Source organism: Copadichromis virginalis, linkage group LG2 (genome assembly GCF_057382275.1).
Source record: "Copadichromis virginalis isolate Kocher_CV1m ecotype Utaka linkage group LG2, C_Virginalis_male_GT1.1, whole genome shotgun sequence".
Taxonomy (NCBI): domain Eukaryota; kingdom Metazoa; phylum Chordata; class Actinopteri; order Cichliformes; family Cichlidae; genus Copadichromis; species Copadichromis virginalis.
This window is the reverse complement of record NC_140619.1, coordinates 1,321,709-1,393,797: the sequence shown is the minus strand read 5'-3', so window position 1 is coordinate 1,393,797 and position 72,089 is coordinate 1,321,709. Positions and strand designations below refer to the sequence as shown.

The following is a 72,089-nucleotide window of genomic DNA, read 5'->3' as shown; positions in this document are numbered from 1 at the left end:
ACTTGTGGAGGCTGCCATCTTGCAAATTTGGAGCCAGAGTCTGCGCAGTAGTGACTTGAGGTGGAGGAACTGTGTAACGCTCCCGCCAACACACCCGCTGGACGTGACCGCTAACACGCCCCTCTACACTTTACGCAGCCCGGCGACTCAACAGCCTGGTAACATGGAAACTTTAAAAACAGCAGCAGAACATTTCAGTAGTGTAGTCTAATTTGTTCTTTTCATTTAATAATAGAGTCCATATTATATCAACAGCTACATTCACCCTGGAGAGAAACTAGTGAGGGAGACCATCAGGACCAAGCTGGGTTTCTGGCTCCAGAGGTTTGGAGAAACTTCTTCCCTTTGTTTCATCACAGCTGTCCTGTGCCAGATGTTCTGTTGACCCACTGAGAGAGGCTTCATTTAAGAAACACCAGGAACACTGAAGCTCATCGCATTGATCAAGCAGGACTCATGATCTTCACCAGCAGCTCCCTCACAGGGAAATCTTCAGCACTCCTCCGTAGGCCCACCCCAGGAGATGGATAAACCCAGCATTTCATGAACACTGTGATGGAGACCTTTGGTTTGTGTAATGTTATAAATACTCGGATACTCCCCAGAGGCTCCGGACTTTTACATAAAGATATTATATTCAGTCCTGTAGAAAGTTATATATTTAAAAATATATGATCCTCTCTGGTTACTCTGGTATGAACAACTCTGAATCACTTTATGGTAAATAACACATTATCTGCAAAAAACTGCATTTTGTTGCCCTGTACCTGTGACATGTGCAATGACAATAAAGTTGAATTCTATTCTATTCTAAAAAACTGTTTGTAGTTCAACATACAAGTGACGACCTTTGACCTTCATCAGGTTTTATTTAATTGTGTCAGAGAAACTCAAACGTGCTCTTCATGCAGCTGAGTACATCAAGTGTTTAAAACGGAAGCTGTGCAGGTCTGAGATCAGCAGCTGTCTGAAACACCAAACTGAGGTCCTGTTAATGCTGATATATAGTGACACAGTTACAGGGGTGATTAATCCTTTTGTTTTTTTGTCTTTAACTTTATAAATAAAGCTGCAGCTTTCACTACAGCACATGTGGTACTTTAACCTTTGTACTGTTTTCATCAGTTCATTTTGCAGTTAACATGTGAACATGTTGGATGATCTGTCTGCTGTCACTGTGTGGTGCTGAGGTCTGAATCTGAGGGCAGCTCCTGTAATCACAAGGAGAACAGAACCATCACAAACTGAATTATAAAGTTTATCTCTTACATCTGAAATAAATCTGATCCTTCTGTCCTCACACTCAGGATCTGAAGTTCTTCTCTTACATTTTTTTCAGTATTACAGTACACTACAGTACTTTAATCCATACTTCCTGATTAATGAGGAGTTACTGAAGTACAAGCTTTTAAAAAAGATGTTACTGTCTTTACAGATGTGGCAAGAGACTGAAAACATGCTGTTGTTTGCACATATTTAATATTCAGCTCTGCACAGGAGCTGAAGCAGGATGCAGCCTGTTGCTTTTACAGTATAATACTTGTAATAAAAGTACAGTAACAGTAATTAGTGACTGAGTAGCCCGGAGCGTTTCTCTTGATTTCTTTAGTAAATTCATTCACCTGCACAGATTAGCTATGCGATTATTCTAAGCACCGAGTGCTCTGATTACCACCGTTACCTTCCCCCTCCACATCTTTTCAAATTCAAATCAAATTCAAATTCAAATTTTATTTGTCACGTACACAGTCATACACAGTACGATATGCAGTGAAATGCTTGGACAACTGCTCGTGACCTAAAGAAAACAAAAAAGGAAAAGGCTATGAATAAGATAGGAAATAAATATGAAAAATTAAAAAGGGTAAATTTAACTAGGAAGGAATAAAATATAAATTAAGGTTAAAAATGAAATAACTGTACAACACAAATTAGAATGAAGGGTAAATTTAACTGGAAAAGAATAAGATAAAATATATAAATTAAAGTTGAAAATAAAATAACTGTACAACAAAATACACAATATAGAACTATATAAGAATGTATGAAGAAATATAAATAAATATATACACAATAACAGCAGCTGTACAAGTATTAACTGGAAATGAAGAATGTAGTGACCAGTGTTGTGCAATCCACATTATGTCTTGTGCAGTGCAAATATGCTTAAAGTGATTTAAGTGATGAAGTGAAAACAATGTCCAGAAAGTCCAGTGTGTGTGTAAGAACCATATGTGTGGGTCAGTACTGTGTGGTGGTGTGATTGAGAGACCGTATCGCCTGCGGGAAGAAGCTCCTCCTCAGTCTCTCTGTGTTGGTCTTCAGGGAGCGGAATCGCTTTCCTGACCTCAGCAGAGAGAACAGTCTGTTGTTGGGATGGCTGAGGTCCTTCACCATCTTCCTGGCCTTGGTCCAGCACCGCCTGCTGTAGATTGAGTGCAGGTCAGGGAGCTCGGAGCGGATGGTGCGCTCAGCTGACCGCACAACCCTCTGTAGAGCTCGTCTGTCCTGCATGGTGCTGTTCCCGAACCAGGTTAAGATGTTTCCCGTCAGGATGCTCTCTATGGTGCAGGAGTAAAAGTTCCTGAGCACCTTGGAGGGCAGTTGGAAGTCTCTCAAGCGTCTGAGGTGGTAGAGACGCTGTCGGGCCTTTTTCACCACGGTGTTGATGTGACAGGACCATGACAGGTCCTGCGTGATGTGAACTCCGAGGTATTTGAAGCTGTCCACTCTCTCCACTGGGCACTCGTTGATGACGGGGGTCTGGTAGTTCCTCTCCTGCTTAGTGCTGAAGTCCACTATCAGCTCCTTTGTCTTACTGACGTTTAGAAGGAGGTTGTTCCTCTGGCACCAGTTCTCCAGATTCCTAATCTCCTTCAGGTAGGCCGTCTCGTTGTTATCAGAGATCAGGCCCACCACGACGGTGTCGTCAGCAAACTTGATGATGGTGGTGGAGCTGGTAGTGGCCACACAGTCATATGTGTACAAAGAGTACAGCAGGGGGCTCAGAACACACCCCTGGGGGGCTCCAGTGCTGAGAGTGGTGGAGGCTGAGACATGTCCGCCCATCCTTACTGCCTGTGGTCTGCCAGTTAGGAAGTTGGAGATCCACTGACACATAGATGAGCTGAGTCCCAGATGCTCCAGCTTGGTGGTGAGTGTGGAGGGAATTATGGTGTTAAATGCAGAGCTGTAGTCTATGAAGAGCATTTTAACATAATTCCCCCTTCTAGTGTCCAAGTGAGTGAGTGATGTGTGGAGGAGATGAGAGATGGCATCGTCTGTGGAACGATTTGGACGGTAAGCGAACTGTAGTGGGTCCAGTGTGTCTGGTAGTGAAGAAATGATGAAGTCTCTGACCAGGCGTTCAAAGCACTTCATCACTACTGAGGTGAGGGCTACAGGGCGATAGTCATTGAGAGAAGCAGGGTGGGGTTTCTTCGGGACAGGAACAATGATGGACTCTTTGAAGCATGTGGGGATCACCGACTGAGATAAAGAGATGTTGAATATCTCAGTGAACACAGGAGCTAGCTGGTATGCGCAGTCTCTGAGGATACGACCTGGGATGCCGTCTGGTCCTGCTGCTTTCCTGGTGTTCACTCTCCTGAAGGCTCTCCTTACTTCATGCTCGGAGATGACGAGCACGTTTCCGGTGCTGGCAGTATCTTCCTGTCTGCAGCCGTTAGCGCCGCTAGCACTAGCATTGTTGGAGTCCTTAGCTGCAGCCTCGAAGCGAGCATAGAAAGTGTTCAGCTCGTTTGCCAGAGTCACGGCCACGTTCGTCATACCGGTTGTTGGTGCTTTATAGTCCGTTATTGTCCTTAGTCCCCGCCACAGGCTCCTAGAGTCACTCTGTTGGAGTTGTGACTCTAGTTTCCTCCCATAGCGCTGCTTCGCCTCTTTCACCGCCGTCGTGAGTCCCGTGTTGTAGGCAGCGGTTTTCCAGCTCTTCTCTAAACCCTTGGTACTTCTCCAGCTTCTTGTGTTCCTTCTTCCTCATCTTGCTGTCATTCAGAACCACTGCATCTATCACTACAACCATCTTTCTCTGCTTGTCCACCACTATTATGTCCGGTTGGTTAGCCATCACCATTTTGTCTGCCTGTATCTGGAGGTCTCACAGGATCTTAGCTCGGTCATTCTCCACCACCCTTGGGGGCGCCTCTCATTTTGACTTCTGGACTTCCAGGTTATACTCAGCACAGATGTTCCTGTACACTATGCCGGCCACTTGGTTATGGCGTTCCATGTATGCCCTGCCTGCTAGCATCTTGCACCCTGCTGTTATGTGCTGGATTGTCTCTGGGGCATCTTTACACAGCCTGCACCTGGGGTCTTGCCTGGTGTGATAGACCCCAGCCTCTATGGATCTTATGCTCAGAGCTTGTTCTTGTGCTGCCATGATTAGTGCCTCTGTGCTGTCTTTCAGTCCAGCTTTGTCCAGCCACTGGTAGGATATATATATATATATATATATATATAGTGATCCAGGCGGTCCACACTGAACGCTTGTAACACTCAGTGGTGGGGAAAAGATGACAACCAATAAAATTCTAAAAGACAATTTATTAGTACAATGTTTAAAAAAATTAAAGGATCAAACTGTCCCGTCTCCCACTTGCTAAAGGGATGAAACACACAGTCCAAGGCCAGAGCCAGCGATGCCACAAGTCAGTTGCAGTCTACATGTCAACCAGTTCAATAGGGATCAGCAGTTGTCCTCCAAAACCCACTGCTCTGTAAGCAGAAGGCCGGCAATCACTCAGGCCTCAGCAACCCAACGCTGCCTTTAGACTGCAGAACAGTAGGCCCTGACCTGCACAGAGAGATGAAATATCACCACATCTTCATTACACAATTCACAGTGCAGCAACTGATCCATCATAAATCAAGTCACCTTAGATCTGGCCACATGACATACCTGCACAGAGAGACAACATTTCACAGCAGTGTTTGTAGTGTGGGCTGTAAGTAGACTAGAATATCAGTGCAATCAAATACAGCTGCCTTCAATGAATCCAACTCCATCACAGCCACTGGCCCACAGCAAATGTGACACACAAAACCACTCCCACACCAGTGCAACTTCCCACAACCAACATGGAGATGAATCCATACAGGCAACATTACTATACCATGATACACGCTCAATATATGTATACATCAGCTTTGTCTTCAGTACCTGAAAACCATGCTCCATGGAGCTGAGATCAGGCGTTGAAGTAAGTGCTGGTCTCAAGGCAAATAAATGAGTCGGAGATTGATTTTGCTTTGGATTGCTTTGGATTATTATCCACTCACGCTGTAAAATGCAGTTTTGTAACATTTTCTTGTCTCTGGGATGTTTGAAATGTGTGTGATGTTTGTTTCTTTAGTTTATTGCTGAGTCAGTTCCAAAATGCTCCTGAATTAAATACAATAGTCTCGTGCATTCACACAGGTGAACTCAGATCAAATAAAAGAAGTACTGGATGGTCTCTTTCTTATTCAATAAAAACTCTGAGCGTTCTCCATTGAGGAGAATCACATGGAAAAGGATATTACTACACTAACGACCAATACTGAATGGCCATAATGAAAACAGAATGAGAATGCTCAAGTACTACTACAAGAGTATTTTTGGTACAGTAATTGTTGCACATTATTCCACCTTTTTGTACGAGCGAACTCAGGTGCAGTTTATTTACAGTGACACCAGGTGATATGTACAACAGTGCCGGGAGAAAGGGGCTCCAGGGATTCCTGGGAAAAAGGGTTCATGTCACGGCTGGCGGAGGGAGCCGTGTGGTGTGGAGGAAAAGGAGGACCCAAGATGCAGCAAACTGATGATACGAGTGATGTTTTATTTACAAAGGTGGTGGTGGCAAAAACAGGCAACGAGGTATGAGTAAATTACAAACGGAAACCTAAACTGGGAGAACTAAATAACAAACCTGAGACCATACAAAGGGGGTGCGGGGCAGAGGGACGCAGAGACAGGACACCATGGAACGCAGATGAATGCAGAGATACGCAGAAATACACGGATGAATGCAGACGAGCCGACAACGAACACAGACCGACACCCACTAAATATACACACACAAGGTAATCAGGTAATCACACACAGGAGGGAAGAACAGCTGAACCTAATACACCTGGGGACCGGAGGAGACAAGCTGAACACAATAACAGACACAGCCCTTCAGAACAGAACAGGAAATCCAGAACACGAGCCTTCAAAATAAAACAGGAAACAGACTGATGTACAACACAACACGGGGACATGAACAGAGCACCAAGGACAGACACAGGTAGGGCTGACAATACACCAAACTTCAGGTTAACCCCTAAACTAATACAAATCAGAATAAACACAAAACGCTGGGTCAACGACCCAGGACCATGACAGTTCATGTCACACTCTTCTTCTCCCTCGTCAGTCACTCACTCTCATACCACCGTTCACTCACAATATCCACACTCATGATCAAGTCCAGGGAAAAGCAGGGAAGGGTTGAGGATGGTCTATACATAGGGAGAGAACAGAGGAAATTCGGTGGAGGAAAACAGGATTTACTGGAATGAGCTGGAGCTACACTGATGGAAGCAGTGCAATATGTAGCACAGAGCCTTAAGTAGTGGCAGAAGAGGTGCGAGGATCGATTGCTGGTGTGTTGGGGAAGGAAACTCCGCCCAGCGAAGAGGAGGAGAGAGAGCGAGAGAGACAACAACAACAAACCCAAACTGGAGAGACACGGAGGACCCTGACATTTTATTTATTCAGCACTTTACTTAATCACTACTGTCTTTTAGCTTCTTTTATCAATGAATTGCAAAAGCATTAAAAGATAACAGGCAGATTTCTCCCAGTAATTGTGTATTAAACATACATGCAATGGTTTGAAAGCTTACAAACACAGCTGCCATGATTAGTAAGAAAGGCGTGAGCAGTTTAAAACTCCTGCTAATAGGAAGATTGTGCCTCCTTCTCATGTGTATGTTTTACTCACATGAAACAAACTGTGTGTGACTGAGACTCGACTGTGTTCCTCTCAATAGACTCGATCATGCAGGTGAGAGTTTAGAGTCCAGGCATGAAATCTATGGGCTGCCCAGGGCTGTAAAGTCACTCTCACACACATTCAGTTATCTCAAAGGCCGACCATTTAGACCCTCAGGTGTTGTAAATCTTGCACCTTGGCTCCCCGACAAGTCAGGTGCAAGGATTACCATTCCACATCCATTGCTCACATGAAAGCCCCTAAGTCCCTGTTACACAAAGCAGGCACAACCATCCCTCGCAAGTGCTCCAAAAAGTTAAAGGATAAAGAAAAGAGTTCTTGGGAAAGTATTCTGTACAGAAGCCAAAAACCAGAAGTGACTTTGCAGCTATTTAATGAAAGTAGCTGTAGCTGCTGAGCTTTGTGCATCATCACATTGAATCTCATTCAAAGCTGCTCATGATGTGCATATTAACACTGTGTTAGCTATTAATGAGTAATTATCTCAGACCCACACCTTTGCAGACCAGAAGGGAAGCAAATAAAAAAAATCTGCGTATTTGTTAAACATAACTAGTTTTATGCACATCCTCGTTTAACTGTATAATATTTCAAAAAAGACTGGCTGTATGAGTTTAGCTCATGTGTGTTCCTGAGATTACATCACCTGAGTCGGCATAAGGTTGTAGAATAGAGCATTTAAAATGGGTTCTACAGGGAGTGCAGAATTATTAGGCAAATGAGTATTTTGTCCACATCATCCTCTTCATGCATGTTGTCTTACTCCAAGCTGTATAGGCTCGAAAGCCTACTACCAATTAAGCATATTAGGTGATGTGCAACTCTGTAATGAGAAGGGGTGTGGTCTAATGACATCAACACCCTATATCAGGTGTGCATAATTATTAGGCAACGTCCTTTCCTTTGGCAAAATGGGTCAAAAGAAGGACTTGACAGGCTCAGAAAAGTCAAAAATAGTGAGATATCTTGCAGAGGGATGCAGCAGTCTCAAAATTGCAAAGCTTCTGAAGCGTGATCATCGAACAATCAAGCGTTTCATTCAAAATAGTCAACAGGGTCGCAAGAAGCGTGTGGAAAAACCAAGGCGCAAAATAACTGCCCATGAACTGAGAAAAGTCAAGCGTGCAGCTGCCAAGATGCCACTTGCCACCAGTTTGGCCATATTTCAGAGCTGCAACATCACTGGAGTGCCCAAAAGCACAAGGTGTGCAATACTCAGAGACATGGCCAAGGTAAGAAAGGCTGAAAGACGACCACCACTGAACAAGACGCACAAGCTGAAACGTCAAGACTGGGCCAAGAAATATCTCAAGACTGGTTTTTCTAAGGTTTTATGGACTGATGAAATGAGAGTGAGTCTTGATGGGCCAGATGGATGGGCCCGTGGCTGGATTGGTAAAGGGCAGAGAGCTCCAGTCCCACTCAGACGCCAGCAAGGTGGAGGTGGAGTACTGGTTTGGGCTGGTATCATCAAAGATGAGCTTGTGGGGCCTTTTCGGGTTGAGGATGGAGTCAAGCTCAACTCCCAGTCCTACTGCCAGTTTCTGGAAGACACCTTCTTCAAGCAGTGGTACAGGAAGAAGTCTGCATCCTTCAAGAAAAACATGATTTTCATGCAGGACAATGCTCCATCACACGCGTCCAAGTACTCCACAGCGTGGCTGGCAAGAAAGGGTATAAAAGAAGAGAAACTAATGACATGGCCTCCTTGTTCACCTGATCTGAACCCCATTGAGAACCTGTGGTCCATCATCAAATGTGAGATTTACAAGGAGGGAAAACAGTACACCTCTCTGAACAGTGTCTGGGAGGCTGTGGTTGCTGCTGCACGCAATGTTGATGGTGAACAGATCAAAACACTGACAGAATCCATGGATGGCAGGCTTTTGAGTGTCCTTGCAAAGAAAGGTGGCTATATTGGTCGCTGATTTGTTTTTGTTTTTGAATGTCAGAAATGTATATTTGTGAATGTGGAGATGTTATATTGGTGTCACTGGTAAAAATAAATAATTGAAATGGGTATATATTTGTTTTTGTTAAGTTGCCTAATAATTATGCACAGTAATAGTCACCTGCACACACAGATATCCCCCTAAAATAGCTCAAACTAAAAACAAACTAAAAACTACTTCCAAAAACATTCAGCTTTGATATTAATGAGTTTTTCGGGTTCGTTGAGAACGTGGTTGTTGTTCAATAATAAAATTATTCCTCAAAAATACAACTTGACTAATAATTCTGCACTCCCTGTAAAGTGCACTGCACTGTGTGCCGGCGCACTTTTTCCATAGGCCATGGTGGACTGACTGACCTCAGCATGCTTCTAGTGGTGGGTACATGATTAACATGAGGGGCGTGAAAGCTCGGGGAACCCTTGACCAATTTGTTGTCCACCAGGCCACGGCAGAAGCAGATATGGTATGTAAACATTGTTTTTTTTTAAACCCTCTGGTTAAGGTTAATGTGGGCGTGTGCAATGAATATCAGCGCTATGTGGCCAGAAGTGTGATAATATCATTTATTTTGTGTAATAAGCAACTGCAAGGCTAGATGATTACAACAAATAGATGACTAATACATAAAAGTAATACATAGATGAATAATGATGATGAGTTATGATGCGTAATCATGGGAACAAGCGGGTTTACAAACGGGAGCAGCTGATTAGCATTAGAAAAGCTGAAATAATACAAATGGAAAAACTAGTCTGTTTCCACAGATGTAGCATTGAGCTTTTGAGTTCATGACTTGGTTCTTTTTTACTTCAGCTACAGTCGAGGCCTTTGAGGCACAGATATTGTGTTTACAGGTGTTCCACAGACTTTCTGTTTGCACTTCTCTAATTGCACTAAATGTGCACTGTTACAAGAACGTTTTTCTTTCTACTGTTTTCTATTAATTTATGTCATTTTAAGTTAAGCAGGACAGAGTTCTTATAAAGAAAGATTTACTTATATTCTCAAAAGTTAAGCATGACAGGCTTTTTATCTGACATAAAATGTATAGAAATCATACATATAAACCAACCAGACTGTACATCACTGTCACAACAGCGTTTGTTTTCATTCAAAGGCTTTATGGCTTTTCCTACAATACCTGGTGGGCCGGGCCAATTTCTTGTCCCAGTCCAGACCTGCCTGTGGATTTCTCTGGTTTCATTTTATAATACTGGACTTATTTTTCTATGAAGGTTGGAACTTTGAGAGTTTAAACAAGAGAGAAAATTGTGGAAATGTTCATGCCTGTCTGATAAAAGTGTATGAAGTTTGCAGTGAGGGGTTTTACAGCCTTAAAACATCTATAATAATTGTAAAAAATTAAGTTGGCTACTTCGCGAATTTTGCCTATCACGGGTTATTTTTAGAACGTAACTCCCGTCATAAACGAGGGGAAAAAGTGTGAATGGGTGACTGAGGCATGTTGTATAAAGTGCTTTGAGTGATCAGGTAGTGTAAAAAAGCACTTTATAAGAACCATTTACCTTACATTCATCTTGCACAGGCTTTCCAATAGCATTTTCTTTTTACTGTGTATGTTGATGTTGTTTGACCTGAAGTCCTCTTGTGTGTGAGTTGATTCTTGCATGTATACAATCCCAAGAACTTTCATGTTTGGTTTGTTATTGGTTTAAAAGACATTTGGACACTGGAGAAATGTCACCATTTTTGCTTAACGAGAAGGTCTGTGCAACATGATTTAAGGTCAGCATGCACCTTTGTGCTGTGATAATGTCACCAGACATGCAGAAGACTCTTTGTCCTCTGGCAGTAGTACCTGGGATGTGAAGGTGTTGTTTTGGCAGTGTGGCCAGGAAACAACACCCGTGCTGGGTTTTTTGTGAGTGCAAAACACTCTCCTGGTGTTTTTTCCTCCTCCTCAGCCATGGGAGATAAAGACTTTGGGATTTAAACATCACAATAAATCTGACAAAGGAAATCTATTTGGACTGCATGACTTGTGACTCAACTTGTATGGCATGACAGGGGTCTGGGATCCTCTTCACTGTAACCAGATTCCACGTGATGTTCCTGGGCTTCTGGCTCAGAGAGCTTCTGACCCACTGAGGATGAACCAGTTTTTGTCTGAAGTACACTGAGCTGTTGTGCTTGGAGAACACGCTCCTGAGTTTCTCTGATAAACCTGCTACATAAGGCAGCGGTCCCTGACCTTTTTTGCACCACGGACCGATTTATTGTCAGACAATATTTTCACAGACTGGCCTTTAAGGTGTTGCGGATAAATACAACAAAATAAAACGATACGACCAAGACAAAAATGGTGGTATTTTGTAAATATAATAATAAACACAAACTCACTGTGTAATTATGTTACTTTATTAGCAGCATCCTCCTGAAACGCGCCAACAACATTGAGAGCATTATCCTCCCCTTAATGCTCTCTGGTCACTATGGTAACGCGTAAATGTTTCTTTCAAACACACAACTACAACACGGGAAAGACCCAGGGAAACCGAGTTAATGATAAAAACCCTGAAAACCATCAACTTCACACCACAGCCTCAACTCTCGCGGACCAGTACCAGTCTGTGGCCTGGGGGTTGGGGACCGCTGACATAAGGGATGACAGTGTTGTTCCGTTTGTCACTCTGTTTCTCCTTAGCTTGAGTTTGACCTTGTTTACTGTCAGGTAACGATACCTTTCTTTTCTTGGAGTCCAACTCAGACCCACTGAGTATAAACTCAGAGAACAGAACTTAGAAAACAGAACCATCCTCACCCCAATCAGATCTGCACACTGTTAGACCTCTGCATTACCGCCACATATTTTATATACAATGAGGGTTTCTATAGACAAAAACATGGCTGTGCCATGGGCTCTCCGTGACACCTATTATAGCCAACCTTTACATGGAGGAAGTGGAAATTAAAGCTCTTGGCCCTTTCAAAGGGACAGCACCTAACCACTGGTACAGATACATGGATGACTCCTGGGTCGCAATCAGAACCCAGGAAGTAGATTCCTTCATGGTTCACATCAACTCAGTGGATAGAGACAAAGTTCAGCAGGGAAGATACAAAGGATAAATGTTTGCTTTGCCTGGACTGTGCGCATTGAAGAGAATGGAAACCTGAGCACTGAAGTTTACCAGAAGAGCAGTTTCAGCAACAGTTCTTTCAACCTCGCTGTCTGAGGGAACGTTACAGGAGCTCGTTGCTTCTGCTGCTGTCAGACTCTTTAATTTATCCACTGAGGTCAGATCCACACATGTGGAACAGAACTGATCACACATCAGTGCACCCTGTCACTTTGTATACCACAACACACATACTAGTCCTTTAATCTCTATATTTATCTTAATATTTATCTATCATAACTCTTCACTCATTTTATATGAGCGCTTGTTGTTTGTTGTATATTTGCTGCCTTGACAACTCAGTTCCTCTCTGGGATTAATAAAGTCACAACATCTCAGTGTAGGTCACACAAAGCCACTAAGATAGTTTTGAGATCCCTTCCCAGACGCCTTGACACCCACTCACATCTTATGTCTGTTGATCTCAGTAAGTCACATGATAGGGTGAGGCAGGATCTCACAGTGGTTTCACTCAATACCTCTGCTGATAGAGACACCTTTTTTCAATTCAATTCAATTTTATTTATATAGCGCCAAATCACAACAAAAGTCGCCTCAAGGCGCTTCATAGATACAGAGAAAAACCCAACAATCATATGACCCCCTATGAACAAGCACTTTGGCGACAGTGGGAAGGAAAAACTCCCTTTTAACAGGAAGAAACCTCCGGCAGAACCAGGCTCAGGGAGGGGCGGGGCCATCTGCTGTGATTGGTTGGGGTGAGAGAAGGAAGACAGGATAAATATATGATGTGGAAGAGAGACAGGGGTTAATAACAGATATGATTCAATGCAGAGAGGTCTGTTAACACATAGTGAGTGAGAAAGATGACTGGAAAGGAAAAACTCAATGCATCATGGGAATCCCCCGGCAGCCTATGTCTATTGCAGTCTAAATATTTAAGACCTTATATGTGAGGAGCAGGATTTTAAATTCTGGATTTAACAGGAAGCCAAAACAGGAGAAATCTGCTCTCTCTTTCTAGTCCCTGTCAGTACTCTTGCTGCAGCATTTTGGATTAACTGAAGGCTTTTCAGGGAGTTTTTAGGACTTCCTGATAATAATGAATTACAGTCGTCCAGCCTGGAAGTAATAAATGCATGAACTAGTTTTTCAGCGTCACTCTGAGACAGGATATTTCTAATTGTAGAGATGTTGCACAAATGGAAGAACGCAGTCTTACATATTTGTTTAATATGTGCGTTGAAGGACATGTCCTGGTCAAAAATGACTCCAAGGTTCCTCACAGTGTTACTGGAGGCCAAGGTAATGCCATCCAGAGTAAGAATCTGCTTAGATACCATATTTCTAAGCTTTTCAGGGCCGAGTACAATAACCTCAGTTTGATCTGAATTAAGAAGCAGAAAGTTAGCGGCCATCCAGGTCTTTATGTCTTTAAGACACTCCTGCAGTTTAACTCATTGGTGTGTGTTATCTGGCTTCATGGACAGATAGAGCTGGGTGTCATCTGCATAGCAGTGAAAATTTATGCTATGGCTTCTAATGATGCTGCCTAAGGGAAGCATGCATAATGTAAACAGAATTGGTCCTAGCACTGAACCCTGTGGAACTCCATAATTAACCTCAGTGTGTGAAGAGGACTCTCCATTTACATGCACAAACTGGAGTCCATTAGATAGATATGATACAAACCACTGCAGCGCAGTACCTGTAATACCTACAGCATGTTCTAATCGCTCTAATAGGATATTATGGTCGACAGTATCAATCAATCAATCAATCAATCAATCAATCAATCAATCAGTCTTTATTTATAAAGCACTTTTCATACAAAAAAAAAATGTAGCACAAAGTGCTTTACATAGGTAAAAGCAGCCCACCCCACCCTCCAACTCACTCCCCGCACTCTCATTAACATAAATGATGTGAATACACACATATCCCCCCCCCCCCCCCCCCACACACACACACACACATACACACACGCGCACACTTAAAGAGTAAAAATTGGGCTGGGCTCGCATGAGCCAAGTGAGGAAACACTATAACAGGGAGCCGTCTGCACCGGGAGCCGGTCACAGACCGCAGCCTCCAGGCTGGGCACACAGCAGGAGGGAGGCCAAGGAGCCCCCCAGCCAGGCTGAGAGGACCCCTAGAGACCCAGCAGCCACAGTCGATCACAGCCCCGGTGCAGAGAGCGCCCTCTGAGGAAACACTGGAGATATGACACAATAGGATATATACAGGGTAAAATGATAAAATAAATAAGAACAGGATACAATATAAATATAAATATAAATAGAGTAAGAAGATTAAAAATGAATAAGAATAAAATCAATAAATATTATGTAAAGCCTAAATTAATAATAGAATAACAGGATAGAATAAATAAGCATAAAATAAATAAACGTTAAGTAAAAGCTAAATTAAAAAGGTGGTCTTGAGCCTGTTCTTAAAAACATGTACGTTCTCTGCGGCCCTGAGCTCCTCCGGCAGGTTGTTCCACAGACGAGGACCATACCACTGAAAAGCTGCCTCTCCGTGAGTATGTGTCCTGACTTTAGGGACAATTAAAAGGCCAGCACCAGAGGACCTCAGGGTCCGCGAGGGTTCGTATGGTAAAAGCAGATCTGAGAGATAAGAAGGCCCAAGACCATTAAGACATTTAAAAACCAGTAAAAGAACTTTAAAATGTCATGGTCCGTGGTCCTGTGTCTGTGGAATGCGTGATGCTCGGGTAGCCACACCCCCGGGCTGGGCCATCACCAGCACACCTGCTCTCCATCCCGGTGATTACACGGAGATCCACTTAATCCGGCGCTGACGGATGCTCCACGCCAGTCCGTAGTCATCCCCACAGTGGTAACCAGACTTCCACGAAAAGTGTGCATTGTCTTCTGCTTGGAACTTTGTTTAACCTGCCTACTTCTGTCCAGGTTTCTACTCGGCGTCTGCTACCTGCCTGTCCTCCGGCTCAACTGGATCTCGCGGTGCTCACCTGGCCCACTCGCCATTCCACGGACTTCCTGCCCCCACGGACTGCCACACTTCCCTCCCGAGCTCCCACGGTTCCATTCTATCGTAAGCCCCTACTCTAACTCAGTCCTGATATGTTCTCCCCGCTTCCTGGCTCCCTAGTAATCATCTCCCCTTTCTATTGCAGCCCCCCGCCGTCCCGATCCCGGCTTCCTCGTGTCATTGTTTCCCCGGATTTTTAGTTTCTGTTTTGCTCTCTACTTTCCCCGGGTCGCCTTTCGTTGTTTTAATAAAGTGTCTTTTTGTTAGCTCGGAGTCTGCGCCTGGATCCTTTCGTGCCCGCGCACCACGGCGCATGACATAAAATCGATCCTGACACACACAGGGAGCCAATGCAGTGATTCTAAAACCGGTGTAATGTGGGCCCGCCCTCTGGTCTTCGTCAGCACACGAGCTGCCGAGTTTTGCAAAAGTTGTAAAGTTGAAATATTCTTCTTAGGAAGACCAGAGAGCAGGGCATTACAGTAATCAATGCGACTGGTAATAAAAGCATGCATCAGCATCTCCGTGTTGGCCCGAGAGAGAATAGGGCGGACTCTGGCTATATTTTACAGCCAGAGTCGTGTTTGAGAATTATACCACGGAGTCAGGTACTTCTGATTTGAGGTCTTAGTTTTCACAGGAGTTACAGTATCCAGAGACGTACGTAGTGAGGAGGTAAAATTATTAACAAGATGATTAACCTCTGTTGGGGTAGCGTTCAGATAGCTGTTCTGCTCTGTGTTGGTACAGGGCATTGAAGATGATAACAGTGGGTGGATTATATTCTTAAACTTAGTTACAGCACTTTCAGAAAGACATCTACTGTGATAAAGTCTACTCCCCACTGCTGTGTAATCAATTATTGTAAATGTAAATGTTATCAGGAAATGATCAGACAGGGGAGGGTTTTCAGGAAACACTTTTTTTTCACGACTAGCACTTGTCTCCTTGTGTACGACCGACAAACATTACTGGACATAAAAGACGGTCTTTCTTATAACTTTCCGGAGTTCAAGTTTTGCAACACGGACCCTCCGTTTGCAGACCCCCCATTCATCTCACCTGAGACGCCTTCGTTCTCTGGCCCTGGAGGCCGCAAACGCCGACGCAGAGGGAGAAGATCTGGCGTTCTGGTCCGACTGAGACGGCGCACTAACAGACCACCGTTACCCAGTTTATTACTGGCTAATGTGCAGTCTCTGGAGAACAAGCTATGCGAGCTTCGGGCACGGATCTCATTCCAGCGAGAGATGCGGGACTGCTGCGTGATCTGCCTCACAGAAACCTGGCTATCGGACAAGGTACCAGACTCCGCAATACAACTACCGGGGTTCTCCGTCCATCGCGCGGACAGGTCACAGGATCTTACTGGGAAAAGCAGAGGCGGTGGTGTGTGTTTCATGATCAACAACAGCTGGTGTGATTATGCGAACGTGCACCCGGTCAAATCCTTCTGCTCACCGGACCTGGAGTACCTGATGATTAAGTGCCGGCCATTCTGGCTACCGAGGGAATTTACAGCAGTGATTATTACGGCTGTTTACATTCCCCCACAAGCCGACACTGACCGAGCACTCAGGGAACTGTACAGCGCGATCAGCAGCGAGGAAACCGCACACCCAGAGGCAGCGTTTATCACAAGAGACTTTAATAAGGGAAACCTGAAGAAAGTCTCACCCAAACTCCACCAACACATCCATTTCAACACACGTGGAAACCGGCTACTCGACCACTGTTACACCTCTTTCCGGGATGCGTACAAAGCCCTCCCCCGCGCCCCATTCGGCCAATCAGATCACCGCTCCATCCTGCTCCTGCCCGCCTACAGGCAGAAGCTGAGACAGGAAGCTCCAACCCGGAGGGCGGTGCACTGTTGGACGGACCAATCGGAGTCTACGCTGCGGGACTGTTTTGATCACGCGGACTGGGAAATGTTTCACGTGGCTGCTAGGGACATTGATGAGTACACAGACTCAGTCTGCGGATTTATCAGGAAATGCGTGGAAGATGTTGTCCCATCCAGAACAGTTAAATCCTTCCCAAATCAAAAACCCTGGATTAACGGAGATGTTCGCGCGGCACGGAGCACCGCCTTTGCCTCCGCGAACACATCGGACTACAAACACGCACATTACCAACTCTGGAAGACGATCAAAGCAGCCAAACGTGAGTACAGGGACAGGGTGGAGCAACAGTTTGACAACCCTCGGAGTATGTGGCAGGGACTAAACACGATCACAGACTTTAGAGGGAAAACCAGCACACCGCAGACCACGGCCTCTCTGTGTGAGGATCTAAACGTATTCTACGCTAGATTCGACACAGCGAACACCACGAGACCGGACAGTGTGCGCACCGCGGATGACGTCAGTGTGCACACTGTGTCTGAGGAGGATGTGCGGAAGTGCTTCAGGAAGGTGAACGCACGCAAAGCTACTGGTCCGGACGGGATTCCCGGCCGCGTCCTCAGGTCATGCGCGGCTCAGCTGGCTGGAGTGTTCACGCACATCTTCAACCTTTCCCTCTCTCTGTCTGTAGTCCCAGCATGCTTCAAAATGGCCACCATCGTCCCTGTACCCAAATCCTCCACCATCTCCTCATTGAACGACTGGCGACCTGTAGCCCTGACCCCCATCGTAAGCAAATGCTTCGAGAAGCTGGTCAGGGACTTCATCTGCTCTGCACTACCCGACTCACTGGACCCTCTACAGTTCGCATACCGCCACAACAGGACCACTGATGATGCCATAGCCCTGACACTACACACTGCCCTGTCACACCTGGAGAAGAGAGACACGTATGTGAGAATGCTGTTTGTAGATTACAGCTCAGCATTCAATACCATCGTTCCCTCGAAGCTGGACAGGAAACTGCAGGATCTAGGACTGAGCAGCTCCCTCTGCAGCTGGATCTTTAGCTTCCTGTCTGACAGACGCCAAGTGGTCAGACTGGGCAGCATCACTTCATCCCCCATCACACTGAACACTGGTGCTCCACAGGGGTGTGTACTGAGCCCTCTCCTGTACTCACTCTACACCTACGACTGCACAGCCACTAACAGCTCCAACATCATTGTGAAGTTTGCGGACGACACTACAGTGGTGGGTCTTATCACCAACGGTGATGAGACGGCTTACAGGGAGGAGGTCAGCGCCCTGACCCACTGGTGTCAAGACAACCATCTCACCCTCAACGTCGCAAAGACAAAGGAGTTGATAGTGGACTTCCGGAGGTGCAGAGAAGTACACACCCCCATCACCATCAGCGGCGCTGCTGTGGAGAGAGTGAGCAGCTTCCGCTTCCTTGGTGTACATCTGGCTGAGGCTCTTACGTGGTCAGTACACACAAACAAAACAGTGAAGAAGGCCCAGCAGCGCCTCTTCTTTCTCAGGAGACTGAAAAGATTTGGCATGAGCCCCCGCATCCTCAGGACCTTCTATCACTGTGCCATTGAGAGCATCCTCACTGGATGCATCACCACCTGGTACGGCAACAGCACCGCCTACAACCGCAAAGCTCTCCAGCGAGTAGTGCGGTGCTCTGAACGGATAATTGGAGGTGAGCTTCCCTCCCTCCAGGACATCTACAGGAAGCACTGCCTGAGGAAAGCGGGGAGGATCATCAAGGACTCCAGTCACCCCAGCCATAAACTGTTCAGACTGCTTCCATCAGGAAGGAGGTTCTGCAGCATCCGGTCCCGAACCAGCAGACTGAGAGACAGCTTCTTCCACCAGGCCATCAGACTGCTGAACACGTCATAGACACCTCAGCTTCACTACTGGAACTTTAACATTATGCACTCCACACTGTACAGTAATGCCACTGTTTTGCACATGTCTCAACTCTGTATATTTTTATATATTTTATTTATTGTTGACTCTATTTAATTTGTAAAATATGTGTACACACACACACACACACACACGTAGAAAAACATTTAGTATACACATCCAGAATTTTTTTTTTTTGCATATACTATTATATTGTACATATATTTATTAGTTTCAGATTTAGCCATTCGTATATTTTGCTTGTTTACATTATTGTATTTTGCACAACTCTGTTGCTTGTGAAGCTCGCACACAAGAATTTCACTCGCATGTGCTTTACCAATGTACCTGCACATGTGATGTGACAATAAAAGTGATTTCATTTGATTTGATTTGTTAAATGTTCAGTTTCTATGCCATATGTTAAAACAAGATCTAGAGTGTGATTAAAGTGGTGGGTGGGTTCTTTTACATTTTGAGAGAAGCCAGTTGAGTCTAATAACAGATTAAATGCCATGTTGAGGCTGTCATTTTTAGCATCTACATGGATGTTAAAATCACCCACAATAATTATTTTATTTGAGCTGAGAACTAAATCAGATAAAAAGTCTGAGAAATCAGACAGAAACTCTGTGTAAGGCCCAGGTGGATGATAGATGATAACAGGTAAAACTGGTTTCTGAGTTTTTTCTTCTAGTGTACACTTTTTGTGAGCGAATGCAAACTGTAGCTTCAGGTTTCTGTTGTTAGCTGTAGAGACGAGACCCTGTGTTGTCTTCTGCTTCAAGGTTTGATGTGTTGTGTTTTCAGATATTCTCTTCTGTATACGTTGGTTGTGTTGTGTGCTTATTTGAGTTATTGTTGTCTTCCTGTCAGATTAAAGCAGTTGGGCCCTCTCATCTGACAGCACCTTGTTGATCGTATGGCCCATATAACCGCAGCCCACTGAATATTTTCACGTTCTCTGGACATTCTCTGTAAGCCCCAGAGATGGTTGTGCAGGAAAATCCCTGTAGAAATACCAGCTCATCTGGGACCATCAACCATACCATGTTCATAGGCACTTAAATCAAATATTTTCCTTATTCTGATGCTCAATTTGAGGCTTTACAATACAACCCTGAAATATCAGCAGGCCAGTGCATGGGTCTGATTTCCAAGTGCTAAATCACCAGTTAGTGGATTCCCTTCTTTTCTGAAACTGTTTACAATACTCTGTCCTCCTAATTCCTGCTGACAGGGGTCATTGCCATACTGATTCCCACCTACCGTTGCTACACAAAGCCCCGCCTTTAAGCCTAATGGGGTGCAGATGGAGCTCCAACACTCACACAATAACATCCACATTGCTTCATTGTGAACATGTCAGAGGCAAGAAGAGAAAATGAGAACGACAATTGGGAGGCGGCAGAGAGCGAAACAAAATCAAAGAAGATGAGCAAGGAAAGGGGGAAATAAGGGAGTGGGGGCACATGTGGAAATAGGCGTGAAGTGAAGAAGAAAGAGTGAGGGCGGGAGAAAAAAAGATGTATGAAGAGAAATGGAGAAAAAGAGGGAAAAGGAGCAGACTGTGGACATGGTAATTGATGGATCCAGACAGCCTGGGTCTGAGGAGAGGCTACTCCACGGAGAAGCCCTACAATGTCCTTTGATTCATATTTGATACACCAGCTTCTGAGACCTCTGTCTCATCAACATCATCAATACTTGCTATAATTTCAAAATGTTAAGGACTAAACTTTTAATTAATAAACATCTCACTTAAAAATCCTGATGGGTTGGGTCTGACAGGGTTAGCAGAGGTGTCAACTAGAAAACAGCGAGCTGACGAGGGCTTTCTCTGTGGGGCTTGAGAGAGATGGGGGGGGCTGTTTACTGCATCGACAGTACCTGCATTTGGTATGTATACTAGTACTATAGTATATATATAGTATATACCCTGATGCTCTCTATCCCTCAGCCCATCTAGTCTGACTGAGACACATAAACATGCATTAACTTCATTGCTCTCCTTCCCTCTGCCACCTCCAAAGAGTGTCCAGTTTACATTTGTCGTATGGCGTGTTAAACATTTCAAAATACATACACAAGCAAATACTCCTGTGAGGTGGGAAAGGCTGAGTTTTCACGCATTGACTTTTTCTGTAGCGTTTTTCAGGCCAAGCCATGAAATGAGATGTTGTGTGGTGCAAAACTGTCTCCATGTCTGTCACTGTGTTACAGAGCCTGCATCTTAATCCAGCCACACACTTTTGTGTTTTTACATCCAAATTGTCATGCGGCGGCTGTGTGAAGGCAAGAGAGGACCCAAATGCACGGCTCTAGACACACGGGGATGAACTCAAAGGCCGGTCTTTATTAACAGGAACATAAGAAGTCATATAAAACTATACTGGGAGCAACTAAAAGCTGAGGCGCTGGGAAGACACGGAAAATGCACACAACCTAGAGGGACGACGCAACACAGAACAAAGGGACACTCTGACATAAATACACAGAAGGTAACGAGGGAAGTGGGAACACACGGGGAACACAGCTGAAGACAATTACTCATGGCCGAGCAGGGAGGACACGAAACTGACGATACTGACACCAAGATGTGGACCTTAAACACAACACAGTACACAGAGATGAGCACGGAGAGAGAGAGGCAGAGAGAGAGGCAGAGAAGAAGGATGAATACGAGGGGATGAGGAGAACACAGAACACATAGGATGGGAACACGGTACCAGAGCAAACACCACAATAAAAACATGGACACAGGGGGAATCCAAATACCAAACCAAACAATCCAATGGACATAAGAAACAAAATACAAAACTACAGAAAAACTAAGAACACTGGGTCAAAATGACCCAGGACCATGACAGTACCCCCCCCTCAAGGGCTGGCTCCAGACAGCCCAAACACAGGAAAACAAAAACCAAACAGAAAACGACCCAGGGCGGGCGGCGGGGGCCTAGGACGGAGGGCTCGGAACAAAAAACAAAAACGAACAACAGAAAACACAGGAGCACAAGACCAAAGGTCAAAGAAAGTTCAGGGGGCCGACCCAGAGACCACAGGCACAAGAGTTCACGGGTCACACGGTCGGGGGGCCGACCAGGTGGGTGGCACAGGTGACAGAGCTGGTCCGGAGGCCGGCCGTGCGGAAGGCAGCCGCGAAGGCGAAGGGGGGGACGACGACGGAGCAGTTCAGGGGGCCGACCGCGCGGAAGGCAGCGGCGGCGGCGAAGGAGACGACGGAGCAGTTCAGGGGGCCGACCGCGCGGAAGGCAGCGGCGGCCCTCCAGTCTCAGGCGTGCTGGCCATGGCCTGGTGGGCACAGGACCAGTCGAGGCAGGACCAGACGAGGCAGGACCAGACGGTGGCGATGCGGGGGCCGGACCAGGCGAAGCACAGGCCGAGGCTGGACCAGACGAGGACGAAGACTCGGAGGCTGGACCAGACGAGGACGAAGACTCGGAGGCCGGACCAGACGAGGACGAAGACTCGGAGGCCGGACCAGACGAGGTTGCAGAGGCTGAGGCTGGACCAGGCGTAGCAGAGGCAGAGGCTGGACCAGGCGTAGCAGAGGCAGAGGGCTGAACAGGCTCCTCGGGCCCTCCAGCTGACGTGGCAGGTGGCTGAACGGGCTCCTCGGGCCCTCCAGCTGACGTGGCAGGTGGCTGAACGGGCTCCTCGGGCCCTCCAGCGGAGACAGGTGGCTGAACGGGCTCCTCGGGCCCTCCAGCGGAGACAGGTGGCTGAACGGGCTCCTCGGACCCTCCAGCGGAGACAGGAGGCTGAACGGGCCCCTCGGACCCTCCAACGGAGACGAGGAGGTGCTGGCTGGGCTCACTGGAACCCCCAGCGGACGAGGTAGATGGCGGCACGGGAGCCGCGGAGTGCTGGATGAGCTCATCCGAGCTTCCAGCAGGAGCCGATGTAGAGCCAGAGAGAATTGGGACCCCGGGCTCAACGTTAAGCTGGCTAGAAAACTGCACTGCTACGGGGAACTGGGCCAAAGGTTCAGGTGCGAGCTGAGCTGCTGGACACACGGGGACCTGAGCTGCTAACGGTGGAGAAGTAAATGACTGCACAGGGGACTGAACTGATGTCTGTAGTAACGGTGGTGGTGAGAGTGGAGTAGGTGGTGGAGTTAATGACTTCACAGGGGAATGAACTAGAGGTAGTGACGGTTGTGGTGCTGGTGGTTGAGTGGGTGACTGTGCTAAAGGAGGCTGCACTGGGGACACTGGAGACTGCACTGGGGAAAGCAGAGCTGCAGGAGACTGCGCTAGAGACTGCAGTGATGGTTGTAGTGGAGGTGTGACGGGTGGAGGAGTGGCTGAAGTGGCTGCGGGTCGGGCGGCTAATGGCTCAGCTACAGAGTGTATTAATGGCAGGGTTATGGGTTGAATGACTGACTGAGGGGCATCCTGTGCAGCTGAGTGCAATGATGGGTGTGGGAGTGGATGTAGGACAGGTGGCAGTGTCAGTTCCCCTGGGCCTACAACGCAGTTGAAAGGTGCAGGCACCTGCTGGACACCAGTCGCTCCCACCTGAGGAGTAGCTACAGGTGCAGAGACTGGCTGGGTCCTGGCGGGCCCCACCTCAGCGGTTGGCACAGATTTCGGCAGGGACTGGGCGGCTGCTGTCCCCACCCGAGGAGCCGATACGGGTGCAGGGACCAGCAGAGCCTCAGTTGACCCGGAAACCGGAACAGGGACCAGCTGGGCGCCAGCCCCCCTCACCTGGGGAATTGAGACAGGTGCAGGTGAGTGCTGGGCCGCAGTTATCCCTAGAACACAAGGGGCCTGGGAGGCGGGCCTAGAAAGAACAGTCTGCAAGAGATCGATTCCCTGCCCTGAGTGAGCAGATGAGGAACAGCGCTCTGACTTCGTAGCGTTAAGTGTACTAAAGCTGTAGCTTACAGGCACTAATGCATCACCTTCAGTGTGTACAGACTCTAGAGAAATGTGATCAGCTGATGCACCAACAGTCTTAGAGCTTCTTTCTTCGGAGCTAACCGTACTTATACTGACAGAGGAGGGGTTAATAGCCGATGTAAACATAGGTCTGTGCACCGGAGAGGCAGATGAAACAAAGTCTTTTACCACCGGATCGCCGGAAGCAGTAAACCTAGGGTAAACAGTGGTGGGTGTAGAGCCCCCTGACTCAAGAACATTTGAATCAGTACATACGTCAGAATGGACAATCCCCGGGGGTGATGGCTCAGAAGCAACGAGCTGGGGTCGAGCTATCACAGGAACATTTACAGTCTTGGATTTTACTGTTTTACCATCTAAGGGGGCAGGTAGTAAAGCCCCAGGGGTGAGCTTAACTGCAAAACAATCATCCTCAGCAGACACACAGGTAAAGGGCACAGAAACAGGTGTCTCTAACTCAGGAAATGCTGACTTCGAGTTTTTAGACCTAGGAAACACTAGCGAAGGATGATCTTTCTCGAATATGAGTCCAAACGTAGGAGAAACTGTCTCTGAGTTGACCCTCCGGGCAGTACAATGGTTCATAAGAAGTTCGGGTTCAGATTCAACGTTTACAGACCGTGAGCCTTTAGCGTCTACGGCAAGAGTCACAGAGTTTGCATTCCTGCATTCAGAGTAGTGAGAACTAGCCTCAGAGTGAACAGAGAAAGTGTCTTTGTCACTCACCCCAGCCGGCTGCCCAGTAGTCCCGGAATCCGACTGAGGAGAGGACCGGCGACGGCGTCTCCTCCTTAATGAGGGAACGGAGGTGACGGGGAAAACCGGTGATGATGCGGGGGTGACGGTCTCCTCTTCATCATCCGACCACATCGCTGCCAGGAGAGCAGCGGGAGAGCGACGGTCAGAGCTGAGAGGGGATGGAGAAGGGCTCTGCGGCAGCGGCGCCAAAAAACCCTCTCGTTTTAGCAGCTGCTGTTGCGACACCGAGAGCTCCGTCTGCTGCTGCGGTACCGTCGCGGCGAGCTCAGTTTGCTGCTGCTGCGGCGGCGGCTGATGGGCGGAGATCTCCGTCTGCAGTCGCTGTGGCGTGGAATCCCGGGAACGGACATTGTCTGCCAGCTCACGGGCTTGTAATGCCTCCTTAGCTCGGCTCAATTCGTCGATAAAGCCTTCATAGCAGGTGAGCTGCTGAAGGAAAGGGTTTCCCTCGATTATTGCCTTTATGGCGTTAAGTCCGACGGAAATTGTCCGTGAGTCCGAGGCGTGGGTTATTCGTTGCACCAGACTCTGTACACGGAGAATATCTCCCTCACGGGCGGAGCCTGCTGGGTCCATTTCGTGGTTGCGTCGTTCTGTCATGCGGCGGCTGTGTGAAGGCAAGAGAGGACCCAAATGCACGGCTCTAGACACACGGGGATGAACTCAAAGGCCGGTCTTTATTAACAGGAACATAAGAAGTCATATAAAACTATACTGGGAGCAACTAAAAGCTGAGGCGCTGGGAAGACACGGAAAATGCACACAACCTAGAGGGACGACGCAACACAGAACAAAGGGACACTCTGACATAAATACACAGAAGGTAACGAGGGAAGTGGGAACACACGGGGAACACAGCTGAAGACAATTACTCATGGCCGAGCAGGGAGGACACGAAACTGACGATACTGACACCAAGATGTGGACCTTAAACACAACACAGTACACAGAGATGAGCACGGAGAGAGAGAGGCAGAGAGAGAGGCAGAGAAGAAGGATGAATACGAGGGGATGAGGAGAACACAGAACACATAGGATGGGAACACGGTACCAGAGCAAACACCACAATAAAAACATGGACACAGGGGGAATCCAAATACCAAACCAAACAATCCAATGGACATAAGAAACAAAATACAAAACTACAGAAAAACTAAGAACACTGGGTCAAAATGACCCAGGACCATGACACAAATGGTTTTTGGCTGAGACAAAATTATATAAATTGAATTTTTTATCCTGTATTCAGCACTCCTAAGCATAATCATAAGCTGTTAATATTATTAGTTATATGTTTGCTGCTCTAACAGCAACACTGTAATGACTGTGGCCTTTAATGTGTGCATGATTTACTGCAGCAGGGGCCTGTTGTAGTAACCCATCACTTCCTCACTCACATGATCTGCTGTCATGGGATTAGAGAGAAACCTGATTGGTTCATTTAATGACCTCATTATCGCCGGAGTCAGTCATGTTTCATTAGGGACAGTTGATTAAAATACAATATGGTTAAGACCAAAATATACTTCATGATGATTTAACATCGGCGGTACTGGATTGGTGCACTGAGTGATTTAAAGCCAAACCTGAAGAAGACAAAGACAGATCACTTAGAAACAAATAGAATGATAGTATTTAGAGGGAGCTAGATGGAGCAACTTGAAATGCGAAGGTTAACTGGGAGATCCCCTGACTGATGGCCGCTCACAGATACCAATGGACATTAAAAGTTTGTACATTTTTTGTTGGCACTGTTTTAAAGTTGTTATTGGGCCATCAAGGACCGCAGCAGCTGGAGCGCGTCATGTTCCGGGTGAGCGGCTGCGTTTTTCCATTAGCTCTGGGTTTCCACCTGGTGGAGCCTCATCAGCCTGCCCATTCTCCACACCTGATGGCAATCCAGTTGGCTGTGTTTAAGACTGGCTCTCTCAATGAGTCTTTGCCACAACATCTGCTAACCTCTGTTAGTGCTAGTCCATTCATGTTTTATGAGAAGTCATTGCATTTTTGCTTTGCTAATTTTGCTGTGTCTTATGTCTCTAGTTTTCTCTGGATCATCTATTCACGTTCACAGTTTAGGCTGTTCATCTCTGTTCATTCACAGTCACGTCCTACAGAATGGGTTGAACCACAACCCATTCCCAGAGACCCCTGTGAGCTTCATGCTAGGACCAATTCTGTTTACATTATGCATGCTTCCCTTAGGCAGCATCATTAGAAGCCATAGCATAAATTTTCACTGCTATGCAGATGACACCCAGCTCTATCTGTCCATGAAGCCAGATAACACACACCAATGAGTTAAACTGCAGGAATGTCTTAAAGACATAAAGACCTGGATGGCCGCTAACTTTCTGCTTCTTAATTCAGATCAAACTGAGGTTATTGTACTCGGCCCTGAAAAGCTTAGAAATATGGTATCTAACCAGATTCTTACTCTGGATGGCATTACCTTGGCCTCCAGTAACGCTGTGAGGAACCGTGGAGTCATTTTTGACCAGGACATGTCCTTCAACGCACATATTAAACAAATATGTAAGACTGCTTTCTTCCATTTGTGCAACATCTCTAAGGTTAGAAATATCCTGTCTCAGAGTGACGCTGAAAAACTAGTTCATGCATTTATTACTTCCAGGCTGGACGACTGTAATTCATTATTATCAGGAAGTCCTAAAAACTCCCTGAAAAGCCTTCAGCTAATCCAAAATGCTGCAGCAAGAGTCCTGACAGGGACTAGAAAGAGAGAGCAGATTTCTCCTGTTTTGGCTTCCTGTTAAATCCACAATACTTAAGGTCTTAAATAATCAGGCCCCATCTTATCTTAATGGCCTTGTAGTACCATATCACCCTATTAGAGCACTTCGCTCTCGCTCTGCAGGCCTACTTGTTGTTCCTAGAGTATTCAAAAGTAGAATGGGAGGCAGAGCCTTCAGTTTTCAGGCCCCTCTTCTGTGGAACCAGCTTCCAGTTTGGATTCAGGAGACAGACACTATCTCTACTTTCAAGATTAGGCTTCAAACTTTCCTTTTTGCTAAAGCATATAGTTAGGGCTGGACCAGGTGACCCTGAATCCTCCCTTAGTTATGCTGCAATAGACATAGGCTGCCGGGGGATTCCCATGATGCATCGAGTTTTTCCTTTCCAGTCACCTTTCTCACTCAGTATGTGTTAATAGACCTCTCTGCATTGAATCATATCTGTTATTAACCTCTGTCTCTCTTCCACAGCATGTCTTTATCCTGTCTTCCTTCTCTCACCCCAACCAATCACAGCAGATGGCCCCGCCCCTCCCTGAGCCTGGTTCTGCTGGAGGTTTCTTCCTGTTCAAAGGGAGTTTTTCCTTCCCACTGTCGCCAAAGTCCTTGTTCATAGGGGTCATCTGATTGTTGGGTTTTTCTCTGTATCTCTGAAGCGCCTTGAGGCGACTTTTGTTGTGATTTGGCGCTATATAAATAAAATTGAATTAAATTGCGCTTGTCTCACTCTGCGTCAGACTTTGCCTTGTCGCTACAGCATTCTCCTGCAAGATACAAGCACAAAAAGATTAGCCACAAATTCTGTTGGTTAAAAAATATGCATGTTAGCAAGTATATATGATAGTTGTTGAAAAAAATAGTTTTTCAGCCTCTTGATTGACCCTGATGAAGACCACAAACGCGTTGGTCACTTAATAAAGTTCTTCCCAATTACTTGAAGTGTCGCTGGAGTCTTCATGTCATCAGATCTTTGTCTTCTCCATGCACCTTTGAAATAGGTGAAGTTTTGCCAGTAAAAGTTTCAATCATTTTACAGCCTTTTACTCACTTCTGCTGTTTCCTGGTTCTGGATTTGTTAGTGGGGAAAATTATGCCCCAGGACCCGCAAACAGTTTTCGACATGGAATTTTTTTTATTTATAATAGGATTAATGTGGGTTATTGTTTTAAATGTGGGGTGAGATGTAAATAGTGTCACTGTTTTATAAATATTAATGTGTTATTATGTAACTTTTTTTGGTAGCATCTAGTCCTGAGTTCAGTTTGTGGAATATCCTGTGAGGTTATTTAACCTGCCTGTTCCATTCAGTCCGAGGGCTGCAGGGTGGTGATGTGGAGGGTTTTCAGGATCAAGGTGTGCTTTAATAAATTTCTAAAAAGGTCATCTCGCTTCTTTGGTTCTTAGTTTGGCTCCATGGCCGCTCGACCAAACTGACAGAAGTGTAGCACAAAAGCACCCAACACACCAACTCCTGCTGGCCTTCATTCACCACACGCTTAGTTTTAACATAAAAATAAAACTTAAACGTAGTCTGCCTTTTAAAGCTTTTTGCTTTGCTTTTGGTCCACGTGTTGCTATAACATAACAAGCTGTACTGTATCAGTGATTTAATGTTTCATCTTTCTTCAACCCAAATTTAACATCTAACTTCAGAGGGATGAAAATGTTACAATCTAATTAACCTCCTTCAATTGTATTTATGAGCACACCTGCAAAAGGAGGAACCAGATAATGAATAATCTCAGGTTATAGGGAACTACTAAAGGTAAAGGCATGTTGATTTGCAGTCAATTTGTTTATCCATCTATCTGATGTCACAGGTTGGGCTTTTCTCAGTTGTGTACCTTCTTTGTTTTCTGAATCTTGAGATCCCAAATCTCTGTCGAATTTCTAAGTATGGCAAAAATACAATGGATATCTTTACATTTTATAATGTGGCACTTCCTTTGAAAAGGAAAAATTCAAGCTCTCAGAGATCAGGCTACTGGATATCACAAAGTGTGTAACAGACCCACTAGTGATGGGAACCGAGAACCGGTTCTCGGTTCCTAGTAGTCAAATTCTGCTTATCGGTACTTGCACTACAATCAGCTGATTTCAGTTGTCAGTGGACCAAAGTAGTAAGGCAGTATACAGTGTTAATATAGACATTACTTTTATTTTTATTGCACAAAAGGACAAGCGTAATGGTAAAGTGCCAGCTGCATCCAGTACAGAAACAACTGCACTATGCTGCTAGCACAAGCACCTGCACAGAAAACATGCTAACACTAAGCTACCCAAAAACTCAAAGTGACACTAAAGCTGAGACTGCTGATCCCAGCTCAGCATGGTTGGGGTCTGGGCCAGTCTGCTTGTCTCCATCCCAGAGCACAGTGAACCATCTCCTGGGTCTGGGGACAGATTCTGACTCCGGGGGTGTTGGTGTCTGCACCTGGGGGTATAGAGTGCTAACATAGCACACGAGACTGTCAAAGTAGAACAGGAAACAAGAGACATTAACAAAGACAGGGGGAACATGGAGACCAGAGTGACTGGATATGACACGGGAACACGGGGAAAGCAAAGTAAGACAAACCTAAAGCCTAGGAAGAATATAACACAGGCAGAAAACAATAAAGAGAACCAAAATCATGAATAACAATAATCAAACACAAAACACTGGGTCACAGTGCCCTGACACTGGCTGTCTGGGGCCCGGGTCTCCACCATGTCTGCTTGATGACCTGGGGGGCAGGACCACGGCTCCAATTGTGTTGTCCCATATGGTAAAAGAAATAGGAAAAACTTATAAAAGACTTGCATCAGTTTTAGCTTGCTTCATATAGTGAATTATATCAGGCTTATATGATTTACTCATGAAAGTGGCCAGTTTCTCATTACTTTCATATATTGTTTTAGGAAGTTTCATTTATATAATTTTTCAATGGATCTTATATCTGTTTTCACTCTTGTATGCTTTTCATACAAGTTTCACACAAGACAGATGCAAACTTTATAAGATTTTTTTATATCTTTTCCATATGGGCTTTTGTTTTGTTTATTTTCAGCAGGTGATGAAGCAGATTTTAGCGTCTCTCTCTTTATCCCTCTTGTTCTGCCTTTTATAACTTAAATCGGATATTACAGTTGTAAGCTGCCCTAGAGCTCCCTCTAGTGGCTGCTTTGTAATATGGGTTCGGTTACTTTGGGAAAGGAAAAAATGAGAACGTGAAGAAGAAATAAAAGATGGCGGAAAGTGATACCGTAATGTTATCGTTCTAAGCTGATACGGACCTTAAAATGTTGTTGCCTTGGACAAGATATGTCTGTAAGTATGAATGTCGATAAAATAACTATTATCTTTTGTTTTGTGTAAAAATGGCACAATAATTTGTACATTTGAAAGTTTTATCTTGTTAGCTTGCAGTAAGAGTGTAACAAGCTACACTCAAAAAAATAAAACATTAGATTTACTTAAAAAAGTTATGTCAAGTGGTTCCACACAACTGCTTTAAGTAACTTTTAAGAAATGTTGTTACTTAGTTTGAACTCAATACTGTTAAGTTAGATTTACGTAAGTGTATTGGCTAAATGTAACTTAATTGCAATGCTTAGCTGATACTTATCTTTGTTGCTTTAAGCCTACATAACTTGTTTAGGCAATATCTTTGTAATACTGTTACTTAGCTGGTACATAACTTTTCTGCTTTAGAAGGACATAACCTGGTTAGGTAGTATCTTTGTAAAACTGTTATGTAGCTGCTACATAACTTTGTTGCTTTTGAATTATATAAAATTGTTAAGTAATTTCTATTCAATACAATTACAAATAAATCATTTACACTGGTTACTTCCATACAAAATAGCAAAGTTTCTTAAAAGTTACTTAAAGCAGTTATGTGGAACCACTTGACATAACATTTTTAAGTAAATCTTAGGGAGATCTTTTAGGAAGAAATGAAGACAGCACCCAAATTATCAAACACAATCCTGCCTTTAATAAGCACATTCAGTGCATATAAAATACTTTTTTCCAAGCACAACAGCTTAACACAAAGTGCAATCAATGCAACTTGTTACAAATTCCAAGTGAATATTTTGTGCAGAAAATGTAGATCAGTATAAAGTGCTAACCAACTTGTCGTCAAACTAAAATGATTAAAAAAAATGATCCAACAAAGTCCTGTCTTTACTAAGCACATTCAGTGCATATTAAAGACTTGTTGACAGACCGAAAAGACTGTAGAGCCGTAGCTTAACACAAAGTGCAATCAATGCAGACAACTTGTTACAACTTTAACTAAATACTTTGTGCATAAAACAATATTTTACTTCAAAGATCAGTGAAGTGCTAACCAACTTGTCTTTCAACTGGTCCAGAAAGCATCCAAATTATCAAAATAAATCCTACATTTTACAAGACGTTTCAGGAATTATTTTCAAACACTGATAAGCATGAAAGAGCAAACTAAACTCATTTAAAACAGTGAAAATTGGCTGTTTTGTTCAAAAACTGTACTGTAAAACAGTGCTACTCAGTTTTTCAAGTTATGGTTACATACCAAGTTGCAGACAGCTGCCAAATGTCACATTCTTTGAAATATCAAATCACAGCGGCCTAACCGCTAGAACTTTTAAAAATGTCTGTCATTTTCTGTATGTTGTCAAGTAGCAGTAGAAGAAGTGCAACACCAATTTTTTAAGTAACAGTATTTTGCTAAAATGCAAATGAACATTATTGTTCTCTAAAACTGGTGAATGTTCCCAAGAAACAGTACTGACAATGAAAAAAAGTGTTTATGAACAACTTAACTATACCTGAACGTAAAGCATTCAAACTAAGTTAAGCAATAAGGGCCTCCCGCTTCCTCCTCTTTATTCAAGGAGTTTGTTTCTGAGCACTTGAACTTTGTTTGATAGCTTCTTAGCATCAAGTCCCATCAGTACTTTCTGAAAAAACTCAAAAGTGTACCTGAGGTTGGATGGGTAGCTCATGTTTAAAGTGTAGATCAGGCCGAACAACAACACAACAGCAGTGGCAACATCAGGAAGATCTCTGAGCACAGCGACACCCTCAATTATGATACCAATGTCTTCTACCGGGTCAAGGTCACGCTCTCCTTCTGGTTTGATGACGTAGATGCCAATGAGCGTCTTCTCCATTTCACTTTCGGCCTCATGGAAGTCCACATCCTAAAAAAATAAATAAATAAACATAATAATACAAGTTGCAGGGTTTCTTATTCCACCCAAAGTGGAAATTTGTCCATTACCATATTGCCAAGAGTTAGATAAGTGAGACCAATTTTCACTTTGGGGTGGAATATCCCTTTAAGCTGCAAAACAGTAGACAGCTCAGAGCGAGATGAGAGGTGTTGGTCCATCATCTAGATTACACGGCAGAACAACAAAGCAGAAAGACAGTACACTCAGCCCACATTACACCCCAACTGTAATGGCAAGGGTCACTCCCGCATAAGCTTGTGCTTTTATATCTCCAATAATGTTCTAATTTTAACTTTTTGTTATAATCTAGTGAATGTGTGTGAGGAAAAATTACCGTCGGTTAAATTTTTATTACTGGAAATTGTTTCTATTTGATTACTTGCCTGATATTCTTTGATCAAGCTGTTCGGATCTTCATTGAGGTAGACTGCAAGTCCTTTCATCGTACACACTCTTCTCATTGCAACTGTGTCGTTCTGTAAAACATAAAAGCAAATTTGACTTAGCTAAACTTTAAAGACATTTTCAGTTAACTTCAGCAAAATAAATGTATATAATGCTTTGAGAAAAAAAGTCCATGACACACTACAGAAGAACAACAAAATTTAAAATAAAAAAAATTAAGGAAAGAAGGAACATTATCATTTGAAAAAATGTGACGAGCAAAAAAAGGTAACCACAGGATCCCAAAAAAACCAGAAACCCGACCAAAAACAGCAGGATGAAGAATCCAGTGAGGAAGAGGATGAACAAGAGGTCACACCAAAGCCAGCCTGAACAGAGGATTTTTTTTTAAAGTAAACCACTGAGTCCACTGATCTAAGGCTTAGGAGGAGAGTTCCAGAGTTTGGGGGCCACAACAGCAATGATCTGTCACTTTTGGTCTTTAGAGTGTTGTGCACTACCAGGCTTTGATCACTGGACCTCAGGGACCTGCTGGGGGTGTTGGGACTGAGAAGATCCCCATTGTATGATGGTGCTTGTCCATGTAAGGCCCTAAGGACCAGAACCAGGATCTTGAAATGAACCTTGAAGTTGACCAGCAGCCAGTGACGCTGGAAGAGAAGCGGGGTGACGTGGGTGTGTTTGGAGGACTTGAACAGGAGGTTTTGCAAGGACAAATGAAAAAACAGTTGTAGTACTAAGCCAGGGTTTCCCAAAACCCTGGTCCTCAGGGCCCACTGTTCTGCATGTTTTCCATGTCTCTGCTTGAGTTTGGGTCACTGAACTCGTGTGTTGCACAGTGTGTCACGTCTCTAGAGTCCTAAGAGTGTGTCATGGGCAGCCGTGTGCGACGGCCGAAAAAACGCACGGTGTGATCCCGGCACAAAACAACCAACAGCAGAGGACATCCAGGACCACAATCTGAATATTACAGACAACACCAACAAGTACCAGATTCAAAACTGTTTGTAAGGTAAAGCATGTTGGTGCAATAGCTTTACTTTTGAGCTGATTTTATAAGACAGACCATCGCATCATTACAGAGTGATAAATCCGAATCTGTGAGCCGCGTAAATGCGGCAAGGCGCAAAGGTGAAAAGTGATAAAACTCAGCTCAGAGACCTCCCTTTATCCCGTCTTGGTTTGAAAGGTGCCTGATGGCAGTTTATTCTAGCTTCAGCTTTTCTACTATAAATGCCAAAATTCTCCCCAGGGAGCCGCGGCAAATCCCGTTTTGGAAACGCTACGGTCCTGTAAAAAACAGCTTTTAATTCTGGCAATTTTTTTTATGAAGTATCCAAATCAACTTAAAACTTTATTACTGTGACAACACTATCATGAAAAGGACAAAGAATAAACAATCCCATAATACCAACATTAAACTTTACCTTACAATAGAAGGAGACAACAAAATCATATGTATTAAAAGAGGGAATGAAGCATTCAAAAAAATTAATTCCAAACCTCATCAATTGCAGCCATGATTTCTGTGATCTTGCATCCAGATGTTCCTCCCTTGTTTCTGAAGACTTTGGTCAGTTTGGTTGTGTTGTTGTCCAGCTGTGCCATAAATGTGGATGTTAGCGGGACCGTAGTGATGCGCTGGAATTCAGCATTTATCTGTAAAATAAACAAATGTTTAGCGTGATGGGTTTAAAATATTGCATGTGGAGTGCATTTGCAGATCAACTGATTCAGTTACCTCACGTGGAGAAAAAAGAGCTGGCCATCGGCTTTTAAAGTCAGCTACGAAGGGCATGTCCTGAAGAATTTCTTGCCTCCGGTGAGGAAAGGTTTGGGCCATTTTTGCTTAGATGGTTTCATCGTTGTTCTTCTTCTTGAACTCTGAAAGCAGCACCAACCTTTCTTCTTCCTGACTCTCTCGGGTTTCTCCAGCTGGATAATCAGGGCAGAAATTCACCTCCGCTCTCCTGGGTTTCTTGACTTGGTTGGGATGCACATTACTGTTCCCTCTTCTTTTGAGAGAATTGATGACCAACTCACTACACCCTAAGTTCTTCAGTTTTCCACGATAGTTTGACATTTTATACTTCAAACTGATCTTCCATGCAGAAAATCCAGTTTCTGAACCCTTCTCTTTCAAGCATGGATGCTTTACAACCAAAGCTTGGCAAACATCACTAAGATTGCTGTCTGAAGGGTAAGCTTTGTACTTCATAATTTCTGAAGACAAGCTCTCTAAAATGTCAGACTTGAGCTTTGGTTTTAGGGTTAAAAGTGTTCCATTGGCTTGGAATTCCTGGTTGCCTTTTGTCAATTGCAGCTCTACATCGAAGCTAAACTCAGGTATGCGAAAGTCCAGTGGCCAGGCTTCTGATCGCAGCGTGGAGTTTGCTGAGCTCGAGGAGCTTGATGACCTGGATTCTGGCGATGACAGTATATCTGTGTCATAATCAGGGTTGTGGCCAGAGCAGGGGCTACCCAAGTTAAATGAGGACACACTGCTTTCATTACTACCAGTGGATGTTTCTGGTACACCTGTTTTAATCACTTTTATTTTGTCCATGTCTTTTACATCAAATGTGGATGTCATGTAGGGCTGAACGATATATCGCATTTGCGATAATATCGCGACATGATCAAGTGCAATTTTCTAACCGCAAAGGCTGCGATTATACTCTGGACATGTCCAAATTCATGTGCTGCATCCTCCTGAGGCCGCATTTGTAGACCGATTACGTCACAGCGACGCGCCGAAGGCTGTCCAAATTACTACCATATCCCAGAATTCATAGCGCGGCCCAGCCAAACTCCAGTTTCCAGCAATGGTGGCCGCTACTAAGTTTTAAAATTACTCATACTAATCTTTCTGGGTCACAAAATAAACTTTTAACATATTTTCAGGCGAGAAAGTAGTTGTGTAAACATCAAATATCTGCTCGGTTTATCAAGATATCCCATATTTGCAAAAGTGCTTCGACGTTTTCAGAGGCGTCTGCTACCCACCAGCTCGACAGCTAGCCGGGAGCTCGAGGGTTACTGATGCGGCCGAGAACGGCACAACTCCCGGCACATCATTTTTAGATCACCGCGGAGTTTCGCTGCTCGGGTTAAACGTAATATATAAGTCACTTAGACAACCTAAAAATGTTATTGTTGGGCTTTTTTCAGTGTTTTGTTTGTTCGTGAGTAAATCGGTTTGGCTGAGATTAAAGTTATTAGATTAGATAAAATAAAACTTTATTAATCCCCCGGGTGGGTTCCTCCTTGGTTTTCACACAGCTGACTAAACGTCAAACAGAAAACTTATTAAACAGAAGTATGAGACAGTCGAGAATTTACACCAGTGTCTGGTTATATTTTAGATAGCAAGAAGCAGACGGCCGAGTTTATTAAACTCCACCGAGACAGCGGTGACGCTAATCAGAACTAGACCGTCCAATTTCACGCCTTTAAATTTTAAAGGCGTGTTTGTGTGTGTGTTTATACAATTGCTATTATGTTTGCACTTTATGTGTAATGTTACTGACTGCAGAGATCAGTAAGCTGTGTGTATTTTTTATTTATTAGTTTTATTTATTTAATATTATTTTTTAATTGAATGACTGTCTAGTAGTTCACAGATGTGGAAAAACTGAGTGTGGTAAAGCCACTGATTTTGTTTATGTATATTTCTGCAATCTGCACATTGTACTGACTTTCATTTTAATGTTTACACCAGGGTTCCTTGTCAGCACTTTATGCTCAGATGTTTGTAAGCTAAAAATAAACTATTGTGTATGTTCAAATATACTGTTGTGATTGAAGAAGTTAAATAAAAATGTCAGTCATCAATTCATGCATCACCTCATGTCATCATAACAGAGGTCTGTCTTCCAGGAAAGAACAGTTTAAAATTAATGTAATATAGTATTGGCCATACTATATGATGTATTGCTTGTCTTTGTTTAATAATACAGAAGACAAAGACCTTAAAAAATAATCGCATATCGCATCGCAATCGCAATATTGGGGCAAAAAAAAATCGCAATTAGATTATTTTCCATAATCGTTCAGCCCTAATGTCATGTTAAGGAACTGATTAAAATCTGTGTCCATGTACTGCAATCTGAACTGTTCAGAAACTCCGCACTGATTTTCAATCTCCGCTTTGAGCTCGTTAACATTCTTTGGTATCCCCAAAGGAAGGGTTAACTTGAGTGCGTTGTTCTCCCCCAGGATTATCAGAAGCTTTGTTGGGGCTGTCATTTCTGATGTCCCAATCTCCAACTGTTACTCTAAAAAATAAGTGCAAGAACATGAGCAGGTGGTTCCCAAACTTCAGTACATGTTACAATGGTGAAGCAGGTATTTTTTTAGTGGTATTCAGAATTTCGCAGCACAATTTTTTTTCTAGTATTTTTACAAGGCTTGAAACATATCCGAGTAGATTTAAGTTCTGGTCCAACTATTTTTAAGAACCAAACTTTGAGAAGAACTGCTATACAGCACAAAAATTAAATCGGCAACATGGACATTAAAATTACCTGAACAGTGTATGTATCTCTTTAATGTAACCATGCGAAAAGCTCCGACTTGGTAGTCACAAAGTGGATAACAATCCACCAGATCCTCATGTGCAACAAGAGAAATTTCCTTTGGAGATGGGTCAATTTTGAAGGATCCATAGTGTTCAGTGTACCACGAGCTCAGTTTTTTTACTATAAACACCAACGAATCTGCCAAAATACACATCTGCAGGATTTCAGCAAACTCTGGCAGACCCCCCAGTGATCCATGTACTATTAACATGCCCTTCCTGTAGTAGATGCCCGCAACAGACACACTCTGGGCAAGGCTAACTACAGCTGTGTCAGGGTACTTTTCAGCAAGACAATGTGCAATTTCACGTTTGAGAAGTTCTACTGGGACTGCCGAGACTCGTGAAACCTCAAAAGTGGCTTTGCTACAGCCTGATGAATGCATGTAATGGCCAATCATGAGCTGGTGATTGGTTGACAAAGACAGGGTTATGTTTTTGAAGCAGTTTGTGTGTCTAGCAACTTTTTTAAAAAATGTGTGCTTTGCCTCGAATCTGATTGTCCATAATAAGGCAAGTGGACCAAAATGGCGAATTATTGAGGGATAATGAGCCAGAAAGTGATGTTTTGGCAATGGTCTTCTATCTGGGCATACTTCTTTGTACCTTTGATGGTGGTCTAAAATCTTACTCTCCAGGTATGCAACTGAGTCACTGTTATGAACAGGACACACAACAAGCTCAACAATATTCTTCAAATCTAGTAGAAGTTCCCAAGCTGGTTCGTTTTCAGGTATGTGTTGTCCAATAATAAGTGGCAGAAGTCTTAGTAAACACCAATTTTCATGTGCATTGCCACCAACAGTTTTTTTACTAAGAAAATTGTGAGGCAATTTCTGAGGACGATTAGTCTGATCCCCTCCTTTGTAGGGAAATGACTGAACAAGTCTATTTAGATTTTCAAAAGTGATGTACTTCTTGCCTATTAGTATTCGAAGGCACTCAGCTATCTCAAAAGGCACAATACCTTCAAAAAGGTCATGTGCAAGATCAGGGGGGAATCCTGCAGTGACCTTGAAGAAAGACAGACTGTCTGCTAAGACACACGAGCTTTTCACACCACAACAAGCTACCCCTGTCTCACGTGCAGTTGCTATGTGTACACGATGGAGCTCCTCAGTTCTCAGAGAAAAGTCACTATTTGTAGCTTTTGATTCAATTTCTGAGCGTGTAGCAGTACAAAACCTGCAAAAGTAATCTCCAGAAAAACTTTCCACAAAACCGGCCAATCCATGAGCTCCGAGGCTGTCTGCCACTACATATTGGACAGTGCCTTTAAAGTTGACCCCTAAATTGTCAATGAACACTCCCTGCTGCTCTAAAATGACAAGGTCTTGCAAAAGTGGCTCAAATATTTTTGGATAGCCAAAGGTCCTAAGGTCCTCACTTTTGCACAAGAGAGCCAAATAAATAGAAGAGAGGGATGAATGACTACCTGGTGGCAAGTTACCTAAAATCCAGTAAACTGAGCAAAGTTTATGCTTTTTCCGTGATGTCCCCAATGGATTGCAAATTTCGAAATCATCAACATAAAGACAAATAGAGATTCTTAGTTCACCGCCTGAGAAAAACTCATTATTTTGAAAATGTAGACCATCTTTATATGATGTATACTTTTCCTTATTTACAAAAGGATTCTGATTGTGGCTAGTGACAAATTTGTTCAGTATGTTTTCTTGTTTAAATATCTGCTGTAATGATTTTAGAATAGGAATATACTGAAAGGTCCTCTTGCTTTGGGAGTCGAGAATGTATTCAATTGGATCAATTACTTCAAAATGTTTTCTGTAATACTGTCTGCGTTTGAAGGCAGTGGCAAGTGTGCCGTCCTTTTCTATGGCTTTTAACAAAGGGTTAAAAGAAACTGCCTTTGTCAGTTCTTCAATAACAGGCTGGTCTAGACAAAGGTTATGATTCTTGAGTATGTCTACAATTACTTGATTTGTCAAAGGCACTGATGCACAGCTTATCAGGTAGTGCAATTCTGAAAGCAACTCGTCAATTGCTATGCTGGGAACATGAAAATAGTTTTCCAACTTAAGTAAAAGAGATGCAAAATTAAGTTCTATTACATTTGCCAAATCTTCAGTCTCACTTGTAGTTGTATCGTGATCAATATTTGCACTTATGTCCTCTTCTACAATAGTGTCTGTACTGTCATCAGCTGATGTTTGGCCTACAATAGTGTTAGCAATACCGATTTTAAAGTCTTTTAAGGTATAAGGATTGTGTTTCCTATTTCGATGAGACTTGAATGTACCATAGATATTTGTTTTGAAAGAACAACCCTCAAACATGCAATGCACAGTCTCGTTACATTTTAGATGGTTGTTAATGTGAGAAAAATACTCCTGCTCTGAAGCTATGTTGCAGCAGGAACACAAATGGCAGTTAAATGTTGCCAAACTCACAGACTTGTCTAGAGTTCTTTGGGTATGTGATCTGCTTAAGTGGCTATGTAGAGCATTCCATGTTTTGAAAACACAGACACAATCAGAATAGGCACATGGATACTGCTGTCTACTATGAACTAACCTGTAGTGTTTTAATAACAGAGCTCGTGATGACACCACTTTTTTGCACAATTTGCACTGCCACATCAACGTATCTGGGGGAGAAGCACAAAAGACATTTTCATTACACTGTCCCTGAAAAAACTAAATAATTTGCACATTGTTAATGTTTCATATTAATCAGTTTTATTTTTAATATTGTATGCTACAACAATGAATTTATTGATCTACATCATCACCACTGCATATTGTGTAAATGTGTGTGTAATCTGACATTAAAAGTCGAGTGAGAAATCCCATGGACATTGTACAACATTAATGCAGTTCATCTTACACCAGCTTACTAAATGCTTTCTGCAAGCTACATCAAAACGTAAGCTGAAATATTAGACAGAAAATACACCCTAACCTGTCTGCTAGCGAGGAGCGCTTCTCCACTGTTGTTGGCTAAAGTGCAACGCAGTCAGGCGTCCGAGTATAAACTCGGCGCGAAAGTGCGTGCCGGACTGAATGCGCTGCCTGTACCGACGCATACCGACGCTAGCGCTACACTACATTTGGGCTGAAAACAGAGCTTTGCTATTGCAATGGAGTCCCCTCCAAAATCATTTGGAAACTCACGTGCAGCGAGTCCACGTTAGCAAACCTTTACCTGGCAAAACCCTGCCTGTACTCTTTTCTTAGTAGCACTTGCGACATTAACTGACGTGTGAACATATATATGTAGACGGGCTTTACAAGAAAAATGACTTCTTACCTGATTTTTGGACAAAAATGCGGCTGAACCAGTCCACATGGCGAAGAAAAAGCAAGCTTGAGAAAGAGGGTGGTGCGCATGCGCATTGGCCCTTACTTAGGCAGGCTCTGCACGCAGCAGTATGTGCAGAGGGACAAACCTGTGAATTTACTCAACAATGTTACGTTGACACAGTTCAATGACTTTGTGTAACAACAAAAAGTAACAACATTTCATTAAATTTGCACAAACACTTTAAGAATTTTTGCAAAATCGAGTTTTTTTTTTTTTTTTTTTTTTTTTTTTTCTTCTAAATGACATCAGAAACAGCAGTATGCGACATTACGTGATGGCAGAGCTTCAGTTCATCCTTTGTCATTTTTTTTTTTTTTTTTTTTTTTTTTTTAATAAATAGGACAGGGGGAATGAATGAGAGAGAGAGGGGGAGAGAAAGAAAGAAAACCAAAGGGGAGAAGAGACGGTGAGAAGGGGGGGGAAGAGAGAGAAAAAAAAAAAACTCCTGGGTCACCTGTATGGAGAAAAAAAAAACAAACAAACAAACAAAAAAAACAAACAGAGGAGACAGCAAACAACAAAGAGCAACATAATAATAGAGAAAACAAAGCACCATCACAATAAACTAGCTAGTCATAGATATCAGTATTTACTAAGTAATAAACGATATTGTGCAGCACGCAAGATAGACAGCGCACAGTGTGCTTTGAGGCAGCAGCCAAGAAAGCTTTAGTCCGCGTCTGTGAATACCCATGTGTGCATACCTGTGTGGATCAGCATGCTTGCATTCCAAAGGTTTCTCCATGTAATGATCTGCTAGGGAGTGTGGGGGGGCCACAGCCCCGTCCTCCAGGGTGTGAAGCGGGTATGGAGGAGATCAAAACTCCAGACATCCAGAGGCCCCCAGAACACAAGAGACCATGGAAGACCAACAGAGGGGCAGCCGCGCCACTGTTCCAGTAAGAGCTGAGGAGAGTCCCAGATGAGGGCTCGCCCCAGCAGCCGCGGAGCAGAAGTCAGGGGGAGTTGCAGTGACGCGCCCGTGAGCTCCGCCGGCCCCCAGCTGCGCCTGAGTGACCGAGCCCTAGGCCGAGAGGCCGGGGGCACCCCACCTCCAAAGGGGCCCGAGCGAGCCCCAGGCCCCAGGCCCCGACAAGCGGCCGCCAAGGAGTGAGCCGGTGTGTACCCGGACGCCCACCCCCAGACACAAAGAACCACCAACACACCGACACCTGAGGGAGTCCGCCACCGGCAGGGGAAGTGGTGGTGGGTGGAGATAGGCCTCCAAACCTTGGAGGGCCTGAGGTGTCCCCAGAGAGGTGGCGTCTGATACCCAACCTGACATATAGACACAGACATACAGGCACACACAGACACAAACATCCATTCCCACCCTCATGCTCTCATATGCACTCACTCCACACTCAACCAACGTGGAGACAGACATAAAGAGACGCTGTACACACGATCACACTCCCCAAGCGTACTCTACAAACCGGGTCTAGGTACCCTTGCCCCTGGAGGGGGGAATTGCACCCAGACCCAGGTGGTGTTACCCTTTTCCCTGCGGTGGGGAGAGGCAGACCACCCCGACTCCGCAGCAGCAGGGAGGCCCCACACCCCAGACCGCAGTCGGACGGCCAACTCCTCCTACTAGCCCTCCCGCTCCAGCAGGCCGCAGAGAATGGGGGTGGGAGAAGACTCCAAACCTCCCTACACCCGCTCATTGTAGTGTTGATGCATATGTGTTCTAAGGTGCAATTAAAACCCAGGAGGGCATGGAGCTACCTGCCAAGGAGCAGCAGGTAAGCGCATAGTCCCTCCTGCTAACCCTCAATGACTAAGTGTATTTAAAATTGAGAGGTGGGCAACGACGTCAGGGGTGAGGTATACACCCTGATGGTGATTTGGACTCCGTGATTGTGCCCACCCCCAAGATCCTATATGTATGTGTAATGAGAGTGTGAATAATGTGAATGTCTAAGTTGTGGGATAAAATTGAGGCAGAGGCAGCCAGAAGGGGACGGGGGGGGGGGGGGGGGTAGCCTCCTCTGCACCCTGGTGACATACCCCCACTCCAAGGCCCTGCATGTGTGGGTGGTTGTGGAGGAGCGGGAAGAGGGAGGCAGCTGGAGATGGGGAGGGAAGGAAGGGAGGGGCAGGTAACCCCTCCCTGGGGCCAGCTCCCCCGCTGACCCCAGTAGGCACTCCCACCCTCCGCGACCCGCCAGGGAAGGGGGGCCCAGGCCCATCAGACCGGGGCCCAGTGCAGTAGCGCCCCCCGGCTCCACAGAGCCCTGGACAGTCCACCCAACCCCACCACAGAGAAAACTGCACCCACCCCACCAACCACACATCTTCCAGACTACATAAGACGGTAAACGCCCAGGCTGAGATCTTCCTCCACCTCTCCTGTATCTCCCCCTCCTGCAGAGAGTTCCTGAGAGAAGAAAGCTCCTGCAAGATGTGACCATCCCCCCCACCAGTTGAAGAGCCCCCCAGGCGGCTCGATGCACCGGCGGCACCCTGCTCCAGGGCCGGGCCCCCATGCACCCACCCGCCCACAACCCCGGCAACACACCAACCAGGACCCGAGCCCCCGAGGCCCAGCCCGGGCCCCAGCCCAGAGACGGAGCGCCCCCAGAACCTCACGCCCATCCCGGACCCACCCAGGGGCAGCCAGGTTGCCAGGTCAGTAACCCGCGTCCGTCAGCACAGACCCTCCCCTAGCCCCGCTGCACGCAGCCGCGAGGAAACAGTCACCTGAGAGCCAACAGAGCCCTCAACCGGACGTGACCGCTACCCCGGGTTGAGCCCCCCAAGGAAGATGCCTCCGGGGAACCCCCCGACGCCCTAAGCCTGTCCCTACCCCCTCACCAATCACAACAGTGAAGGCGGGACCAAACTATGACCCCCCACCCCCACTAGGTGATGGAGCTGATAAAAGGGGCCCAGAGCAATTGATCTAATGTGGTGGCAGAGGCTGTGTCAAGACTAATGTAATCTAATAGATAATTTCTATATTGGTTAGAATTAAGATTATTTTTATTTTTCCAGTTCATGAGGACTGTTTTCTTGGCTATGCATAGGGCAGTGAAAACCATATGGGCGATATTCTTTTCTGAAGTGACATTATCTAAGCTGCCCAACAAACACACTAAGGGGGAAGTTGGAATGTTACATTTCAGACACTTCGATAAGTCTTCACATATCTCGCGCCAAAACTTCTGAACTGGTGGACAGAACCAAAGAGCGTGGATGTAATTGTCTGGTGTATTGCCTTGACAGTGTGAGCAGTTGTTGGAAGATGTAAAGCCCATCTTGAACATCCGATGACCTGTATAGTGCACTCTATGAAGTATTTTGTATTGTATTAATTGCAGACTGGGATTTTTAATTAATTTAAAAGTTTTTAAGCAAATCTGAGACCAGAAGTTTTGGTCTAGGTTGACTGATAAATCTGCTTCCCACTTTGCAGTAGGAAGGGATATTGATTCATCTAATTTAGAAAGTGTTCTGTATATTTTAGATAATAATTTGGGGGATTTAAGAGTAAGAAAATGTGCCGCACTTAGTGGTGTTTGTAATTCAACTTGACTGAGGTTAAATTTCTTTTTTACTATGGATTTAATTTGTTGATATTCTAAAAACCTTGTCTTGTTGATCCCATATTGTTCAACTAGTCTGTCAAATGGAATAAATTCTGTTCCCTCTAATATATGTTCTAAGTATTTAATTCCTTTACAACTCCATTCTGGGAAATTAATCATATTATTGTTTTGTAATATGTCAGGGTTATTCCAGATAGGTGTACGTTTGCATGGGATTAATGAAGACTCCGTTATTTTTAGAAACTCCCACCATGCTGTTAGAGAAAAGCTGATGTTGATACTTTTAAAGCATTCATGTCTTTTGATGTTTGAGCTAATAAATGGTAGGTCTGAAATCTCTAGATCCTTGCATAGTGCCTGTTCAACATCTAGCCAGGGCTCAACTAAGAAGGTATGTTTTAACCATTCTGAGATGAACTGAAGCCTGTTGGCTAAGAAGTATTGGTGAAAATTAGGCAGATCTAATCCTCCTCTATCCTTGGTTCTTTGTAGCGTTTTTAAGCTAACACGCGGGGGTTTATCTTTCCAAAGGAATTTGGAAATATATGAATCCAGAGATCTGAACCAATCTTGTGATGGTTTGTTAGGGATCATCAAAAATAAGTAATTTATTTTTGGCAAGATCATCATTTTTATAGTGGCGACCCTTCCCATGAGTGATATGGGTAAAGATTTCCATCTAGTCAGATCGCCTTCTACTTTCTTTAGAAGTGGGATGTGGTTTAGTTTAGTTAAGTCTGAAAGCTTAGGAGAGATATTAATACCTAAATATTTAATATTTCCGGATTGCAGTGGGGCAGAGGAAGAATTATGGAAGGAGCAGTTAATGGGGAGAACTGTAGATTTTGGCCAGTTAATTGAATAATCTGAAACTCTTGAAAACCAGTTTATTAAAGTAATTACCTCAGAGAGGTTGGTTTGTGTGTTTTGCAGAAAAAGCAACACATCATCCGCATAGAGACTGATTTTATGTTCTATGTTCTTACATTTTATGCCCTTAATTGTTGTAGCCTGTCTAAATGCTGCTGCTAGAGGTTCGATAAAAATTGCAAAAAGTGAGGGGGAGAGTGGGCATCCCTGTCTGGTGCCCCTCAGGAGACAGAAGCTGGAGGATGTCTGGTCATTTGTTCTGATACGAGCCGTTGGGGAATTGTATAATATTCTTATCCAGTTTATGAAAGAGTTTCCAAAACCAAATTTGTGTAAAGTTGCGAATAAAAATTTCCAATTAACTCTGTCAAATGCTTTTTCTGCATCTAGAGATAATATTATGGCTTCGATGTTTTTATCGTATGAGTAGTCTATTAAATTAAGTAATCTACGAGTGTTTGTTGAGGAGTGCCGACCTTTTATGAAACCAGTTTGGTCAGGATGAATTAAGAGGGGGGTCATTTTCTCTAATCTCTTTGAGAGAGCTTTGCAGATTATTTTAAGGTCTACATTTAAAAGAGAAATTGGACGATAGCTTGAGGGAAATAAAGGGTCTTTGCCTGGTTTTAGCAGGAGACTAATGTTGGCAGAATTCATATTTGGTGGTAGTCTGCCCTTTTCCTCGATTTCCTGCAACATGCTGTGGAATACTGGTGCCAAAATTGTCCAGAATTCTTTGTAGAATTCTGCAGGGAAGCCGTCTGGACCTGGAGCCTTATTATTGGGCATACTTATCAGGGCTTCCTGGAGTTCACTTGGCGTCAGTGGCGAATCCAATTCCATTGCTTGACTGTCTAGTAATTTTGGAAGAGTTACGTTGTCAAGAAACAGATCAATTTCATTTTTAGATGGGTTTATTTGTGGTGAGTATAAAGTTTCATAGAAATCCCTAAAAATGTTGTTTATTCTTCCAGGATCATATATTGTGTTCCCCGATAAATCTTTAGCAGCACATATAGTTGTTTTTTCTTTATTTATTTTTAGCTGGTTAGCTAGAAATCGACCTGATTTGTTACTGTGTTCAAAATTCTGCAAGCGAAGTCTTTGTATAAGGAATTGTGTTTTTTTATTAATAATTTCATTTAATTCTAGTTTTGTTTTGCATATTTTGTTCAATGTTTCCTGATCTTGGTGGGACGCGTAGGCTTCTTCTAGTGATTTGATGGTTTTTTCTAATTCCTGAATATTTTTGTTTTCTTCTTTCTTTTTGTGTGATGAGAAAGAAATTATTTTACCTCTCATCACAGCTTTCCCTGCTTCCCATAGAACAGAAGCAGATATTCCGGGAGTGTCATTAAAGTCTAAATATGAAGTCCATTCCTTTTTAAAGTATTTAATAAAGTCTTCATCTTTAAGTAGTGATATATTAAATCTCCAGTTTTTACTTGGCGTAGTATTATTCTTGTGCATTAGTGTTAAAGATACAGGAGCATGATCGCTGACAGCTATAGGATGAATCTCAGTGTCTGAAATGTCACACAGCAGTGAGCTGCTGACCAAAAAATAATCCAGACGAGAGTAAGAGTGATGAACATGCGAGAAAAAAGTATATTCCTTACTGGTGGGGTGAAGAGAGCGCCATGCATCGCAAAGACCAAAGTCGCTCATATACTGTTTGATTATATTTGTGGACTGCCAATTACGCTGAGTTCCTGTTGTGTTGAGCCTATCCATGTCTTCATTTAGTCCAAGGTTGAGGTCACCGCCAAGAATGAGTGTGCAATCAAGGTGTTCAGAGAGTGCACTAAAAAAACCGTGGAAGAATGAGGGTTCATCAACATTTGGACCATATATACTAACAATACATAGTTTTTTGTTCAATATTGATAGTTTAATAATTAGAAATCTACCCTCTGGATCTATAACTGTATCGAGTACTGTAAAATTAACATTTTTATGTATTAAAATTGCTACTCCCCGTTGTCTAGAATTATAACCGGCTGCAAACACGTTAGGAAACTCAGGTGTTTTAAGTTCATTTAAACCTGTGACAGGTTTGTGAGTTTCTTGTAATAAAACAACATCTGCCTGTAGTTTTTTAAGCTGGTTAAATATTTTTAACCTCTTTCCTCTGGTGCCAGCTCCATTTACATTCCATGTGACAAACCTCAGCATGCCCTTAATTGTGCGTGTATGTTTAATGATGTATGCTGGGTGTTTCGTTTAGACAGGTGGAGAGAATATGGAAACATCCCTTGTTTATAAATAGAAAGAGAAAAAGAAGTGTGGTGAGAGACTCCATAAGTCTGACTATGTGTGTGAATATTCACTAATATGAACAAGCGTGGCTTGCTTATGTGTCCTGCAAGTCTGTGCGTGCTGTGAGGCTGTTGTGAATGTGCTGCCGTTGAGCTGATGTGTTTGCGTGATCGTGTTGTGAAAATATGGAGAAATAGAGGGTGTTGTTTGTAGGTGAGTGGGGAAGTAGGTGACCACAGCAGTGAAAGACAAGAGAAAGAAAGAAACCACATGAACTGTGAGCAACAACAACAAAAAAGAAACGAAACGGAAACATTCCAATTAAAGCAATGACGGAGGGTGACGGTGTTATATCTGCTATGACATCATATTGATATTACTAGGTTAAACACATTTTAAAGGAGAAAGTGTGAATGAATAAGAAAAGAGTGTAGCGGGTTCTTATCTGGAGTGCAGTCAATATAACCACGGTGTGGTGCCGGGGTCGCGGTAGAGCTGTCCGTCCACGTAGAGCCGGTCCACAGCGATGACAGCACGGGAGCCTTTCTGGATGAAGCTACGTCGAACTGGGAACAGGACCTTGCGTCGTTCCAGGATCTCTTTGGGGAACTGGTCGTTCACGCTGAAGTCCGTTCCTTTCAGCTCTCTGCCGCGACTCTTCACCTGTTCCTTCTGTTTGAATTGACTGAATTTGGCCACAATAGGCCGTGGTCTCCCGGTCCGCGACCGCGCGCCCCCCAAGCGATGTACTCTATCGAAGTCGATGTTCTTTACGGTGTCCTCCGGCAGCTTCAGGTGGATTTTAATGAAGCTTTTCACCGTTGCCTCTGCGTCCTCTCCGGCAGTTTCTGGAATACCAGAAAACACAAGATTATCTCTCATGCTACGGGCTTGTAGATCGATAACGGACTCTTTTATTTTTTTATTTTCAATGTTTAGCTGGGTCACGTTATCGGTGAGAGATTTAACCGACTCCCGTAGCGTGGCATTTTCAGCGGCAAGCGTTTCCACCTGCCGCTGGCTGAATTCCAGGGATTCTCTCAGAGATTTAAATTCCCGGTGTAAGATCTCCACCAGGGACAGCCTCGCATCGAAACTGGACAATCGCTTGTCGATTGACTCCAGGATTTCTGCGATGTCTTTGCCGGCAGGCGATGTTGTACCGGGGGAGTCTGCCGGGCGACTTCTCTTCGATGACGGCGTCTCAATTTTGGCCGGGGAAGATGCACTCTGGGCCTTATGCATTACTAAATCTTGAAAACAGTGGTCGATGTAATCTTGGAGAGCGTCTAAACTCTCCCCGTTGTCCTCCAGGGTGTTAGAGATGATAAAACAGATGTTGTTAGTTATATGACAATTGATTAGTATATTTGGTAATACTGAAGCTTGGAAAACCTTTGTTAAACTCTATGCTACCATTTGCTTTTTCTCCGCCAAAATCTCCGGCGTCTGACGTCACCTACAACATCACTTCCGTCACTTACCTCACTTCCGTCCGTCACTTACCTCCCTAGAAAATCGAGTTTATTAAGAACAAACAACAAAATCTACTTTAGTAAAAGCAGAGATAGGCTGAGTTCATTTTTTTGAGTGTAGTTTACATGTTAGTTAGCTAATACAGTATTTTGTACTTTCAGTTTTACGATGGTCAAAGAGAAGGCAATGGTCAGAGGCCATTCTTCAATAAATCAGCGCAAAAAGGAAAATTAGTCTGGTTATTGGAGCATCGTTATCTCGCTGTCTAGCTGGTGAAACTAAGAGACTCAGGGCGAGGACAGCATACCTCTTCTCCTTTATTTTTCTCTTCCTCTCCTTATGTTAACTTTCTTCCCAACTCTTTTCCTTTTATTTCTCTTTCCCAGCCACAGTCCTGTGTAATAACTGAAAATAAAAATAATCCTAATAAAAATCTAATAAGCTATGACTACCAAGTGGACAAGTATAGCAAAAGCCCTCCTCTTAGGAAAAGTAAATCTGTTGGCTATTTTTCTTGATTGATACACTGTGAGACAGGACGGGCAAAAAACACAACCCAACAACATGTAATTTATTTGCAAGAATGTAATGTCCTATGAATGGTGCTTGGAGATGGTGGAGATGGCAGTGAGAATCAAATTCACAAGTGATATTGATAACGGAACCTGAATTATTCAGTTCTTATCAAGTCCCATCCCTTAGGGGGACTTAAACACCCAAGTGTCCTTGGTCTGCTGAGCGACCTTACTTCATCATCATCATCATCATCATCGTTTATTTGTATAGCACTTTAAGAACACACCAGGCAGACCAAAGTGCTGAACAACACAGATCAAAACAACAACCAAATTAAAAATACCATAAAATCATTACAAACAATAAAATAAATAAGAAGGTGTCAGTTTCCTACAGAGTTAAAAGCCAGGGAATAAAAATAGGTTTTCAATCTGGACTTAAAGACCTGCACTGATGACGCTTGTCTAATTTGGAGGGGAAGATTATTCCAGAGCATCGGAGCCGCAATTGAAAAGGCACGGTCTCCTCTGCATTTCAGCCGCGACTTAGGGACCGACAGCAGCAGCTGCTCAGCTGAACGGAGCGAGCGAGGAGGAACATGTGGCTTCAGCAAGTCAGTTAAGTACACAGGAGCCAGACCATTTAAAGATTTAAAAACCAATAAAAGGACCTTAAAACGAACCCTAAAATCAATGGGAAGCCAATGCAAGGAAGCCAGAACCGGAGTGATGTGATCGAATTTCCTACTACCGGTTAAAAATCGCGCCGCCGCGTTTTGCACTAACTGCAGGCGTGACAAGGTGCCCGACCCGACCCCTATTAAAAGGGAATTACAATAGTCCAGACGTGAGGTGATAAAAGCATGAATAAGAGTTTCCAAATTGGGTTTGGAAAGGAAAGGCTTAACCTTCGACAGGCGTCTGAGGTGATAAAAAGCTGATTTTACCACCCCACTTACATGACCTTCAAAAGTAAGCGCAGAATCAAGTTTAACACCAAGATTAGTGACTGAACTTTTCAGATGAGAGGTCAAATCACCAAAATCAACATCTGGAGAATCAGTAGAACGATGCGGGCCATATAAAATTGCTTCCGTTTTGCGACCATTAAAATTCAAAAAATTATTTGCCATCCATAATTTAATATCGCTAAGACAGTCAAGCAGTGATTGACATGGGGAGGTATCCAAATGACTAAAAGGTAAGTAAAGCTGACAGTCATCGGCATACAAATGAAATGACACTCCGTGTTTACGAAAAATCGCACCAAGGGGGAGTAAATACAGCGAGAAAAGTAATGGCCCAAGGATAGATCCCTGGGGCACACCCCAAAGCAGAGGGGCCACAGAGGAAGCGGCCAACCCCAGCTTGACACAAAAACTCCTTTCGGAAAGATATGATTTTATCCATGACAATGCCAGATCAGAAATTCCCACACAGTGATGTAAGCGGGAGATCAGCAGGTCGTGGTCCACTGTGTCAAATGCAGCTGTCATATCCAATAAGACAAGCACAGCATATTTACCACGATCAGTAGCAACAAGAATGTCATTCATAACTTTAACAAGAGCTGTCTCCGTACTGTGAAAGGGCTTAAAACCAGATTGGAAAATTTCAGACAATTGCGAGTCGCTCAAATAATCCAACAGTTGGGTATGTACAATCCTCTCCAAGATCTTGCTTAAAAAGGGAAGTTTGGAGATAGGTCTAAAATTTGACATAGTAGAACTATCAAGGCCAGGTTTCTTAAGTAAGGGGTGTATGACTGCATGTTTAAACCCACTAGGAACTTGGGCAATAAGTGGCTGGCACGAGTTACTCATTTCTCTTGTCCCTGGTTGTTTCCTCATGGCTGTGAAAAAAAAACAAAAATAGTTTAGCGCTCTGTTCCAGGAGAGGCTTACTGCAGTTTAGACTTTGCTGGAGCTGGAACTCAGAAGATGGAGCAGGTCATGTATTGATCTGAATGTTGGTGGTTCTATCCCTGGCTGTTCCAGTCTGCATGCCAAATATCCTTGGGAAAGATACTGAACCCGAATGTCTTTCCAGTGGAGTCTGGATGTACGTGAATGTTAGATAGAAAATCACTTAAGCATAGAAAAACAGACTGCATCAACTTGTTAATGAGGCATGTTGTATAAAGTGCTTTGAGTGCTCAGATAAAGTTGAAAAGTGCTGCACAGGAGCGCTGTAAGAACCAGTGAAAAAGACCCTCACTGTAAACAGATTGGACTTTGCTGCTGACTGTAATACACATAATAGAAAATTAAGATGCACATAAGAGTCACTTTGTCTGTTACGACACTGCTCAACAGCACAAACCAAACATTTGTCAGTGAAGTTTTGGTGCTTTGATTTTTGTCATGGAGGTGCCAGTGCAGAGGATGCTGCAGACTTTAATGGCAGGACCAGTATATCAAGGAATCCTGTGACAAACTACTGTCTGTATTCCATATTACTGTGTTCGTTTTTATGGGATTTAACAAGCTATGTTGTGATTTGTTGGTGACTGAATTACACCAAAACAACAGAGATTTATGAGACGGCTTCTTCAGTCTTTTACCTTTAATTTATGTTGCTAAAGTGCAGCAACATAAATTATCACAAATAAAACCTACAAACAGAAGTGGAGACGAAATGGAAAAAATAGTTTATTATAAAATTCATTGTAACATAAAAAAGCGAGCACATTTGTAGACACATGACCAGAAGGCGACAAGAATGCTTTTAACTAAAGCTCAACAAGACTGCATCAGAGCATCTTTCACATCCCTGCTCCTTCTCTGCACACTGTGCTAATGCTCTTGTACTGCCACTGAGAGTACATCCCAAGTGGTCTCATAGGTGCCCCCATGTTTTCGCAGATTATGCAGAGCACAGCACGTCAGCACCTTATAATAGCCAGTAGTCACTACACCAGTGTTTGTGAGCCAGTAAGAAGTTTCCCTGACTGGACTCAGAACCTGAGCATCTTATAGCAGTCCAGCAAACACGTTCTAGAATAGCCTCTTTCCATCAACAACAAGGATTACAGAGTGCCAGCATTAACGGCTGGAACAGTCAGTGTAATAGTGTTTTGAGGCTATAATGGGTATGTGGAAGCCATCAGTCGCACCCACACAGTGTAGGAATCCCCATCTATTCTCGAAGCAGGCAGCAATGTCTCTGAACCTCCCTTAGTCAGGAAAACTGATTTGTTTTGGCAACAACGTCTGTGCTGCAGCAAAAAATTCCTGCACGTAACTCTACGCAGTTTTAATGCTGACTCCAAAAAGTTGTCTAGAACTTGATCTAGAACTCATGGGCGATCGTGGCTCAAGAGTTGGGAGTTCGCCTTGTAATCGGAAGGTTGCCGGCTCGTTGTGTCCTTGGGCAAGACACTTCACCTACCGCCTACAGGTGTTGGCCAGAAGGGCCGATGGCGCGATATGGCAGCCTCGCCTCTGTCAGTCTGACCCAGGGCAGCTGTGGCTACAACTGTAGCTGCCTCCACCAGTGTGTGAATGGGTGGATGGCTGGGTGTGTAAAGCGCTTTGGGGTCCCTAGGGGGGTAAAGCGCTATACAAATACAGGCCATTTACCATCTCCTGTACTCTGAGCCAGTAGCAAGATTCCTCAGTACAACAGCCTCTTTCTTGTTCAGAGATACATACTAGGTTGTTTCTTGTTGTTGGATGCAGTTTGTTGTACAGGAAGCTCAATGTTCCTTCAAACATCCTGAAGCTGTGCAACCATCCGTGAAGGTGGGAACAATGACATCCCACCTCTGGGAGGGTTGGTTGATCGCCCAGGTTTGCAGCAATAATTTTGTAACAAAAGAGCAATCTAAAACACACACACACACACACACACATTTTAATACCAAAAACCATCACCCGTTAAAACGTTGCTCTAGTTATCATTTAGGCCAAAAGTCTCACGTACAACTAGATACCTTTAGATTACCCTCATACATCATCTAGTTGGTATCTTGTTGGTCCTGTTCTAGCACAACATTGTTCTACAGCTTCATGAACGCTCCTGTATTTTTCCAGAGTGTTTTGTTTTGCTGCTCACTGCCTTCTCTGGCTCTCTTCATCTCTAGTCTGACAAAAAAAAAAAAAAACATAGACAGCAGTCATCATCTCGATTGTTGGGTTTGTGTTGCATACAAATGACATCAAAAGGACCCCGCCCACATTGATGTGGTACTCAGTTGTAATGGAAAACCATATCATACAATACAACTTTATTTACAAAGCACTTGAAAGATTCACAAAAACCAAAGAGCTGTTGAAGTTCAGCAATACAGGAGGACATAAAAAGTAACTTACGATCATAGTCAACATCTCACACTGGATCGCAGGGGAGAGAAGTTAGTTAGAAGTTAGCACACCTAAACTAAATCAGTGTAATCTGGTTACTTATGACAGTAAAAGAGACTGCAGCAACAATATTTCACACATTTTTTTTAAATCAGACATTACCATTACATAGGTGAACTAATTCAGACTAACGACATAGGAAGCAATATTGAACATAACGCACAGGACAAGAGAGTTTCAAAATAAGACAGGAAGCAAAAACAGAAACAGAGATCCAGAATAAAATACAACCAGACAGTGGGAACGGGGAAACAGAGGAAAACACAGAAAACAATCTATCAGGAAACTATGAGGCTTCAAATATAAATTCTTACAAAAAGCAAAAACAAGAATAAAAATAAAAAAACCTTAACTAAGAACACAGTCCAACGACATGCAGTTAGTGGGGTTGGCTTAATGCTTGGTCCTAAATTACCTCTACTTGTGATGTGAGTGCAAATGGTTGTCTGTCTCTCTGTGTTAGCCCTGTGACAGGGTGGGAACCTGTCCAGCGTGTCGCCTAGCACTCGCCCTATGCTAGCTGGGATCAGCTCCAGCACGCCATGCGACCATGATAAGGATAAGTGGAAGAGAATGGATGGATAGAGAGTCCAGTCCTTGTTCTTCAAATGTACCTGTTTGGTTAGCAGAGTTTAGTTTAGTTTAGTTTGTTTTAGTTTGAAATGGTTTTTTTTACATAGATATGTAAATACTTTATATATAGTAATTAATAAATATTATCAGCCTGTTAGCCAGCACCCATAATGAAGAAGGGAAAATGAGAGTTGTTAAGAGCTTATAGGGATAAACACAAATCATACTATTTTAGGCTCTCATCTAGTCAGTTCTAAGCCCAGTCATTGGAAATAATGTATAAAAATGAGAAGCCTTGTTGTACAGTATTTGTTCTATACCAGTTTCCACAAAAACCACAAACTTTCCTTTTTCAGATCACGTGAAGACAAGAGGCCGCTCGACTTATTAGTCCTCGTTTGTTGTTAAGTTTAATAGTTTTCGGTAGTGCAAGAATAACATGCACAACTACAGACACAAGTGTGTCTGTTGTGTTTTGTTCTGCAAAATATTAAACCAAATAGGGAAGTAAATCAGAGTATGCTACATAAATTACTTTTTCTGTCACTGCTACTGTTTATGTGTGTGTGTGTGCATGTATCTTGGCAGACATTATCCACCCTCTACCTCACTCCAGAAATGAACATGTTTTTCCTCTACATCATCCCAAAGCCTCTGAGATTTGTTTAATTATTTCTCTGGCTTTAGCGAAGGAAGGCTAACTGATTTGGGGCAACAGTAAAGCCCACATTCACAGGAAGCTGAAAGCAGAAGAGCAGGAAAAATCAAAACACATCTGGTCAGGCAGAATAGGATCAAGCTCACCGACTGTTTCCCTGCCTTGCTTGATCCCTGTATTCCCCAGCACTAAGCACTGCTTTCTCTGGCCTTATCATGTCAGCCGCTTGCACCTTGCCGGAGAAAACAAAACTCCAGCTATACCTCGAGGCAAAGCAGCTAAAAGTACTGCTGCACACCATTCAACAAAGGTTTCCTAGCAACCTCGTGTGCTACCTTCTTAGTGTAAAAACATCTCTGTCTGCAGAGTGTAACCGGTGCTGTGAAGTGGTTGTGTAAACCTTTTGTGCATAAATGGGTTTTTAACCCAGAACATGAAAGCCGACTTCAGACGATTCAGTTGTGACTGGTCAGGTTTCCTTTGTTAGGATGCTGCACGTAATTGTCGTACATGTATTGTGTTCATCATGTATTCAAATGGCGACTTAAAGTAATGCCTGAAACATGAAACAATGTATGACTGTGTGTTTTTTCACTGGAACAAAGGAGACTTTTTAATCTTACTGAGCCATACTCATTTTTTTAATGCCCTAACCCTTTACAGAGTCCACACGTGTGTCTGCACAGTGCCCTGAAGTTTAAAGTTTATGTTTTTACTCGCTGTCATCCATGTGACTGGATATGTGTACAGCTTTCCTGTCCTATCAACGATCCAATTTTTAACACTAAAACTCCCAAAGTTGTCATTTTGACAACTTTTATTTTGAATAATTTTTTTTTTCATGCAAAACTCCATGAGCTTCTATTTCATCACTTTTCCTAAAATCAGTTTAATTCTAACATAGAATATTTTGGAGTGTGTGGGATAAAAAGTGAACCTTCATACACTGAACCACTAAATGAATCAAGTTAGACATGAATGTAAAACAACTTTGCAGGCCTGGGTTCCTAGTTACATTTATTATTATTTATTATTTATACATTTATTTACACACAACATGATATGAAGGTTCCTAAAGAGAAGTTCTCTGAGTGACATAGTGATACCAGACTGCAGCATATACAGGACTCCCCTACTTCCTGCTCCCAAGGAAGCACGGTGGCTGCGTGAGATTTACACGCATATTCATTTCTCTTTTTTCCAGGTAGAAAAATGTCAGGGTGACAAATTAAACATTCTAGGGAAGTAAAACGAACCAAAACAAAAAACATAATTAACTTACTTAATACCAAAAAGCCTCTTACCTACATTCTTAACCTAAACAAGAAAACAGCTCTCAAAAATAAATGACTCTCATCTCTTTTAGTGCAAATTCACAACATTTAAACTATGTACACAGTAGCTAATTTAGCTTTTTCAAAGTCAAAAACACTTTTCTTCACAAAGCGCTGATCTCTACAATACACACCACAGTTTGCTTGGGAATCAGGAAGTAGACATAGCCAAGCTGGTCTCGTCAGGCCCTAATTTAAATGTGGTACCTTCATTCTCCAACCTATGGCCAGCTCCCAATTAGAGCTTACATAAACAGCACCACCCACATGCAGGGAGGACTGGTTATTATACACCAGCGGTCTCCAACCTTTTTTGCGCCACGGACCGGTTTATGCCCGACAATATTTTCATGGACCGGCCTTTAAGGTGTCGCGGATAAATACAACAAAATAAAACTAGTACCGGTACCGAAAAAAAGAAGATTTATTCATAACACACATGAAAAGACCCAGGAAAACAGAGTTAATGATAAAAACGATAACAAAATAACTGAAAACCGATAAAAACCCTGAAAACCAGACATTTCACACCTGAGCCTCAACTATCGCGGCCCGGTACCAAACGACTCACGGACCGGTACCGGTCCGAGGCCCGGGGGTTGGGGACCGCTGTAATACACAATACAAAATTATGACCTGGATCATAACACTCCCTCACTTAAGATCAGGCATTATACCTGATCTACAACACTACATGAGACTGAACATCTGCCACAGTGTTATCATCTTAATATGAACTCTGGCAGAAATAGGCATCAGTGCATATGACGTCGATTGTTAATGTGCATGCAAGACAGGAACACCAGGGGACTGATCAGTGTAAACAGCAAATGGGGTAGAACTGGAACAAGATACAAATTACCAAATAATGCTTTCTTTGTCATGGTGCTGTATTTCATTTGGTCATTACTGAATTTCTTTGAAAAATAGCAGACTGTCTTAGTTTGAAGGCACGGGTGAAATAGTACTGGGAAACTGAACAAAAGGGCAGAACAGGATAAGTCCGATACTCAGAATTCAGCAAAGACTGCCAGGAATTGACAAATGACTGATGTCTGTGAAGGTTCTCAGTCATCCAGGTCATCGTAGTCAAAGGAGCTTGCAAAGAAAAGCGTCTGGACTTCTTTAAGTTGCTTGAAGACGTTTCACCTCTCATCCGAGAAGCTTCTTCAGTTCTAAGGTCAAATGGTGGAGAGTCCCAGATATAAACCTAGTGGGAGTGACCCCCCACAGAGGGACAAAAGGACCCCCTGATGATCCTCTAATCGCCTGAGCCAAGGTGTGAAATTGGGTGTGGGACCCAATCAGCCAGAGTTTCGGGTGAGCTCATTGTGAAACCTGGCCCCACCTTATCACACAAATTCCTGAGGTCAGATGGCCCAGGATGTGAGTGGGCGTTAAGGCGTCTGGGAAGGGATCTCAAAACTCCTTTGACTACAAATGACTGATGTGACGTCAGAGGTGCAACCATGCAAAGTTCTGTGAAAGTCAATAGAAATAGCCACACATGTGTGACAGAGTTGACACTGGGTCTGGTAGTGGTGTGCAATACTGTACATTTTGGTATCGATCCGATACCAAGTAAATATCACCGATGCCGATACGTTTTAATAAATACGGTGGATGCGGCATTGAATTGCTAAATCTCAATTAATTGTGCCTGCTCTGCGCTGACACAGGAGCAGCGAGTCCGGCGACCTGGCTGCTGCGTCTTTGCCGAAAGCAGAGGACTGCAAACAAGAGCAGAATTTAAAGTAAAGAATCGATCTCACCAGGCTAGTATCGATCCGGCTTGGTATCGCTACAATCGATATTTGGATTGAGCCGCCCACCACTAGTCTCTGGCACGAACTTACATTTTGCTGCATTTAAAGTCAAGTTTGCACATTCAAACTTGACTTTAAATGCTGTCATCTATGTATGCCTCACAGTTTCTGTAGCTAGGGAGCCAAATATTCATCAGCATGGAAAGTGACAGGAGCATTTCTTTATCTGAAAGACATTACAGTAAACTATAGGAGGTTGTGAGATGTCACTAAGTCAGAGATTTCAGATACGCAACAAAACCAGCATCCTTTCAGCAGATCCATTCTTGTGACAAATTTGCGTCCCTTCCCTATCTATGCATTTGTCCATGTACGAGATAGGAAAGGACAGGTTTGGTGATTGTGAAGAATCAATGTTTTACAGCTTCACAATGCAGGAGGGGTGAAAAATCGCTGTGAATAGGAACTTCAGCACTTACATCTATAAAATACTAAGTATTACAAGAAAGTCAGAAAACAACTGACATGTTTGAGTGTATGGCTTTCCTCTGTGTTTCTGTCACACATCCCTGCACAAAATACCGCTGGGACCTCTTCCCCCAGAAGCAGCAATCAGTAAGTCATCAACCTACAAAACTAATGGCGTGTCAACAGCACACCTATATGGTGAAACTATCTGCGCAAAAAACATCATGCACAATTAACTCACTATTAACTCTCACAGACACAAACATACCAATTCTCCAAATGACCTGTTATAAATCTAATGCTGGGCAAACTAAAAATCCAATGACATGTCAAACATTACACAGAACCACATAAATTATATATACATACACTAAGGATCAATGATGAGTAATACAGCCTAAATAAGTCCATGTACCCCATCTGATAACCATAAAAACAGTGATTCCCCACTTTATTCCCCACAGGCTACACATTTTGTTGATTATATGTTCAATAAACCCCTTTGTGTCATAATCCACAGCCAAGGACTCTGATGCAGACCAACTAGTTACCACTAGAACATGTAGCAAAGAATGGTAGCTGAACCATTGGTTTTATGATAAATGGTAAATAGACTGGTTGTTATATAGCATTTTCCTACTCCTCACTCACACAAGCACATTTTTCTTTGTTTTCCTTCTAACTAACAGTCACACATGTTCACACTCCAGCTGATCCACTGGAGAGCAACTTGGGGTTAGTGTCCTGCCCAAGGATATTTGGCAAACTGGAGCAGCCAGAGATCAAACTAGCAACCTTCCACTTAGTAGATAACCTGCTCTAACTGTGGAGCTACAGCCACCCTTTATGAGCAGAATGATGATGAGAGTGGAAACAGATGTGTGTCCCAACCAAAGCAACATTTCCAAGAGAGAAAACAGTGGCCAGGACCTCAGAGAGGGAATAGACCAATGACTATACAAGACATGACTTAAATGCTCCCTAAAAACGTTTCTATCGCCCCCTGGTGTCTGGGTATATTATAGGTCAACCCCATCTCCTCCATGCTAGCAAACAGAATTGGGGTCAAACTAAATCCAAACATTTCTTATCTGATTTTTGCCCAAAGATGCTTTCAGCCATTATTGGTAGTTCTCATCACAGCGATGTGTGTTTAAGGATCTCCTTTCTCATAAATTTGATTCTAACAACTAGTGTTGTGTGATATCACTGATCAAGTACGCTGTATATTTTAATGATACCTAGCACATACAGGGAGTGCAGAATTATTAGGCAAGTTGTATTTTTGAGGAATAATTTTATTATTGAACAACAACCATGTTCTCAATGAACCCAAAAAACTCATTAATATCAAAGCTGAATGTTTTTGGAAGTAGTTTTTAGTTTGTTTTTAGTTTTAGCTATTTTAGGGGGATATCTGTGTGTGCAGGTGACTATTACTGTGCATAATTGTTAGGCAACTTAACAAAAAACAAATATATACCCATTTCAATGATTTATTTTTACCAGTGAAACCAATATAACATCTCCACATTCACAAATATACATTTCTGACATTCAAAAACAAAAACAAATCAGCGACCAATATAGCCACCTTTCTTTGCAAGGACACTCAAAAGCCTGCCATCCATGGATTCTGTCAGTGTTTTGATCTGTTCACCATCAACATTGCGTGCAGCAGCAACCACAGCCTCCCAGACACTGTTCAGAGAGGTGTACTGTTTTCCCTCCTTGTAAATCTCACATTTGATGATGGACCACAGGTTCTCAATGGGGTTCAGCTCAGGTGAACAAGGAGGCCATGTCATTAGTTTTTCTTCTTTGATACCCTTTCTTGCCAGCCACGCTGTGGAGTACTTGGACGCGTGTGATGGAGCATTGTCTTGCATGAAAATCATGTTTTTCTTGAAGGATGCAGACTTCTTCCTGTACCACTGCTTGAAGAAGGTGTCTTCCAGAAACTGGCAGTAGGACTGGGAGTTGAGCTTGACTCCATCCTCAACCCGAAAAGGCCCCACAAGCTCATCTTTGATGATACCAGCCCAAACCAGTACTCCACCTCCACCTTGCTGGCGTCTGAGTCGGACTGGAGCTCTCTGCCCTTTACCAATCCAGCCACGGGCCCATCCATCTGGCCCATCAAGACTCACTCTCATTTCATCAGTCCATAAAACCTTAGAAAAACCAGTCTTGAGATATTTCTTGGCCCAGTCTTGACGTTTCAGCTTGTGTGTCTTGTTCAGTGGTGGTCGTCTTTCAGCCTTTCTTACCTTGGCCATGTCTCTGAGTATTGCACACCTTGTGCTTTTGGGCACTCCAGTGATGTTGCAGCTCTGAAATATGGCCAAACTGGTGGCAAGTGGCATCTTGGCAGCTGCACGCTTGACTTTTCTCAGTTCATGGGCAGTTATTTTGCGCCTTGGTTTTTCCACACGCTTCTTGCGACCCTGTTGACTATTTTGAATGAAACGCTTGATTGTTCGATGATCACGCTTCAGAAGCTTTGCAATTTTGAGACTGCTGCATCCCTCTGCAAGATATCTCACTATTTTTGACTTTTCTGAGCCTGTCAAGTCCTTCTTTTGACCCATTTTGCCAAAGGAAAGGACGTTGCCTAATAATAATGCACACCTGATATAGGGTGTTGATGTCATTAGACCACACCCCTTCTCATTACAGAGATGCACATCACCTAATATGCTTAATTGGTAGTAGGCTTTCGAGCCTATACAGCTTGGAGTAAGACAACATGCATGAAGAGGATGATGTGGACAAAATACTCATTTGCCTAATAATTCTGCACTCCCTGTATAGGTGTTATCGCGCACTTTTTCCAGCCAGGTGTTTTCCTTTTCCCATTCCTCCCTGCATTTTTGCAGCCTGTTTTTTCTTTCTCGGAGGGGTACAAACATTGCTGGTCGAAGGTGTGCTATCGTCTGACACTTGCACCGCAGTGTCGGTGTTTGTCTCCCTGTTGGCCATGCTTCTTGTTGTGGTCATCTGTTGTCTTACAGTATCTTCTTCGTAAGCGACCTTTCCTCGACCAATGAGATAAGCGATAATCTGAATTGTCATACTCGTGCGTAAGTGTGCTTTCAGCTCATTGGTCACAGAGCAGGAGAGGAGCTGGGAATTATGTTTTCAAACAAAGCGTTAATTCCATTAACATTTTAGACTACTTTTGATTCTCACTGTATTACGGGACAAAGTGCGTCCCTTTTCAGCTCAATACAGGACGTGTACTTTTGTTTCTACGTACGGGACGATTCCGTTTTTCAAGGGACGGTTGGCAACCCTACTTATAAATAAAATAAAGTTCACTATCAGTAGCATCATAGCACCACCCAGCTGTATAGAAACTCCATCATGCTAGCTAGTACGCAGTACGAGTTATTGTAACTGACTGTAAAAAGTCAGCACAACGAAAATAAACTCCACCTAAACGTGGTTTATATCTGACCCAGATAGACTGCAGGTCATAACTTCTTACCTGAAGTTCAGTTCACCTGACACTCGGCCGCCTAGGGTCTCTGCTGCTCCTGCCTCCCCTTTCTCTCATTCACCTGCTGGTGTTACACCCTGAAAAGGGGCTGAAAAGGGGATAAGTCAATGACGACGCTCAGACACGATGCTTCTCTTTCAGCAGCTTCAATGCGAATGAGGCATCGTGGCCAGAGCTCCCCCTTCCGGCAACGGCAGCCATAACTAATCAATCACGATCACTAAATCACATGGATTATTCCCCAGGCTCGACAAGTAGATCACAGATTGAATGTTACACAGGTTGTAGTCACATTAAGGATTATTATCCGGTTGAACATAGTCATGAACTCTATTTTAGCCTGTGTTACATTACGTCTCTTAATGGGACTTCTTTTACCCTTGTTTATACATTTACATATTTGAAATAAATTGAATAATATATTGGGTAACTTTTAACCACAACTTTTTACTCCATTATGAACTTCAACAAATAATCAATCTATCACACTGGCCTCTGTGGAAGCTCCGCCACAGCCACCACCAAACAACTCAGTTATTTTTACACATCAGCCAGCATCTGGCCAGTCCACCACCTCTCATTGTTTATACAAGAAAAAAAAACCCATCGGTCCATAAAAACGAAAAATCACCATCGGCCCACCGGCAGTCCAGCTATGCCCGCAGGTGATGTTTGTTGGGGAGAAAACTTACAAACATACAGTCCAGCACTTAAGAGTCACACTGCAGCGAACGAAGGTTTATGTAAATTTGACGAGCTGAATGCACTCTGTCCTGTACAGGAGACACAGCACGAGAGTGATTGACAATGGTCTACAGCCAATCAGGAGTCAGAACACAATGCGCTGTAAAAAAAAAAAAAGAAAAAGAAAAAGAAAGAAAGAAAAGTAAAGAAAACCGTATGCAAAATGGCACAAAAAATCTGCGAAATAGTGAGGCCGTGATATAGGGAGGGACCACCCGACTTAAATCGGAGAGCAATTTGCTGGCCGTATCTTGCCCAGAGATGTTTGGCATGAAGACTGGAGGAGCCCGAGATTCAGCCACTAACCTTATGAGCAGTAGATGTGCTGCTCTGAGCTACAGTAACCCCCTATAACAGGGGAGGATATTCATTCTCAGTGATTTTCAGGCTTCATGTATAACCTTGATCATATTAGCACATCATTTCAATGCTTATTTTTTTGCAATTTTGAACAGAAATCCAGATGAACACATTTGTATATTGTCTGTTACACATGAACTGTAAATGTTTTGAATGTTTATTATATGGTTGTTGTAACTACTTCTCCCTTTGTCTGTGATGGCGAGAGCTTTACTGAGTGCAAGAACGTAATTTACAACCACAAGTGGAAGCTGGTAATCACTGGAGTGGCTTCATGGAAGAGTGGAGCGCTAGGGAAGAGGAAAGCTGAATTAATTGAACCAGTCCACTAAAAGGAAATTCAATTGCAGTTACTGGAATCCAGGAGGGCCGGCAGGATGACTGAGAGCAGGTGGAAGTACCGTAGTCTGGTGCAGGGTGGGGAAGGCCAGTGTTGAGGAATCCAATAAGTTAAACAGCTAAGTGAAATATTCTTAACCAGAGCCAGAGTAAACTGGGGACAAAGAAAAAACAAGGTTAGAAGTCAGCACAGCAGCATCAAGGACCCAAGTCAAAGGCTGGTGATCCAAGGAGCCAATGTACCACTGGAAGAAAGCAGACAATCAGGCAAAGACAGGAAGTCTTTAATTACAGGTACTTGATTGCCCCTTGATGGAATGCAAGTGTGCCTGGAAAAATGAGCGGGAAGCCAACTCGATCCCAGACAGAGGAAAATCCATCCTGGACTTAGAGCCGGAGAAAACAGACTCCAAATACACATAAGACCTGGACTGTGACAGTCTGTATAACTGATGCTGAGGGACGTTATCAGACTGCTCTGTATGCAGCGTGGATTCCATAATTCACCTGGCTGGGCTCTTAGAGACCTGAGAAAAAAACATCAATTTACAGACTAAAAAGCAATGTCTGCATTTCCATTTAGATTCATGGCTCATTCTCATTGATCAACACAGTTTACTGCTGCACTCTGGAAAACACAAGTGTAGAAAAAGATAATAAAAAGAGAAGGCGAGTTGGTCAAAGTAAACAGTCTGTTGGCATCTGCGACCCTCAAGCTGCTGCCCCAGCATGCAGCAGCATAGACCACAGCAGACTCGCAGGAAATCCTGATCATAGACAGATGTTGAAGGACCTCAGTTGCCTCAACAAATAGAGACGACTCTGACCCTTTCTGTAGAGTGCTGTGGTGTTTTTAACCCAGTCCAGTTAATTATTTATGTTCACTCCAAGGTATTCACAGTCATCCACAATGTCTACATCGACCTCCTGGATTGAAACAGTGGTCACAGATTTTCTGGTCCTCCTTCAGTCCACATTCACATTTAGTCTTCGTCACGTTGAGCTCCAGATCATTCTGCTCGCACCACATGACAAAGAAGTCGACCACAGCCCGGTACTCTGTCTCATCATCTTCACTGATGCATCCAACCACCGCAGAGTCATCAGGAAACTTCTGAAGCTGGCAGGTCTCTGTGCAGTGGCTGAAGTCTGTGGTGTAGAGGGTGAAGAGGAAGGGGGAGAGGACAGTCCCCTGTGGTGCCCCTGTGTTGCTGATTACCTTGTCAGACACACACTGTGGGAGACGTACATATTGTGGTCTTCCTGTCAGGTAATCAACAATCCAGGACACCAGAGAAGCATCCACCTGCATCGCTGTCAGCTTATCACCCAGGAGGGTCAGTCTGATGGTGCTGAATGCACCAGAAAAGTCGAAAAACAAGACCCTCACAGTGCTCGCTGGTCCAGATGAGCATATACACGATTGAGCAAGTACATATATGTTGGAGCTGGTCAAGGATGAGTTATTCCAGGGTCTTCGTGATGTGGGAGGTCAGTGCCACAGGCCTGAAACTTGGGGCCACTGGGACGTCGTGTCTTTGGTACAGGAACGAGGCATGATGTCTTCCATAGCACTTAATTCTCAACAACTGTTCCCTTCAGCAAATGTCCCACTAACTACTTACACCACAGAGATGAAAGATATTTGATTCATCCCAAATCTGGGAGATTCAATTTAAAGCTACTCTTCAGCAATGTGATGCCAGACCCTCGTGAATCAGTTGAGCAGTATTGTACTGCAGAAAGTAGAGTGTTGCTACAAACATGCTGAGAAAAAGGAAATGAACAGTGGAAGAGACACAGACCATCATAACTCTTATAAATGTCGGTGTGTCCTACAGAAAGACTGCAAGGATGCAGCAAGAAAGCCAGACGTCAGAATAAGACACAGAGGCTCGTCTGGGCCATGAAACACCGACACTGGACTACTGAAGACTGGAAGAAAGTTCAACATTTGAAATCTTCATGCAGGATCTTTGTACGCCGTGGAGTAGGTGAAAGTTCCACAGTGTGTGGCATCAACGGTTAAACATGGAGGAGGAAGTGTGATGGTCTGGGGCTGTTTGCTGATCCATGGTCAGTGACTGGTACAGAGACGCTCCCTGAACCAGAACAGCTACCACAGCATTCATGCAGCACCAGGACCCTCTGCTCAGCTTGGATCCCCAAACAGTCCAAGCTGTGGCAGAACCACCTCAGGAAAGAAGAACAAGATGAGCTTGGAAACATGGAGGTCCAGCACAGTCTCCAGACTTAAACCCATCGAGCTGGTTTGAACTGGACAGAAGAGCGAAAGCAAAGCAGCTACAAGGTCCACATTCATGGGAACTTCTGCTACAGATATGGGAAGAACTTTCTAAAGAATATTTGATTTCAGAGTTCAATGAGACTGCTTAATTTTCAATAAAAAAATTGGGATTCAGTGAAACTTTTGACCAGTAGTGTATATCCATGAACATTGCACAGATTTAAAGTTGGTTTTGAGTTTGCACTAATCAGTATTTCTCCTCTTTCTTTCTCACCGTCTGTCCTCTGTGTGTGTCGTTATGGACACGTACACTTAACTCCCCTCAGATGTGGTTCTTGTGGATTTCTTTGCCTCATTGTCAAATGTTCATTTGCCAGAGATCAGTGTGCTCTTGCATGCCTGTGCCTGTCCGATAAAACAGAATCCCCCCCCCCCCCCCCCTTTGCCCCCTGTACCAGGGGCACCGGGGCCCCATCAGTTGAAGTCACGGCACAGGCAGGTCAGGTAAAAAATGATTCCTCCCTCCATTGTCTGATTCCTGCCACTGTTTGTTCTGAAGGTAACTCGGTTCCACTTCAAACTTTAATCGACTCTAAGGCTGAGCAAAGCCTTTTGGATACCAATCTTGCTAACCAGCCAACATGTCATATCTCTGAAAACCACTGTAAATGTCATCCTGTTTAGTTTTGAAGCACCAGGCACATCTTTAGTTTTTGGCCATTCCTACCACACCATTGACTGGACTTATGATAATGAAGCCACTGCCTGAAGTCTGCACTGTCATAAACATTGTTCTCCTGATCATCCCCAGACAGCCAGTCTCTGTTCTGAACCTGCTGATCTCTCCTCTGTTCCTCCCATCTATCATGGTCCAGTAGGACCCGGCTCTCTCTCACAATAGTTCTTCTCCTGTGTGCTCCATGACATACCAGCCATCCGTATAGCCTTTCTAAACTGGGAAGAACAATTATGGAGAAATATATTAATGACTCTGTGAAAGCAGGTATACTCTGGTCTTCATCTTCTATCCAAAGATTTCATTTTATTTACTCTAGAATTGGAAAAGCTCTTTATTTTACATTCCTGAGTGTAACCGGGGGTTTGTGCCTTGTTGTATTTACGTTCATGAATGCAAGATTTCACAGAGGGGTTTTCTTAACACAGGAAAGAGTTCTGTCATCAACTACTTTAGTTGTCTTCTATGGTCTCCTTTTATAGAAGGTACCAGATGTGCACACGCTCAGTTTTAGAGCAGCATATGCTCCCATCCATGATGTCTTTTCAACAGCAGCCTTACTTATTTTGCTAAGACATACTGCAGCTATTGACAGTGCATTGACTTTGTAGTAGACAAGTGTTAAAGACTCTGGGTGCTGATCTGCTCTCCAGGCTTTTCACTTACTGAAATCATTTAGCACATCATACAAATGATAAAGGAGATCCAGGACTGAGCAGCAGCTAAAATCCTGCTTTAGACCAAAATGGGACAACAAATAAGAGGGAATACCACACAGCGGTAAAGATGATCCTGTCACCACTTTTCAGATGTGTCACTGTTACTGTTACTAAAGATTAGCTAAAGTTTTTCTTAAAATGCTATATTTTTAGACATGCCGTGTTCTATTGTGGATACAATCAGTTTAATAAGATTTGCAAATAATTGCATTCTGCTTTTACTTATAGTTTACAGAGTGTCTCAACTTTTGTGGAAGTGGATTTGTAAAAGACAGATGGTGCACTCAAATATAAAAAGTTGAATAAATTAAGAACAGTAGTGAGTCAGACCTGTCACAAAACATCTCATTGCTGTGATTTTTACATTTATGACGTCTGGGATTGCCAGATCTCCACTGTGCTCACCTTTGTCTTCTAATTGTCTCCTTTCATGAATAATCTATTTGAACTCTAAGTTGAGGCTTACAGCAAAATATCTGGTCGTGTCCTTGGAGGGAAAGACAGCTTTGGCTTTTTTGCTCTGGTGGAGACAGCAGCAGACAATAGCACCATCAAAGCGTGCACCTTTGACCCTGATGGGCCGATGGTGCGATATGGCAGCCTCGCTTCTGTCAGTCTGCCCCAGGGCAGCTGTGGCTACACCTGTAGCTGCCTCCACCAGTGTGTGAATGTGAGAGTGAATGAATAGTGGAATTGTGAAGTGCTTTGCGCTATATAAAAATGCAATCCATTATTATTATTATTATGTGAATGGCTGCAGGGGAGGAAAAGGCTCTCCTGTGTCTCTGTTTCTTACTGTGTCAGGTTAAACAGATGTGGGTCTTTGAAAGCTTATTCTGATATTTTTGGACTGTGTTGCCAGAGGGAAATCTTTAACCAGACAAAAACAAATGTCAGGTCTGACATCATTCTCAACATAAAATAAAAGCACTTTATTTTAATAGCCACATCTTGCACAAATGCTAAACCATCCCAGAGGGAGTCCTATCACAGTGCATGTAGCGAGCTCATTTTGATTGTCACAAAGTCAAACAGAATTTGGTCAATGATAGATATCAACAAACAGCTGATATCTAAAAGATGGGCCTGTGTTTGTTGCTGGGTTCATTTGGTAATGAATTCATTCATATGGATAAAATTCAGCCTGTTCAGGTTGAATAGTTGCTGCATGGCTGGAGTCAAAATGCTGATTTGTTGGGATTACGGATGAAACAGTTACTGGTTACCAGAAACAGGTAACATTGTTATTGTTCATTTAATTCTTTACATTTGGCTGCAGCACTTAGAATACATTTTACAAGAACAGAAGGTGGTAAATGGACTGGTACTTATAAAGCACCTTTCTATTTATGTAGAGCACTCAAAGCATTTTCAAAACAAGCCTTTTCACTAAGTCACACATTCTTATATATCACACACTCCAACAGATGCACGGCGAGAAACGGTTTTATATCTTTCCAAAGGATACTTTGAGGATCAATTCACCTTCTGATGGGTAGATTACCTACGCATCATTTAACCAGATGGAGTCACGCAGGCGTAACATTGTATGCATTTGTTTTGCATATGATGCATAAAGGAAACCATTTTCAACTTCAAGAAAGAAGCATATTACTCTTAAACTTTGAGGGAAGTGAAACAAAGCTGCAGACAGTTTAAAGCTGAAGAAAGTAGTAGGTTTAGAAGAACTGCCTAATAAAGTATTAAACCTGTTTTACTTTTTGTTCACACGCATCAATTTATTCTCTGCAGAATAAAAAATACTGACTTGAACAGAATTTTTCATTCTACATCAAACCCATCCTTAAATCCTCCTAAAATCTCCTGAAATCCTCCTAAAATCTTCTAAAATCTCCTAAAATCCTCCTAAAATCTCCTGAAATCCTCCTAAAATCCTTCTAAAATCTCCTAAAATCCTCCTAAAATCTCCTAAAATCATCATAAAATCCTTCTAAAATCTCCTAAAATCCTTCTAAAATCTCCTAAAATCCTCCTAAAATCTCCTGAAATCCTCCTAAAATCCTCCTAAAATCTCCTAAAATCCTCCTAAAATCTCCTAAAATCCTCCTAAAATCTCCTAAAATCCTAGGAAAACAACAACAGTCCAGTGACGAGATGCTCTGAGCATCACCTTAATTGTGGCCAGGACACAGGAGAGAAAGAGAGGAAGAAACCAAAACCTGCCGGCCCGGCAGGCACAGAGACTATGAAAGTATCATTGTGCAAGGCATGAAAGTTAGGCCAATGTTACTGCAGGACGACCACGTGTTGTTTAAATCTTCACTGGAATGGAGTCAGTCTTCAAATTCGACTGTTTCATGCAGGACTAGAGTCATTCTGAACAAAACCAGATCCTGATTAAACTACCGATGTCTGTGCACACGTGTCTGCCAATCAAAGTAATGCTGGTAATAGTTAAAACTATGAGGAAAACGAAACACGTAGCTGTGATTTTTCTACAGACCAAGATTTTTTAACATATTTTAGCCTGAACATAAATAATAAGTGAACTGACACATACCAACATTTCCTGCCCACATATTTCACCATATTTTATTTTTACTGTATATGTCTTCTCAGTAGGCCCAAGGATGTAATTGCATATGTAACCACACGGGATTTCACAAGTAGAAATTTGACTGAAAAATATTCTGGTACTGAAATCTGTGGGTTTAAATAGCCTCACAGATTGTACTTTTCTTCAAGACATAATTCCTTTTTGCACATCTTTGTGATCATAAACTCTTATTTTGGCTCGTACACTGTAAGTCTGCTGCTAGAAGACAAACTAGTGAGGAAAGCTGGAGCCAGACTGGACACACTGGGGGAGGAGGTGGAAACCAGAGCAACTCTGTCACCCACCTTAAAACATCTTTATGGAACAAATAATATCAAACTAGAATCCAACATCCTGTTCATTGTAAAACAGAGAAACACAGAATGTCACAGCCATCAGGCTTTTCAGTTATCACACAGATATAAGACGGGCCATGTCAGATATATGAATTTCCTCTGGGATCAATAAAGTTCTCATTCCTATGTGATACACACAGAAGCTTTAGATCTTGTATATCTACATATAATAGTAAAACTTTCTTCTGAATTAAATATAAGGAGTAGCTGTAAGTAAAAAATGTTAATGTCTAGCCTCGAGTGGGCAACACTCTCTCTTTTTCAAAGCAAATCACCTCAATCTGATTATCTGCCTCGGTCTTTCCCTTATTATGGTCCACACAGCAGATGCTGTTAGTGAACACACTCTGGAGGCTGCTTCTCTAATTAACACACTCAACCCAACCAGCCCTCAATTATTACTACACAAACACACATAAACACACACCAGCACTGCCAACTGTTGCCCCACCATCCTCCAGGCTGACACAGATACTGGTACGGTGGCTCAGCCAATTCCCCACATGCTGCTTTTTAGAATCATGGGGGGCATATGTCACGCCTCCACACACACACATGTAATAAAAACCTGCTACAGGTGGAAATAAGGTGTTTATATTATAAGGTGAAAACAACGTTAGATTAAACCAAAAAAAGAAAACGCTTTACCTATTTATAAATCCTGACTTTGTGTACACACGGAGACAAGTGTGTCTTAACCAGGGCAGGTATGGACACCATGTGACACCACATGGCACTGAAGAAGAAGCACTTCCTTCATATTAGTTACAGTACTTTTACAGAGAGACATCTACTTTAGTGAAATTTCAGTCCAGCGCTGTGTAATCTGTTACTGTGAAATTTGTGTTATCAAAAAAGCTTTTCATACAAATACTCAATAAATATTCAGTTTCTGTGCAACATGTCAAAATCTAGAGTGTGATTAAACAATGCGTGGGATCATTTACATTTTAAGGGAAGCAATCTGAGTCTAATCAAAAATTAGTGAACACTAATCACACACGTGAGACAGGGAGGACACACAACAGAGTACAGTGCTCTCTGTAACGCTGTCCAGCAGCCTCGCTGTTTCGCTCATTTGTTTTTTGCAATTTTTTTTTTTTTTTTCCAGAACATTGTGTTCTGCATCCTGATTGGCTGTAGAACATTGTCAATCACTCTCGTGTTGTGTCTCCTGTACAGTACAGAATGCATTCAGCTTGTCACATTTACATAAATCTTCGATCGCTAGCAGTGTGACTCTGAAGTGGTGCACTGTATGTTCGTACATTTTCTCTTCAACAAACATCAATGTCGACGAAACGTCGTCACCTGCGGGTTCCTTTGGACTTATTTTTCTACAAAGGTTTGAACTTTGAGAGTTCAAACAAGAGAGAAAAGTGTGAAAATGTTCCTGCCTGTCTGAGAAAAGAGTATAAAGTGTGTAGTGAGGGCTTTACAGCCTTAAAACATCTATAATAATTGTAAAAGATAAAGTTGGCTACTTTGCGGATTTCACTCATTGCAGGTTATTTTTGAAACTAACTCCCGCGATAAACGAGGGGCCGCTGTACTCTAACACTGGACTGTCAGAGTAAAACAGGAAACACGCAAACACAGAAACCAGGGTAACCAGACAACACAAGGAATGCAGGCACAGCAACAAAAACGAAAGCTTAGAATTCACAAAATACAAAAGTGAACCTAGAGAGCTACAAAAGACCACGAGAACCACCAAAAAAGAAAATATTTATGATCAACACAAAAACACTGGACCCAGGACCATGACTTCATCTTTAGATCTCATCATGTCTAATCATATTTTTTCATGCTGAATTTTGTATTACAAGTATGTTGAGATGTATGTTGTCGGGATTACCTGGATGGAACTGAACTAAAGTC

General features: G+C 43.4%; 1 protein-coding gene and 1 long non-coding RNA gene across 3 annotated transcripts; both read right to left on the bottom strand.

Moving 5' to 3' along the window:
• Window positions 1-31,138: 31,138 nt before the first annotated feature.
• On the bottom strand, window positions 31,139-35,969 carry LOC146716696 (uncharacterized). 2 transcript variants are annotated; one of them, XM_085467355.1, is made up of 4 exons: window positions 34,652-35,969; window positions 34,414-34,569; window positions 32,889-32,981; window positions 31,140-32,472 (listed from the first exon to the last, which is right to left on the bottom strand). In XM_085467355.1, the coding sequence occupies exons 1-4, from the start codon at window positions 34,751-34,753 to the stop codon at window positions 32,155-32,157; spliced, it is 669 nt and encodes a 222-aa protein (XP_085323481.1). In that variant the 5' UTR covers window positions 34,754-35,969; the 3' UTR covers window positions 31,140-32,154. The 2 variants fall into 2 exon arrangements, with proteins under 2 accessions (XP_085323482.1, XP_085323481.1); XM_085467356.1 differs by lacking the exon at window positions 32,889-32,981 and having other exon boundaries at window positions 31,139-32,472.
• A 395-nt stretch (window positions 35,970-36,364) lies between these two features.
• Window positions 36,365-40,973, bottom strand: LOC146716695 (uncharacterized). Its single transcript, XR_014922119.1, has 3 exons — window positions 40,760-40,973; window positions 40,025-40,097; window positions 36,365-37,187 (listed from the first exon to the last, which is right to left on the bottom strand). It is a non-coding gene; the product is annotated as an uncharacterized LOC146716695 (long non-coding RNA).
• Between the last annotated feature and the right edge of the window lie 31,116 nt (window positions 40,974-72,089).

Excerpts from the sequence above, each read along its gene's own strand:
- LOC146716696 (XM_085467355.1), bottom strand. The coding sequence starts at position 34,753 with ATGGCCCAAACCTTTCCTCACCGGAGGCAAGAAATTCTTCAGGACATG. Across the intron at positions 34,570-34,651 it reads CTCTTTTTTCTCCACGTGAG|ATAAATGCTGAATTCCAGCG; the intron begins GTAACTGAATCA and ends TTTATTTTACAG. Across the intron at positions 32,473-32,888 it reads GCTTGATCAAAGAATATCAG|GATGTGGACTTCCATGAGGC; the intron begins GCAAGTAATCAA and ends TTATTTTTTTAG.